The sequence below is a fragment of the Suncus etruscus genome, chromosome 3, assembly GCF_024139225.1.
Source record: "Suncus etruscus isolate mSunEtr1 chromosome 3, mSunEtr1.pri.cur, whole genome shotgun sequence".
In the NCBI taxonomy this organism is placed as follows: Eukaryota; Metazoa; Chordata; class Mammalia; order Eulipotyphla; family Soricidae; genus Suncus; species Suncus etruscus.
This window is the reverse complement of record NC_064850.1, coordinates 66,611,709-66,666,764: the sequence shown is the minus strand read 5'-3', so window position 1 is coordinate 66,666,764 and position 55,056 is coordinate 66,611,709. Positions and strand designations below refer to the sequence as shown.

General features: G+C 52.1%; 1 protein-coding gene across 3 annotated transcripts; it reads left to right on the top strand.

The window, feature by feature from the left end:
- The first annotated feature begins 1,498 nt into the window (after window positions 1-1,498).
- On the top strand, window positions 1,499-48,754 carry PPFIA4 (PTPRF interacting protein alpha 4). 3 transcript variants are annotated; one of them, XR_007493846.1, is made up of 31 exons: window positions 1,499-1,657; window positions 13,417-14,002; window positions 16,522-16,623; window positions 16,816-16,980; window positions 17,179-17,253; window positions 17,399-17,488; window positions 18,408-18,599; window positions 18,765-18,911; window positions 19,139-19,273; window positions 21,224-21,307; window positions 21,506-21,637; window positions 21,919-21,981; window positions 22,438-22,529; window positions 24,174-24,282; window positions 25,801-26,009; window positions 27,885-28,125; window positions 28,719-28,754; window positions 28,955-29,088; window positions 29,306-29,472; window positions 31,679-31,772; window positions 32,130-32,211; window positions 32,587-32,787; window positions 33,395-33,457; window positions 33,945-33,971; window positions 35,647-35,822; window positions 39,971-40,068; window positions 40,626-40,801; window positions 44,067-44,135; window positions 47,334-47,499; window positions 47,598-47,707; window positions 47,935-48,754. XR_007493846.1 is itself a non-coding variant. In XM_049770618.1 (30 exons), exons 2-30 carry the CDS (start codon window positions 13,769-13,771, stop codon window positions 47,982-47,984), a joined length of 3,609 nt encoding a protein of 1,202 aa, XP_049626575.1. In that variant the 5' UTR covers window positions 1,499-1,657; window positions 13,417-13,768; the 3' UTR covers window positions 47,985-48,754. The 3 variants fall into 3 exon arrangements, 1 of the variants encoding a protein (XP_049626575.1); XM_049770618.1 differs by lacking the exon at window positions 47,598-47,707; XR_007493847.1 differs by lacking the exons at window positions 22,438-22,529; window positions 24,174-24,282.
- Window positions 48,755-55,056: the final 6,302 nt, after the last annotated feature.

The following is a 55,056-nucleotide window of genomic DNA, read 5'->3' as shown; positions in this document are numbered from 1 at the left end:
ATATTAGCAACTATGAGGTGGGTATTTTGATGATATCCTTACACACAAAAATCTTGTGGGGGCAGTTATTATCATGAGCCAAACTGCAAAATTAGCATGTTTTTTTTTCTCTTGCCATCCTCCCTACCCCTGGCTATTTAAAGAATATCCTTAGGAAGCATCTGCTTGATTCTTTTGTTAACAGCTAACCTTACCCCACGCTGAGGGTGGTACTAAAGCTGTTCACAGAGAAAACAAGCCTGGGTCAGTGAAAAACAGAATTTGGGCATTTAAAAGGATACAAACAAACAAAAAAAGAAGATCAGTAAGCACCTTTCAAATCTCTACAATCTCTACAGTCAAAGGTTGCCACGTTGAGTTAGGAGAGAAGCTCAAAGTTCCTGTATTCTGGAACTAAGTACCAGGGAGTAGGAGAGATTTGTTCAGCAGAATTGTGTCTTCCACTTAGGAGTTAACTTTAAAAGGAGAATGAAGAAAAAATTTAGCTTCCGTTCTTAGCAAAATCAGTAATTAGGACTGGATCGATATCAGAGCAGGTAGTGTTTGCCTTGCACACAGTCAACCTAGGTTCGATCCCCGGCATCCCCATACAGTACCCTGAGCCTACCAGGAGTAATTTCTGAGTGCAGAGTCAGGAGTAACCCCTGAGCGCCACTGTTTGGTGTGGCCCCCAAACAAAAACAAAAAATCGAATCAATAATTAACTTGGGTTTTTCCTGTATCTCTCAGCCACATAGGGACCTTAAACCGAATAAATGGTGAATATATTGGGACAATTAAAAAGGAAATAAAGGTGGTATGTGCCATTCCTCTCAATGACAACATTGGCTGCTGATATAGAACATGTTATGGGTATTTCTGTAAATTTTTACACATGGCTCGTATATAAAAATCCTTAACACTTCCAGAAGTGCTTACTGGGTATTGTAAAGAAAAGAGTAGGTTGTGATGAAACTTCACAAACCAGATGGGAAAGATGCATTAATAGCCACGCGAGCCAGGCTAAGAAGCAATCCAGGAAAACGGAGAGCTTTAACTAAAATTTGTCAGAAAAACTTGGCACTGAAATTGCTTCCAGACTATGAGTCTGTATGCCATAGACAAACACGTCGTTGTATAGTAACAGTGCTGGCACAGCCAGGTGCCTCAAAGACATTTCATTTACCAGTTCTCCAGAAATGCATGGATTTCAAAGTTTCCCCACTTAAAAAAACATGTGCAAGATGTACAGAGTGACAAAACCACCCAGCAAGGATTCCAATGCTAGGCTCGAGGGGTGGGGGGGCATTAGGGCTAAACCTGGACGGTGTGGTGTAGTGAGGTGAGGAGGCTCTGAGCTGGGTGAAGCCCAGCCAGCCAGGCCTGGACCGAATCAAGATGGCGCGCAGCATCCTAGGCCGCGGTGGTCACGTGCCGGGGCGGGGCCTCCAAGCCAACCAGGCCCCGCCCCGGGGCGTGGCCAGGGCATCCGCGGGGGGCGGGGCGGAGCCTGGGAGTCGGGGCGCTCGGGCGCTGGCGGAGGCGGCTGCAGCTCCCCGGGCGCCGGCGGCGGCTCCCCCGGGTCATGTAGGTAGGGCTCCTCTGGTTGGGGAGGGCCCTCTGCCTCCCAGCCGAGCCGAGCTGAGCTGAGCTGAGCGGCGACGGCGGCTGCAGGCAGGTGAGCTTGGGATGGGGGGAAGGATGCCACGGCCCCCACCTCCTGGTCCCCGCACAGTTTGGGGAGGGGGCTCGGTCTGGAGCGCCTTGAAAAGCCAGCTCCTTCACCCCCGGGTGTCGGGGTACAGCTTCCTTAGCTGCCCCTCGTCGTCTTCCCAGCGCCCGGTGGTGCCCTTGGAGGGGAGGAAGGAAAGGGGGGAGATGCCCGATTTGTGGGGAGGGCGTGGAGTTTGCCCGCAGCTCCATCAGCCTCGGAGGAGGGGCGCTGAGTTGGCAAGTCTGACAGTGCGCCCCGATCGCCCCCTCCAGCACAGCCAGGCAGCGCCTCCAAGCTCCTGGGCCAGATCCTCTCTCTCCTTTGGGCACAGCAGGGCTGAGGTCCTGGCAGCAGCAGCAGTAGGGGCGACCTGACCTGCTGGGGTAGGGTTGCTTCCCCGCCCTCCCTGACTGCTCCCCAAACCCCCCTTTTACTCTCACGGCTCCTCCAGCTGTCACCAGTCTCAGGCTGTGCAAACGCCCCATCTCTGCAGTGCTCGGGCCTTGGGGGTGGAGGAGCAGCCGATGGAGGTCTGCGGGGGGGGGGGGGCGGTGGTGAAGTGGGGGCGGAGTGTTGGTCACCCTGCCAGGAGGGTCCAGAAGAGAGAGCCACTGTCTCCCCGCAGAGACCCCACTGGCAGGGTCCACGAGAGGAGACTGGCTTGGAGCACTGGGAAGTGGTGTGGGTGGGCAGCTCTGAGGAAGGCGAGGTGCCACTAGGTGTGATGTCACCTTTGCCCAGAGCTGGCTGGCCATGGCCATCTGTGGAGGAGGGGCAGGGCTGCTGCTGTCTTCCAGCCAGCAAGCAAGTGGTTGGGGGAAGCCCTGACCTGCTGGAGGGCCCCTCTGAGGAGGGCCGGGTTCAAGGCCCCTACAGAGATCAGGTGCATCCTAAGGCTTCACACAAGGCTCTGACCTGCACTGGGGGGTACTTTGGGGAACAGCGAGCAAATGCTTAGAGCATCTACCAAGTACCAATCCAGGTGCTGGTCTTCTGAAGCCGATTTGGGACCAGAGAATAGCCATGCCTCCATCCTTGCTCCCTGCACCTCTTACCCCCAATTTTGCACAATTTTGCTAAACGAGTGTTGTCTGCAAGCTTTCAGAGCTGTCTGAGCAGGCTTCGTGCCCCCCTACCCCTACAGGTTCCCCGGGGTGGAGTTGGGATGACTTTCCTAGGTTATTGTCTCAGATTTGTCTCAAATTCTATGGAGGTACCTGTGATCTCCAGAGCAAGAGCCTGCGATGGGCACAGTATCTTGGGGGATAGGAATGCGCCAGACGCCCACACAGCGGGAGCTGCCCTCTCAGGAAGATCTCGGAGAGTGGGGGAAGGGGGTGTGGAGGGGAGACTTGGGTGGCATCTGGGCCTGTGCTGCTGCTCGCGTGTCTGATGTCAGCACAGCAGAGTGTGAGATCTGGCAGCGGGGAGGGTAGATGGAGTAGACAGGCCCGTGGCTGCTGTCTGAGTGAAGAGAACCCGAGTTCGAGAGAGTTGTCGAAGGCTGGGGAGGGAGGAGGAGTCGAAGTCAGATTGTGGAAGAAGAGGCAGAGGTGAAAACCCTGCGGGGCTGGGAGCTGGGCGTCCATGGGTGGTAGGATATAGGGAGCAAGCCTTTAATATACTGTAGCAGTGGGCAAGTGGGTTGCTATAGAAACAAGGTGTGTTTTCTGAGTGTGTGTGTGTGTGTGTGTGTGTGTGTGTGTTTGCTCAGTGTGAGAGAGGAAGGATGGGAATGGACAGCAAGGACAAGGGAGGAAAGTTGCCTCAGAGTCTAGTCTGAGTCCCAGTAGGGAACTGGGTGAACTGAAGCGGGTTGGGGGTGCACGAGAGGGACAGGTGTGTGTGTGTGGCAGCCACATGAAGCCGCCATCTGGCCCCACTCTGGCCTGCTAGCTCACTGACCTATAATTAGGTCTGCAGGGCACGGAGCCCCAGCTCAGGAAGGTGGCAGTGTGGCCGATGGCCTCAGAAGTGCTCCGAGGGGCTGGCCGTGCTCATTTTGCCAAGGCAGGCTGCTCTCAGGGCACCTCAGCTTTTACTGGACGGAGTGGGAGCTGACAAGCTGGTGCAGAGCCATGTGGATGTATTTCTGAGAACATGAGGACCACTCTTCTTGGGCCCACTGGCTCGCACACCCCACTACAACTCTCAGCTTCCTGGTATTCTCAGCCCTGCTCTTTCACTGTTTTCTCATATTGCTGCCCAGCTTAGTGGTGAGGGCAGTGGTGTGGTGCTGGAGATCTGGCTTCCCCCATGTCTTGGGTTCCCTCTCCTCCCAAGAAAAACCCTGTGGTGCAGAACAGCTTCTGACCTTCCGGAGGCTCCATTCTGAGAAAGCTGGAGAAGGTGCTGCCATTGAGTCAATCGGTCAGACACACGTGCTAGTCGGCTGGGATCCAGCCACCAGCCAAAGCACGTTGCCTCACACTTGACTCTGTTCAATAACTATTTAGGTTTTTTTGTGGTTGTTTGTTTGTTTGTTTGTTGCCATACCCAGCAGTGCTCAGAGCTTATTCCTGGCTCTGTGCTCAGGAATCACTTCAGGTGACTCAGGAGAGTGTGTGGGATGCCAGGAATTGAACCCAGGTCAGCCATGTATAAGGCAGATGTCTTACACACTGTATTGTCACTCTAGCCCTCCAAAAACTATTTGGGTGTTGTTGTTCCCTCAGGTTTACTGAGAGCTCTAAGGCTTGGTTTTTTGGGGGGTCAGGGGTGGAAGGGCACACCTGGTAGAGCTTACTCCTGGGTCTGTACTCAGAGATCACTTTTGGTGAGCTCAGGATGGGAGTGAGGGGGAAAATGTATGATGCCAGGGATCTAACTCAGGTCAGATATATGCAAGGCAAGTGCCCTACCCATCGTGCTGTCTTTCCAGCTCCAGCACCCTAAGGTGAAAAACCAGATCATCCATGTCCTTTTTTTTGTTTTTGTTTTTGGGCCACACCCAGCGGTGCTCAGGGGTTACTCCTGGCTCTATGCTCAGAAATAGCTCCGGGCAGGCACGGGGGACCATATGGACACTGGGATTCGAACCAACCACCTTTGGTCCTGGATCGCCTGCTTGCAAGGCAAACACCGCTGTGCTAGCTCTCTGGGACCATCCATGTCCTTGATGTCCATTAGCAATTCCCAACTCCATGCTAGATTCAGAGGCACTTAGTGGAGAAGTTAGTTGTCAGGTTGGGGTTTGTCTTGTGAGCTCCTGGGCTCTGTGAAGTTGGACCTACTCGTAGCTACAAATCTTTAACCTGGGGCACAGACTCAGGACCCACTTATATCATGTGGGGATTAGATCCTAGGGTCAATAAAGGGAATATCATTAAATATTCTATAAAGCATGGCTAAATGGGCTGGAAAGTATAGCTGAATAATGATATTAATGTACAGATGCGGCATGCTTTGTATATTAAATACATAAATCTAGAAAGTATGCAGTGATTTAAAAGCACTTATGTGCATGCATCGTAATTGGGTAGTTAAGTGTCAGATGAAATAACTGGTTTGCATTTAGAGGCCTTTGTTGGCTGCTTTGCTCAGCCTGCAAAGTAGAATTGCCCTCAATTAAGTGCATGGCTGATGCTACTCCATGGCCATTTTCTTCAGATGGATTCGTGGCATTGCAAAGGGGATTGAGGCTTCCATTTATTTCGTAATATTTCCTAGGACAGTGAGGGTGTCCTTGTCTGGGGGTAAGCTCTAGTTCCTGAGATGTCAGGATCTAGAACAATAGTACAGTGAGTAAAGTGTTTGCTTTGCACATGGCTGACATAGGTTTGATTTCTGGCATCTCATATAGACCCCCTGAATACTGCCAGAAGTAATTTTTGGGGGTCACACCAGGCAGTGCTCAAGTGTTACTCCTGGCTCTGCACTCAGAAATCGCTCCTGGCAGGCTTGGGGGAACATATGGGATGCTGGGATTTGACCCGTCCTGGGTTGGCTGCGTGCAAGGCAAACACCCTACCACTGTGCTATCCTCTCCTGCCCCCAGAAATAATTCTTTAGTACAGAGCTAGGAGAAACTCCTGAGCATCTCTGGTGTGGACGAAAGCAAAATAAAACAAATAAAAATAAAACAACAACAACCCAAATACTGACCTATCTGGGGTCAGAGCAATAGTACAGTAGGGAGGACACTTGCCTTGCACTGGTTGACCTGGGATCAATCTCTGACACCCCATATGGTCTCCCAATCCCTATAAGGAGTCCTTGAGTGTAGAACTAGGAGTAAGCCTAGAGTACTGCCAAGTGTGGTCCACAAGAAAAGAGAAAAGGAAATCTAGGGTCTCTGGTATTTGCTTCATCTCATTGTCCCAAGCAACTCCCAAAGCCACTCTCTCCAGGTCCAGATCTCTGAGCTCTGCCCGAAGGTAGAAAAGGCTATGGTGGCTCTGATCTGGGGTGTTTCAGGAAAGGAGCTAGTGGGGTTGCTCCCAGACTCATAGTCGCATACCCTGCTCTTAGTTTTCATTCCTTCCAGGGTGATGGTGGGGGACAGGACTGTGTGTGCTCCCTCTTATAAACTTGCTTTGAACTCTCCCAAGTGATAGGCCCCACCCTGGGAAGAGATGGCCCAGGAAGGTCTGGGAGAGCAGCTGGCACTAGCAAATGCAGGCACAGGACAGAGCCGGGGCACCTGTCAGGACTCCCCTGTGCTTGCTTTGCACCCCAGACTTGTGGAATCACACCCTAGTGTCCTCTCCCTCTGCCAAGAGGGGATCCCTACATGGTTGATCCCTCACAGATGATTTTTCTTTTTTAGATGTGGGCACTGCAATCCTGAGAGAGCAAGTCTCCCTGCTATTGTTGGTGGGGCCCTGGGGCCCCCGTGCTTGTGAAGGTAAGTAGCTTCAGGTGTTTCTTCTGGGAGGGTGTTGAGAGCTTCTCCACTTCATGGTCTTTCCCACTGTCCTTTGAGTGGGGCAAGTGGGCAGAATCCACGGGGCTCTGCACTGCATGGTTCTCCAGCTCATATAGGGTGGTTTGCACCCATCCTCACACATGTCATGTCGGGGCTTGCCTCCTGGATTAGGATCAGGACCTGTCCCTGGGCCTTGCTGTTTTCCCTCTGGCCCATGTTCCTTCTCCGAAGTCCCCACTCTTGGGCTCCTGTGTGTTGGGACTCCAAGTCAGGGTTCCTGGAGAGATGGGGTTGGGAGTTCCTCTCTAAGCTCCTCAAATCACCAGAAAGCACCTGTTGAGGCTGATGTTCTGGGTGAGGGGAGACAAGGCTTCAGAGAGGAGGAGACTGAGATGGGTTTGGACAGGGGATGGGGCTTTGCTTGGTGAATACTGGAGGGAGCTGGGCAGGCAGCTGAGGGGCCCTGGCCAGATGACCCCCAGTCTTGGGGGGAGAGGGTGCCTGAGGGGGAGCCTTTTTGGTATGGTGAAATGGGGGAAATGGGGGAGAAGCTTCTTGGAAGGCAAAGTGGGCCCTGGGGGGAAGGGCTGGTTGGACTTGGTTCTACCGGGAACCTCAGCAGATGGGCATTGGGGGACCACAAGGGGCATTTCCGGGGCCTGTGGCATATAGACTGCAGGAAAAGCTCCCATCTCAGTGTGGGCCCGGGTGGGTTGAGCAGGTTATGGGGCCTAGAGACCTTTTGCTTTCAATGGACAGGAAGTGACCTGGGGAGAAGTGAGGACGCCTGGGCCCTGGTCACTTAGACAAGGCTGAGAAGCCCCTGCCAGCATCCCAATCCTCAACTTCTTCTACCGGTCCTTTCCTGCTATTGGCAGCGTAGACTTGCCTAGGAGCCCCTCGGCTCACAGGGAAGCTGTTACCTCCCTGGTAGGGGGATTAGGTATGTTTTCTCGTGCTCAAGGTCTCCTGCTTTCACATCTCCCACTCATAGGAATCAGTTTCCATTGTGGCAAAACCCACGTGAAAGCCCCACAGCCCCTCAAAGTTTGTATTACCTGAGGGCTCATTTTTGGAGTTGTCTGTTTTCTGGGTTGGCACAGTGGTATATGATGAGGTCAGTCATGATACCACAGTGGGCTGGAGAAATAGTACAAAGGGTGGGCAGGGCACTTGCTTTGCCTGGAGTCAACCGGGTTTGACTCCTGGAACTCTATAAGGCCCCCTTAGCCTGACCAGGGGTGATACCTGAGTGCAATTAGTGTGCACCATCAAGTGTGGCCCACAAACAAAACAATCTCCAGACATTATGATATAGGCTTTTTTGGGGGTTCGGGGACACACACTGGGTTGTGATCTGGAGCTGTTGTGGCTTTGTGCTAAGTTTGGCCCTGGCATGCTCAGGAAGCCAGGAAGGCCTGGGGATTAAACCCTAGTATTCTGCATGAAATATGTTTTACCTATTGAGCTGTCTCTCTGGCCCTTACAGATTATTTTCACTGCTCTAATCCTTCTCCTGCCCCTCCAATATTTAGCATTGGTGTTTTGCTGTCTCCCTAGTCATACCTTTTCCAGAATGTTTGTAGTTGAGAATCCCAAGCCCTTGTGTGGCTTCTCTCACTAAGTCTTATCATTTTAGAATCCTCCATCTTTCTCGCTCCGAGCTGAGCAAGGACCCATCATTGTGAGTGTAGATGAACAGATTTCCTCACTCACTTCCTGAAGGACAGCCTGCCAGCTCCCAGGTGTTGGCATTGTGAATAAATTGTCTAGTAACAGGACTCGGAGCAATAGTACATCTGGTAGGGCATTTGCCTTACATGTGGCCAACCCAGGTTCCACCCCTGGCATCTCATATAGTTAGTCCCCTGTGCACTACCAGCAGTAATTACTGAGTGCAGAGTAACCCCTAAGCACTGCCAGGTGTGGCCCCCAAACCAAAAATCAAAAACCAAACAAACAAAATCTTCTAGAAACATCAGGAAAATACTGGAAGTTCAGTATGTCGCCTGACCACAAAGTCCTGGCACAAGCCAATGCTGACTAGGTCCTTGTTGTGACTTTATGCTCATTCTGTTTTGTTTTGTTTTGTTTTGGTTTTGGTTTTGGGTCACACCCAGCAGCGTTCAGGGGTTACTCCTGGCTCCACACTCAGAAATTGCCCCCGGCAGGCTCGGGTGACCATATGGGATGCCGGGATTCGAACCACCGTCCTTCTCCATGTAAGGCAAACACCTTACCGCTGTGCTATCTCTTCGACCCCAATGTTCATTCTTTTCCCCCAGGATCAATGTGTGCTTCACCTACTCAGGCAGTCCCTCTTCCCTACTGGGGCAGGACCCTCCCTTCTGATCTCTATACTGGAAAGGCCCTGCCCTTCAGGCTTGAGGACAGCTGGTCCTGGCGCAGCCCTCTGAAGGTGGCAGCCTGCCCTCATGCACCTTCTGGGGGTGGGGGCACCATCTGGCCATGCAGTGGGGAGTCTGCATACAGGGTGTGGGAAGCCAGAGCCGACCCATGCTTATGCCCTGCTTGGCACTCACACAAGGGTACACTCATTTACATTCTCACACATCCACAGGCAAACTCACATACACTCAAACACACACACATATACATGTGATGCAGGGGTGAACCCGAGGGCTGCTTTCCATGTTCCCAAGCACAAGGGCCTGGCTTTGGCCTCCTCCCCCCCCACACCTCTCCAGCCTCTTCCGCTCCCTCACAGCCAGCCCACACTCCTCACTCCTCGTGGCAACCCCTTGAAAATGCTCACTTTGGGGGGTTGGTAGCTTTCGCCTCTGAATCAGGACTTGTGAGTGTTACTTAGAAATTGTGCGGAGAGTCAAGGAGGTTCTGCTAGGCTGAGGTGATCATTGTGCTATTTGAAGATACTGGGGCAAGGAGTACAGCCCGGCCTTGCTCCCCTGCTTGTGCAGGAGTATGTGTGTGGTTTTGAGTGAACGTGAATAAGTGAGCTTCTGGGTGTGTGAGGGGACCTGAGTTTGCTTGTGAGTACGCCTATCTGTGTGTGAGTTGCTATGTGAGTGAGGATGCCACTGTGTGTGTAATTATCTGCATGTATGCGAGTGTACAAGTGAGGGAATGTGTGTGTGTGTTTGAGTTTGTGTGAGAATGTGAGTGTACCCTTGTGTAAGTGACAATGTATAGGCGTGGGTATAGGAGTGTCTACGTGTGTGAGTGAATGTATGTATGAGAATGTGTGAATGTGTGAGTGGATATAATGTGTGCCCATGTAAGTGAAGGTGCTTAATGTGGACTTGCATAGATGTGAATATATGTGAGCATCATGTGAATGTGTGTATGCATTTGACTGCATGTGAGTATATGCATATGGGTATATGTGTGAATGAATGTGTGTATGTATGTATGTATGTGTGTGTGTGTGTGTGTGTGTGTGTGTGTGTGTGTGTGTGTGTGGACATGCACGCAGAAGAGGGAAAGAGGAGAGGTCTGTACCTTCTCTCTGCCTTGCCTCCACTTTTGAGCCCATCTCCAACCTCACGGTGGTGATGCTGTTCCACAGGGAGGAGGAGGGCTGCTACCTGCTGCTAGGAAGAGTGAAGTCCCTAAAGGCAGCTGTTTCGGGGATCCCTCAGGTACTCGTGAGACTCCACCATCTAGGTTGGTCTGTGCTAGGTTCGAAGATGCAAGTCTGCTCAGCCCTGAGCTGCCAGGTGCCCAGCCACCTCTATGAGGTTTGGGGTCACCGGTGCCACACCCAAGGGTGCTCAGGGGACCATGTGGTGTCAGGGACTGAAATCATTAGCACATGCTAAGCATGTGCCTCGACCCCTATTTATCTCTCTGCCCCCTAAAGTCAGTCTCAGCAGGCATTGCCTCAGTCTCCTTCTTCCTAGGCTCCCCTCTGACAGGAAGGTATCCCTACTTTCTTGCAACCCTGGGGTGTGCCAGTTGCCTCTCTGAATCAGCATGGGATACCCCTGCTGTGTCCTCAGAGGGGTGGCAGCTCAAGATTACCCCGTGGCCTTCCTGAGTGCCAGCTCTGTAGCTGCCTGGGTCTGCCTGACTCTACCCACCAGCCCTGGAACCTTCAATACTCAGCCTAGCCTGGAGCCTTCCCAGCCTTTCTCCTTGGGCAGGGGTATACAGGGGTGTTGAACTTCTTAGGTGGAGCTTTCAATCTCACAAAGTAGAGCAGTGTTTCTCAACCACGGGCCTCTGTGGGCTCCTGAAATATTTCAGGGTCTACAGGTGAAAATCAGGCCAATGTTAGTCATGACATGGGACTTACTGGCAGCTGGGAAAGCACAGGAAGGAACCAGATTGTCAGTGGGCTCAGGAGGGGCCTGGGCAGGGTGGGAGGAGGACCTTGCTGGTAGCAGCCTTAATGAGGAGTACTTCCACCCCTGGGCTGTTAGGTGGGCTGTGGGTGAACAGAGGTGCCTGGGACACACATGGGCTGGCAGTGGGCCAGGTGACCTGACTCAGCTGGGCCTTAACAGCCTCTCGGACCCCTGCCTGTGCTCCATGGCAGTTCTCTGCTGGGCTCAGCAAGGGCCAGCTCCAGCAATCCTGTCCTGTGTCTTGGTGTGTGCAGGTTAACATGCATATGCCGGGCCTTCCTGCCCCTGGCTGAGCCCTAGTCCTGGGAATGGTTGTGGGTGTGGCCTGACTTCACAGGCTTGTTCCCTATCAGTCTATCCCAAACTCCCTAACCTCCTCTGCTCCCCTTTTTCTGCACTGTGGGGAAGGGTGGCAGCTGAATAGATAAACGGCATGTGGGGTGATCTCACAAACCATGGGGATTTATTTTACAACTGGTACCTGAACAGGGACTGGAAGGTGGAGTAATTGCACAGTTTTTTTTTTTTTTTTAGGTATTTTTACCTGTTTTTAGGTATTTTTTCTTTCTATTCTCCCCAACTTTTGCTGTGCCTTTGCAAAAAACTGCCACCCTTTTTATCTGTTAAATAGAGGCATCTGCCTCTTTTTCTTAGAACCTTGGGCTATGAATTACTTTGTTTAACTTCATATTTCTGCATTTTCTATAAAGTTGAGAAGGGAGATATGTTGGAATAATAATTGGTCTTCATTCTATTCAGGATTATTCCCTTTTTTTCTTTTTTGGTTTTTGGGCCACACCCAATGACGCTCAGGGATTACTCCTGACTATGCGCTCAGAAATTGCTCCTGGCTTGGGGGACCATATAGGATGCCAGGGGATTGAACTGCAGTCCATCTAGGCTAGTGTGGGCAAGGCAGATGATTTACCCCTTGCGCCACCACTGCATCCCCAGGATAATTCTTTTTTGCTGGTGCTTATCACTTTTTTAATATAATTATCTTTATTTAAACACCGTGATTACAAACATGATTATAGTTGTATGATTACAGTCATGTAAAGAACACCCCCCTTCACCAGTGCAACATTCCCACCACCAATTTCCCAGATCACCCTCCTCCCCACCCCCCTACACCTGTACTCGAGACAGGCTTTCTACTTCCCTCATTCATTCACATTGTTATGATAGTTTTCAGTGTAGTCATCTCTCCAACTGCACTCATCACTCTATGTGATGAGCTTCATGTCATGAGCTGTGGTGCTTATCACTTATTGGATGGAAGCACCTTTGGATTGAAACATCTTTTGGATTGGTCCTTTACCTGTTCTCCACCTTAGGGTGTGGTTTTTCACTTCCCAATGCCTCAGGGAGAAGATGCTTGTGGTTTCAGTTTTCCACTACTGAGCTATCCGCTTGCTGGTATAAGTACTAAGAGTGGAAGGCTAGTGTGTAGAAGTTTCTGAACTTGTTTTTTATCTCCTTAATCATGTGTATCTTATTATTTCCTCCTTCCAGACCCACGTCCCCTCAATTTCCTGGGATTGGGCATAAGGCTTCCATTTCAAAGAAAGGAAGTAGTAGGGAAGAAGAAAGGAAGGGAGGGAGGGAGGGAGGGGGAAGGGGATAGATAAAAGGTGGGAGATGAAAGGAAGGAGGAAGAAGGCCTGCCGGGAGGAGGAAAAGAGAGGGGGAGGAGGATGGAAGGGAAGAGAGAAGGAAGAAGGAAGGAGGATTACAGATAGGAGAGAGGAGGACTGCAGGGAGGACAGGAGGAGGCAGTGGTGGAACTGGCTAAGTGGCCGGACAGGCAGGCAGGCACATGGACCCCTGCGTGTCCAGCGAGGTGCAGGTGCCTCTCATCCCAGCTGTGGGCTGAACTCCTTCGAGGTCTGATGGAGGGCAGGACCTCACAGGAAGAGCACTGGGTGTCCAGGCTCTAGGTTGGCGTGTACTGGGCGAACTGACCCAGTAGGAGAACAGGCCCAGTTGTGAGTAGGGCTTCCACAGCATGGTGTCTTGGGGAGAACCTTGGGCCATGTGCACCCTCAGCCTGGACTCCCCAGCAGAGGTGCTTACAGTTTTGAGGGCAAGATTTTGGGATCAGGGGTGAGCTTGAGCCTCCTCTCTGGATGAAAACAGGAGTGGAGAGGACTCTGTCCGCCCTGGTGCTTCCACTCGGACAGATGCTGACCCTGAGTCCAGCCTGTGAGTCCCTGGCCCACCACACGCTTTTAGTCCTCCTCAGCTGCCCTCCTAGCCCAGGTCTCAGGAGGCTCTCAGCAGCCTGCCTGCGGCTCCCGGCCGCTGACTGAATCATTTCTATATTTGGCCAGTGATCACGTGGGTGGGGACCACTCAGGCGGCTGCACCTCTGACAGCTGGGGCTGGGGTGAGGCCAGCGTGGGCATGTGTTTTCCAGGGGAGCCAGGAAGGTGCCAGGCCCTGAGGGACTGGGCCCACAGACTGCTGGACCCTGCTGTCCTACTGTCTTGCACCTTGGGTGCTTACGGCCATCTCTTCTCCCTCAGATCAGAGTTTCATCTTCCAGAAATCGGAGTCACTGGATCCAGCTGGGCCTCTGCTAGGCCCCGGTGTCTCTTCCATCCCTGTGCTCCTCGCTCAGCATGGCTTCACGGTGCTACTGCCCACCTGCCTGGGGACACAGGGCTCCCAGCCCTGGCTCTGTGCGGTTAGGCCAAACGCTCAGGCTCTGTGGCTCACATGTGTTCTGGGCGCCAGGCCCTTCTCAGAGCAAGAGCCACTGAGGCCATGGGAGAGTTTCCTGCTTACCTCTCCCGGCACTGCCTGCTCTGAGACCCGTGTTTGGGGTCACCCCTGGGAGGTGCCAGCCCTGTTTACCCACCCCACCTGTCCCCCACCATGTGTGAGGTGATGCCCACAATCAATGAGGGGGACCCCATGGGGCCCCCACATGGTGCCGAGGCTGATGCCAACTTTGAGCAGCTGATGGTGAATATGCTGGACGAGCGGGAGAAGCTGCTGGAATCCCTGCGTGAGAGCCAGGAGACCCTGGTGGCCACCCAGAGCCGGCTGCAGGAGGCCCTGCACGAGCGTGACCAGCTCCAACGCCACCTCAACTCAGCCCTGCCCCAGGTGAGAACCTCACCCCCCACCCCCACTCTCCATCTCTTCAAGCAAAACCCTTCTTTCTCTTGCACAAAGGCTAAATAATGAAGGACTTGGGGGGAAAAGGCCAAACTGTGGCCGACTGCAGTAAGCCATGCAGCCAGCAGGTGGCACCCTAGACTGGAAGAGCCCAAATGCTGCTTGCGCCTGTGCGCTGTAGTTGGAGGAGGTGTGTGAGTTAGTGCAAGAGGGAGAAACCCTCTGTCTGCCTGTGCTATAGCATTGAACCCAGAGGCCACACATCTCCACACTTGGCTTATGACCCTCAGTCTACAGCTCACAGCCAGCCAGCCGTGGCCTCCCTGTTTATGTTGTGTTTTCTAGGTACTTTCCAAGACTCAGCTCACTAAGTCACATCTAGGATGAGGGTACTATGCTCCCTAGTTACACGTTGTGAAACCAGAACCAGAGAAGGGCTGCAGAGAGGCGGGAATGTGGGGAGCGGATGGGAGCAGGTAGTCCGTAGGACCACTCAGTTTGGGATTAGCAGGACCCTTTCCCCATCATCGGGAAGAACCAGGGGCCTCAGCAGGGGTGCAGGCAGAATTGGGGGTATAAGCACAGGATCTTTGAGAAGAGCAGGGTTGAGTAGTGGGCTTGGGCCGCTCCACTGTGCAACAGGCCCTGGACAAATGTGAGGCTGACCCTAGGTCTGAGGAGCTCTTGAAAGGTCCAGAACCCAAATGAATGAGTGAGGAATAGTGGGGGGCAGTGATAAAGATCTGCCTGGTGTGCCCTTGTCCTCTCCCTCTGGGTGGTAGTGGACAAGAGTTACAGAATGTGGGACTGGAGTGATAAGACAGTGGGTGGGGCACTTGCTTTGCATGTGGCTGACCGAGGTTTGATCCCTGGCATCCCATATGGCCCCCTGAGTGCACTAGGAGGGACTCCTGAGTGCAGAGCCAGGAGTAACCCCTGAACACCACTGGGTATGGCCCAAACCCCTACCTCCCCAAAAATGTTACAGCGTGATGCCTGCATCCTGGGTCAAGGAGCCCACACAGCACTTTAGGGTATGCTGGGAGTGCAGGGAGCAGAGACCATTGATTCTCGGTGCCACGGTTTGGACTGGGTGTGGCAATATCAGTTCTGTCTTGGCACAAGTGTGTAGTTTGTGGGTTTGTGAGACTTGTCTGTGTTGGTAAGTGCGTGTGGGTATGATATGTGTATAGCATGGATATGTGTGGGTATATGGATGGATGGTGTTGCCCCATTTGTTGGGTCCCGTCTACTCCTTTGTTGATTGTCTGAGTATCTGCAAAGAGCTCCCAGAATGAGAAATTGATTCCCATCCCCTTGTCCCCTTTTGGGGGGAGAGCTTGGTAATATTTATCCACAGCAAATAATCCACACAGACGGGGATTAAGGGGTAAAAGGTTGGCGAAGAGAGTCCTTTGTCAGCCTGCTGCTAGCTCCAAAACACACCTTGAGCCAGCCTGCCAACTGGCAAAAGACCCCCAACACTTCACTCCCAAACTATTTATTCGGCTCTCAACAGCGCCCCCACCTGGAAGGTCAAGGTGGGACAACAGGCAAAGAATAATCTTATGGAAATATTTTCATATGCAACAGATGGAAGTATGTGGGCATATGTATGTGTCTCTAGGTGCATGTGTGTCTGGTGTCTATGTGCATGTATTATTGTGCATGAATATGCATATATTATGTAGGTATGTGGTCTGTGTGTATGTATATTGGTCTGTGTATACAGTTGTATATGTGTCTGGGTGTGTCTATGTGTGTATGTTTAGTTGTGGGTCTGTCTGCATGCATGTGTATACATGGATATGTACATGAAATGAGCTTACATGTATGTATAGGTGTGTACATGGGCAATACTATATACATGGGCATATATTACATGGGTGTGTATGAATGCATGTGTGTAGATGGGTATGTATGGATAGTTGTGGGCATGTGTGAGTATATGTGTAAGGATGTGTATGGGAAAGTATGGGTATAGTTACTGTAAATATGTATGTATAGTGTGGGCAAATGTGAGTGTGTGGACATGTGAATGGGTGTGTGTGTCTAGTTGTGGTTATGTGTAGTCATGTGTGGGTGTGTGCATAGTTGTGGACCTGGTAAAGACAGGCCATGTGTCTGGCAGCTGGTGCTGGAGTGTAGCCATACCTGGGTGCTTGGGGTTAGAGCTGAGCATGTGCCCGTAATAGTTCAGGGACACCTGCATCTGACAGAAGAGTGGGAGGGCCCCTTCCTTCCTATGCCAGAGCAGGGCCAGCCTTTCTGCGGAAAACTCTATGAATCTGTGGGGTGACCACTATGTGGAATGGAGGGTGGTATACACACCTTCTCCTTATCATATGGGGAGGCCCAGGCTTCATTATACTGTGTGTGGTTGAACCTCTCCTGGGGTGGTGTGGGGAGAGAAGATGGGGGACAGAAAATGGCTGTATATCTGGGGGTGTACAGGACACTGTTTAGGGGCCACACCCAAAGCACTCAGGGGTATTGGGGGTTTTCAGGAATTCACCACCTTAACCCGGGAGCTGAGCATGTGTCGGGAGCAGCTTCTAGAGCGGGAGGAAGAGATATCGGAGCTGAAGGCGGAGCGGAATAACACCAGGGTAAGTGGGAATGTTGTGTGCAGCAGCCAGTCCTGCTCAGGCCCAAGCCAGTGGCCCATCCTCACTGTCTCCTATTCCCATATTGGAGGGTTCCAATCCCTTCACCTGGTGCCTGGCCAGGTGCTGTGACTCCTCACAGCCCTGGGCATACACTCACAGCCTCTCCTTCCTCCCCCAACCTGCTCCCCTTAGTTACTTCTGGAACATTTGGAATGCCTGGTATCCCGCCACGAGCGGTCACTGCGGATGACTGTGGTGAAGCGTCAGGCCCAGTCCCCTTCTGGGGTCTCCAGTGAGGTGGAGGTGCTGAAGGCCCTCAAGTCATTGTTCGAGCACCACAAGGCCCTGGATGAGAAGGTGCACACCTGCCCCTCTCCTCCCAGTCCTACCTGGGTCTAAGTCTGGGGTTTAGGGGATCCTGGTTTCTAGCTTCCCATGGTCTGCCTTCACCCCTCCTGGGTCCCACATCTCCTGGGGGTTTTCTTGGGGCTCCACAGTGGGGACAGGCTCCTCCAGCCAGAGGACTCCTGTGTCTTCCCCATCTGCCCATGTCAGGTGCGAGAGAGGCTCAGGGCAGCCCTGGAGCGAGTTGGCACCTTGGAAGAAGAGCTGGCAGGGGCACACCGGCAGGTGAGCCATGTTTGGAGCCTCCATGTTGCATGTCCACTGGTGGGCAGGGCCAGGGCACCTCATGGGCAGTGGGGTCTCAGGAGAAGCTGGAGTACCATGGGCCATGTTTCTCCTCTTGGCTCACTGGCCACCCTGTGCCCTTCAGGTGTCTGCGCTGCAGCAGGGGACAGGCCTTCGGGATGGAGTGTCAGAAGAGGAGGGGACCATGGAGCTGGGCCCAAAACGCCTGTGGAAGGTGGGTCACCCAGAACTGCTGGGTGGGTCACGGCTCCCCTGGTGGTGGTGGTGGTGGGGCTGTCTGGAAAGCAACTGCTTGAATGAAGGGGCTTTCTCTACTAGTCTCCACTCTTTTCTTCTTCTTCTACCCCCTGTGCCAAAAAAACTCAAACCAAAGACAACTAATTCCCTTCCTTCCTTCCTTCCTTCCTTCCTTCCTTCCTTCCTTCCTTCCTTCCTTCCTTCCTTCCTTCCTTCCTTCTTTCCTTCCTTCCTTCCTTCCTTCCTTCCTTCCTTCCTTCCTTCCTTCCTTCCTTCCTTCCTTCCTTCCTTCCTTCCTTCCTTCCTTCCTTCCTTCCTTCCTTCCTTCCTTCCTTCCTTCTCTTCTCTTTTTATTTTTAAATTTTTGTCTTTTTTTTTTTTTTTTTTGGTGCCACACTTGATAATGCTCAGGGTTTACTCCTGGCATTTTTACTCCTTGTGATGGTGCTCAGGGGACCATATGGAATGCCGGGAATTGAACCCTGGTTGGCTGCATGGTGTACAAGGCATGCACCCTCCCTTTTGTACTTTCTTTATGGCTCCCAACTTTGCTCTTTTGCTTTTATGCCTTACCCAGCACTAGGCCTCTATGCTTGTCCCCTGGTTGGACTAGGTGCCATTTTTTGGTGTGGCAGTTTCAGATAAGAACCCTCCTCCCCTGAGGCTTTGCTGGCCTATACCCCTACTCTCATGTGGCAGTATTAGCAGAAACCCTAGTTGTCCAAGCAAAGGACAGAACAGCAGGCGCCCGGTCACTAAGTGCAGTGAGCTCATGCAGGGCCTTGGGAAGCATATGATCTGCTCTCGGGAGCTGTCCCTGTCCTCCCCAGGGGGATGACCTGACAGCAATGTGGGCTGTCCTGGGCTGAGGCTGACTGGTGCTTGCTGTCCTGGAGGAGGACGCAGGCCGCGTAGAGGAGCTGCAGGAGCTGCTGGAGAAGCAGAACTTTGAGTTGAGCCAGACACGGGATCGGCTGGTCACTCTGACAGCGGCTGTGGCGGAGCTTGAGGAGGACCTGGGCACAGCTCGCCGGGACCTCATCAAGTCGGAGGAACTGAGCAGCAAACATCAGCGGGACCTTCGTGAGGTGAGGGGTGTGTGTGTGTGTGTGTGTGTGTGTGTGTGTGTGTGTGTGTGTGTGTGTTTGTGTGTATGTTGGTGGGTTCAGAATATAGGGAGAAGATATGTCCAATGGGTATGGGAGGTGGGTGCAGACAGGAGAAGCTGATGTCTGATCCCCCTTTGCCACCAGGCTCTGGCCCAGAAGGAGGACATGGAGGAGAGAATCACCACACTGGAGAAGCGTTACCTGGCTGCTCAGCGGGAGGCCACGTCCATCCATGACCTCAACGACAAGCTGGAGAATGAGCTGGCCAATAAAGAGTCCCTGCACCGCCAGGTAGCTCTCTTAGGGGATATGGGGGGGTCCTTGGAATCATGCCAGTTGTTGCCCTTTGTTCCTTCTGCTAGCTTTGGAGGTCTCCTTGGGAGCAGAAAGCAATCAGGAGCTAATAGCTGCTCCTTGCACCACTGGGCTTCCTCTGTGATCTGCTGAGGCTGGGTATGGGTGGGGTGTGGGGCAGGGGGAAACTTTAGGGCTCCCTCCTGCCTCCCCTCCATCAACAGTGTGAGGAGAAGGCTCGGCACCTCCAGGAGCTGCTGGAGGTGGCAGAGCAGAAGCTGCAGCAGACGATGCGCAAGGCGGAGACGCTGCCTGAGGTGGAGGCCGAGTTGGCACAGAGAATTGCAGCCCTTACCAAGGTAAGGGGCTTATATCTTCCCCAGCACCCCTAGCTCATGGACATTTCTTGAACCAAGGGAGGCACTATGTGTGTGTCTATCATCTGTAAGGCAGTCCCCACTCATAGGAGGTGACATTTCTTTTTTTTTCTTTTTTTTGGTTTTTGGTTTTTGGGTCACACCCGGCAGCACTCAGGGGTTACTCCTGGCTCCATGCTCAGAAATCACTCCTGGCAGGCGCGGGGGATCATATGGGATGCTGGGATTCGAAACAATGACCTTCTGCATGAAAGGAAAACACCTTACCTCCATGCTATCTCTCCAGCCCCAGGAGGTGACATTTCTTTAAAGAAAGGACATAGATGGGCTTTGAGAAGCAGAGGTGTTGTTGGTACAAAGTACTTGGTGATCATTAGTGTGTCCTTTTGTCAGAGTCCGGAGCAGAAAATTGAGGTAATTCTTTCTGGAAAAGTGGGGCCGGAGAGGAGATGGAAGCTTTGTCTGTGAACTGAGAAGGGATTGTGGTGCCACTGAAGTGGCTTTTCCAAAAAGACACCACCATCCAAGAGGAACAGTCTGGGATACTTGAAGACTGAATTATTAGGCTAGTAAGAGGCAGCGGTATTGCACCCTGTGGAAGGGGAGCAGTCTGGAGTAGTTGTTTCTTTTCTTTTCTTTTTTTTTTGGCCACACCCGGTGACGCTCAGGGGTTACTCCTGGCTATGTGCTCAGAAATTGCTCTTGGCTTGGGGGACCATATGGGATGCTGAGGGATCGAACTGTGGTCTGTCCTAGGCTAGCACTGGCAAGGTAGTCGCCTTACAGCTTGTGCCACCGCTCCGGCCCTGGAGTAGTTGTTTCTAAGAGACTTGACAACAGTAGGTTCTGGAAAGATCTAGGAAACCCCTCCAACATAGAGGGTCTACCAAAAGGATGTAGCAGTGTTTGCAGAAGGCAGTGGCCTGTGAGGCCTGTGAGGAGCTTGTCTTAGCTCCCTGCACCCAGGGGAAGGAGTTGGGAGTGTTCTTCCAGAACTCTGGAAAATGGAGAGTAGCAGGGAGGCAGTTGGGCTCTGGAGTAAAATCTCTGTAGACCCAAGGCCAATCTGCTTCTTCCTCCAACTGCTATGTGACCTAGGCAAGCCCTTCTTCCCTGGAAGGCCTTTGATGTGATTATCTCTGTGAGCATTCTGGGCTTGGTGGCCAGGACTGTGTAGAGTGAATGGCTGGCCTTACGGAGTAGTGGACGCTGGAGTTGTCATCTTAGCTCTCTGTCTCTCGGTCAGACAGGGCTGAGTAGACTGATGGAATTATGAAGAGCGAGTCACATGGGAGCTGTGATGGATTCCTACCCTCAATGATGTAATCCTTCTAGAAAGTCCTGCTGAAAGAATGGGGTCTCGATCTCTGGTGATGGAAGGACCTGCAGCCCAGTCTCGCAGACTGTTTCACGGGACAGGGGAAGATCAAGTGGGCATTGATGAGTGCTCATGGGTTCTGCCTTTGTCATGAATGAGTTCTTGTGGTCTTCACTGAGGACGAGTAGAAGGTTCAGCTTTGTACATGTTTTACAGTGGTGGAAACCCAGGCACAGAGGGTTCAAGGATTTGTCTGGCTGGGAGCAGGGAAGCAAAGTTTGCTCTTGGTAGCTGGTTTCAGCTTTGCTTAAGAATGCAGGACTGTCTGGCTGTCAGAGGTAGTGAGGACTCCTATGGTAATCATGCTGCCTGATGGAGAATTTCCAGGTGCTTCTAACTCCAGGCAGGCTATAAGCATGAGGAAGGGAGAGAGGGGAGACCTAGCCAGTGTGGGGGCGCTTGGGATGGAGGGGATAAGGAAGCAACTGTGCTGCAGAATGAGAAGGCGAGGGGAGCATGGTTCCTGAGCATGGTGCCCAGAGCCTCCCTGGCAACAGTTGGGTGGCTTGTGAGATGTGTTGGATGCCCAGCCATGCTGACTCTTCCTGGCCCAGGCTGAGGAGCGGCACGGCAACATCGAGGAGCACCTGAGGCAGTTGGAGGGGCAGCTGGAAGAAAAGAACCAGGAGCTGGCCAGGGTGAGGCAATAAGGAGGGTGCTGGGGTGGGGTGGGGTATTGTATAGTCTGTGAGTGAGGATGTGGGGGAGCCAGGGAGGGCCCAGACAGAGTCCTAGACCAGAGGTGGGAGAACTGTATGCCAGGGTGGAGAAAGGGGCTTCCAGTAGGAGAGGAGGGGTGGTGAGTGGGGTCTGGTGCGAACTGGGCTTCCGTGTAGGTGCGCCAGCGGGAGAAGATGAACGAGGACCACAATAAGCGGCTGTCAGACACTGTGGACCGGCTGCTGAGCGAGTCCAATGAGCGCCTGCAGCTCCACCTTAAGGAACGCATGGCGGCCTTGGAGGAGAAGGTGGGTGGTGGGTTCGCTGAGGGCCTTCATGGGCGGGGCTAGGTGGGGGTCCAGGCTGTGGACGGGTCATTTCTGGATGGGACCTTAGTGGGCGGGGCTCTGTGGGTGGAACCTTCACTGCCTCGGGCCTTTGGGCCTAAGCTTGTGCAGATGGGGTTTGTGCCAGTGGGCCAGGATTGGTCAGGTTGGAGAGGTGGCCATGAGGGGGAGGAAAATCAGGAGGGACTGGGGCAGGGGAGGGTCTGCCTGAGGGTCCCTGGCTCACTGGCCTTCTCCCTCAGAACACCTTGATCCAGGAGCTGGAGAGCTCCCAGCGGCAGATCGAGGAGCAGCACCATCACAAGGTACCCTTCCCAGGCGTGGTGGCAACAGACATGAACCAACCCTGGTAGTCCTCCTGCACTGCTGGATGATGCCCACTGCAGCCCACCCCAGAGAAGCACGAGCAGCCACATTTATGGGGAAAGAGAGGCTCGGGGCTGGTTCTTGACAGAACTGGGGACCCCAGCCTGGAGACCAGAGTTCTGGCTCTGGGAGTGTCTGCCCCAGTCTGTGTGCATGCTCCAGGGTCTCTCTGCTGCCTGTCTTGTTGGCCACCACAAGGGTGGTGATGGAGGCTTAGCAGGCCAGTTCTAGGGTCCATCCCCACAGCCCCTCTCCCGGCTCTACCCCACTGTGCATGGACACCTTCTTCTGGGCTGAGCTTCACTCTTGGCAGGACTGTGTTCTGCTTCCCCCCCAATACTGCTATCCTGTGTCCCTCTCTCCCCTCACTGCCCTCCCGGGTCTGCCTGGCACAGGGCCGCCTGTCTGAAGAGATTGAAAAACTGCGCCAAGAGGTGGACCAGCTGAAGGGTCGAGGGGGGCCGTTTGTGGATGGCCCTCACTCCAGGTACTGGGGGCCTTGGTGTGCTGGGACAGGGTCCTGGATGGACCCTGAGGGAGGAGATACCACCCAAAAACCCCAGGCAGGCTTTTCTTTGCAGGGTGGGGCACCAGGAAAACTTGGTCCAGGCTGGCCCAGAGCTGCTCCAGGGGAAGCAGCTGTTCTGGAGCGAGGCTGACATGCATGTGGGTGGAGATGGTCCTGGCACAGTGCCAGTGGCCAGCCGCCATGCTGCCCTCCTCCTTGACCTTGCGACTCCCTCCCACACAGCAGGCTCAGCAATGCTGGCTTCCTTCTTCCGGGCTCGGGAGGTCTGCCATCTGAGAGGTGCAGGGGGTTGGCAGTGGCTGAGGTGGCAGTCACTGAGGCCAAATGAGGCCTCACACCCTGCCTGTCTATGAGGAATGGAGACGCCATGTCTTAGAAGCTTGTGGCATCCCTTTTTGTGAGGGCCTTTGAAGCCATGAGGGGTGGGTCTCCGAACCTACTGCTTGAATTCAGTCCACCTTTTATAGGGCACTTGTGAATTTTCTTTGCTTTTTTTTTTTTTTTTATGGAGGAGCAGTTAGAACTGCACTGAGACCTCAAGCCTACCCTTAGATTTCTGAGAAAAAGTATAGAAGGTAGAGCAGAGAAGCCACTGAAGGTTCATGGCACTGGGCAGTTTTCTCTAAACCGGAGTCTCCGCAGCAGAAATTGAGAAGCTGCCTTTACTCATACACTTCCTCTGACAGGGAAATAGGGGGCAGCTTCTGGGAAGGATGAAGAAGTAAGTGTATGGTTGTCTGGGTGGCAGAAACCTAAATCCCTTTTTCAAGTTAGTCAAGAATAGTCCTACAGAAAGGAGAGTGGAGAGAAGCAGAAGCAGAGGTAGACAGCAATGCAGGTGCCCTCTCTGTGCCTTTTCCTACAGGTTACTCAGAAGAGAACACACCTCAGTCACTGAGTTGGCCCACCCAGCACTTCTCTTTGACTCTAGTAGCACCAACACCCATGTGGGAGTGGGGAGGAAAATGTCCTCTAGTGGCAGCCTGTGTTGGGCTCCCTCTGTCCCTTTGTTCAGGACTTCTCAAGGGTTCCAGCATGGCAGGCACAGTAAGACGTGTCCTGGGGGCATCAGTTCCCATGTTCCTGGGGATCATTCCTGGGAATAAAGTCTCCATGTTAGAGTGTACTCTCGGGCCAGCCAGTGTAGTCTTTAAAGCCCTTTTTTCTGCTGGTGTCAAACTTTACAGCTTCCTAGAGCTGTATAGTAGTATATGGGGATTCTTTACAGTCACACACGTAGGCTGGTTAGGGAGAGATCCAGGGAAAGTCACCAGGAAGGAGACTGAGAAATGAAGACCATAAGAGTTAGGAGAATCCAGGGTTCCCTCGACATTCTCCAAGAGATGCCTCTTTTGCCTCCACTCTTGAACCTTCTGCTGGGCAGTGATGCCACCAGCGGTGTCTCAGTCTCTGCTGGCACCCTAGTGCCCAGCTTGTGCTACCCTAGAAGGGGTGTCCCTGCTCTGGGACATGGACCTGACCCAGGCTCACCTTCATGTAGTATTTCACACATTGGCCCTGCTTGCTTCCACCCTCACCTTTCAGGATCTGTGGGTGTGACCTGGGCTCTCAGTGCTCAGGGCTTGTCTCCCTCACCTCCAGGTCCCATCTGGGCAGTGCAGCAGAAGTGCGCTTCTCCCTGGGCACCACCTCCCATGGGCCCCCCAGTCTGCACCGGCGCTACTCGGCGCTTCGGGAAGGGTCTGCCAAGGTGAGAGGGTGGGGGGTGGGGCCTCCCCAGGGAGTTAGGGTCAGCATGGCCGCGTGCCTGGCTCCAGTTTCACAGACGGCTGGCATGTGGCTCAAATCCTCCCCCAGCCCTGCCCCGTGTCCGCGACAGCTGCAGATCTGGGGGGGCTTAGGGGATACCGTCAGCTGTGACAGCTGTGCCCCCCTCACCTCAGCCTCCTGCTGGGCAAGAGGGGGGGACCTTTGTGCGGCCACTCCCCCTCTCCTGGGGGTCCAAGGAGCGTATTCACCTGGGGGTGCAGTCATGTGTGTCAGGTGGGGCAGGTTAGAATGGATGTCCTGGGTCAAATGGTTGTAGGTTAACTAGCCCCCAAAAAGATCTCTGAAGTTTCCTGAGAAGCAGCAGTGAGTCCATGCTGAGGACATTTGTGAAGGAGCAGAGAGATAAGGGGAGTGGACCAATTTCCATCCTTGGGGAACAGTGATTCTCTTCCCCCTGCCCCTAACTATCCATCAGAAGGCAGCTCAGGCTTTCCATTCACTCTCGATGTCCAGAGAAGGGGACCCATTAGTCCAGTAGAGGAGGAGCCCTTTGTTCCTAGTCTGAAAGGAGTATGAGTTTGTGCCTCTCCTCCCTTTTCTCCCTTTGACCCTTCCCTCCTATTTCCAGAGGACAGTAGCTGCCCATAACAAAGCCTGGGGGACTTGTGGGATTGTGGGGGGATAGAGCACCCCTCTTCCCTGCCTCAGCCTCTTGTTCCCCTGCTCCTCCATTTGGCTCCCCCAGCCCACTTCTGTGCATTCTTTTCCTCTGGGCTTTTGTTCACCCAAGAGATATGTGAGGAGCCCCACCTCTCAGGATGGGCCCCGTCCCCAAACTTGGGGACTCAGGCAGCTCTGCTAGCTTGGCCTTCTTGCCAATCTGACCACCCTGTCTGCCCATGGATTTAGGGCCCTCCTGCAGTCCTGCTTAGTGTACAACACTTCTCCAAGGGCAGTCTGTCTTGTTTCTCATTTCTCCCCGTCCCCTTGGGCAGTTTGTGGTTTGTGATTCCATCCTGGTTTGTGGAAGAAGGAGTGGGACACAGAGAGGCTGAAAGTCTTTCCCAGTAAGACAGGAGTGGGAGAATGGGATCTCAAACCAGGCTGTTCTTCTCTGGAATCTTCTAGCCTTACTGCTACTTAGTGTCTGGACTTAGAGTAATATTCCTTAGATGTGCAGATTTGTTGTTGTTTTTTTCCCAGGCCACACTGTGTGTAGGGCTATTCTCCGCTCTTTATTTTGGGGGACCAGATGGGGCTGGAGCTTGAACCCGGGCAAAGCCTGTGCTCAACCTGTTGCACTACCTCTGGCCACTCCTTAGCTTCCTAAACATGCAACCAAATCGGCCTGAATTCTTGGTTAGAATGCAAATGGGGCCTGATGATTTGCATTCTAACAAGCTGCTTGAAATGGGGTATTAAGGTGGGTGGAAGACCCCTCCCTGATCCTGGTTCCCTGCTGAGTTTTCTTTCTGCTCCTGTGCCCTTCTTTGCTAAGGATTGGGAGTCCTCTTCACTGCCTGGGGTGCTGGCCTCGACTGCCACCCCTGCCTTTGACAGTGACCCAGAGATCTCCGATGTGGATGAGGATGAGCCAGGGGGTCTTGTGGGCTCTGTGGATGCAGTCTCTCCTGGCGGCCACTCGGATGCCCAGACCCTGGCCATGATGCTGCAGGAGCAGCTTGATGCCATCAATGAGGAGATAAGGTTGGTGTGGCGGGGAGAAGGAGCTCGATGGCTAGGGCACCCATGTGTGGCACCATGTGTGTTTTTGTGTGACAACAAAGATTCCACAGGTATTTCTTGTCTCTTAGAGCAGCAAAGTCTAGGGATCTGGTGTGGGGAATCAGGCCAGATTCTCACAAGACTCAGGGGAAGGGCCTTAGATTGGCTTCCAGGGCTTTAGTCTTCCCCAGGGCTGTTTATGGCACAACCTGAGCTTCTGCAGCTGAACTACACCCCGCATAGTCACTTAGGAGTGTGAGCTACAGCTCTGCTGGCATCAGTTTTGGCCATGGGCTCCCAGAAAAGCAGCAGATTTTTTTTTTCCAGACAAGAAATAAGAAAGGTTTTGAGTTGGCCAAGGCCATACAGTCAGGAGCAGAGCTAAGAATCCATGCATTAGGGGCCGGGAAGGTGGCGCTGGAGATAAGGTGTCTGCCTTGTAAGCGCTACCAAGGAACGGACCGCGGTTCGATCCCCTGGCGTCCCATATGGTCCCCCCAAGCCAGGGGCGATTTCTGAGCACATAGCCAGGAGTAACCCCTGAGTGTCAAACGGGTGTGGCCCAAAAACCAAAAAAAAAAAAAAAAAAAAAAAAGAATCCATGCATTGAACTCAGTGTCTGGGCCAAGCTTTCCCCATGCTCCTAACAATACAAGGGGATCCCCAGCACAAGGGGCTTCAGCTAGAGGGTACCCTGACTACACACTGCTAGAGAGGCACTGGGCTCAGTGGCTCCCCTCTTTTTGATTTTCATTAGTGATCATAAAACATTGAAGATGATTACTATAACCTACCACACAGCAGACCTCTGCTGTCTCAAAAGGTGCAGTACAAGAAGGCTTTTTAGTCACTATAATGGGAGAGAGCTCAGGCCAAAGACAAGGGCGTTTCTGGGGACTCAGTATTTCCTCATGGGCCTGTGTGAGTGTGATAGTATCTTTTTTTTTTTTTTAGTTAATAGTATCTTATGCACACTCACACACAACACTATCTTGCACACTTAGACACATAGTCCCTCACATACACTCACATACACTCACATAAAACCCTCATGCATGCTCATATACTTTCTCTCATGATAGTTACACACACTCTTTGGGGCAGGAGAGAGAGCACAGCGGCAGGGCATTTGCCTTGCAAGCAGCCAATCCAGGATGGACGGTGGTTCAAATCCTGGCATCCCAGATGGTCCTCCAAGCCTGCCAGGAGTGATTTCTGGGCACAGAGCCAGGAGTAGCCCCTGAGCGCTACCAGATGTAACCCCCCCAAATAAAATAGTTACACACTCTGACAATATTCATGCATGCATATATACATATTCATACACACCTGTACTTTCACATTTAGACACACGTACACTCACACATTTATACCCTATTTATAGTGGACACAATATTCACATACATGAGTGCTCCCTGAATGCGCACACACATACTGTTTCCTCATACTGTTTCCTCATGGAATGGACAGAACTCTGTCAGGACTCAACTTTAGTAAAATTTTGTGTTTGGGAACAACCGACTCAACACACCGGACCTGATGTATTTTGGGGAGCCAAGGGCAAGGAGTCAAATGCCTACTCCAGCTGGCATTGCTGTAACTGCTGGGGCCCCAAATTCCTCCTCTAGACAGTTACTTCTACTCTCAGAATTGCCTCATTCCCCAGCCACTGCTTTGCTAACTGGGGCACCCTGGGCAGGGAATATTTGTGAGTCTAAGGAGATGGAAGCCCTGGTGAGCTTGGTATGCACCCACAGCACTGGAGACTGGGGCTTCCTGGGCGCAGCTTCTTCCAGGCTTAAGGTGTATCTGCCCTTCTCATGGCTCACTGTGAGCCTGGTTTTGTCTGCCTTCCAGAATGATCCAGGAGGAGAAGGAGTCTACGGAGCTCCGTGCGGAGGAGATTGAGACGCGGGTGACAAGCGGCAGCATGGAGGCCCTCAACCTGACGCAGCTGCGCAAGCGTGCCTCCATCCCCACCTCCCTGACTGCCCTGTCCCTGGCCAGCACGTCCCCAGCCCTCAGCGGTCGCTCCACCCCGAAGCTCACCTCTCGAAGTGCTGCCCAGGACCTGGACCGCATGGGGGTCATGACTCTGGTGAGAGTCAGTCACTTCTAGTTTACACTGGGGACTTGGCTGAGTTATGAGGGACTCAGGCACTTCCCCTGAAGTCTGTGGGCTGCTGAGCACCATCACAAGCTTATGGGGCTGGCAGAGGCATGGGTGGTGTCCTTCTTGCCTTCCTCATCCTGGGCCAGTGCAGCTGCTTCATAAACTCACCCTGGTCCACAGTGCTTCCTCTCTTCTAGAAGATTCCCTGATTTGTCTTTCCAGGCCAACTTTTTTTTTTGTTTTTTGTTTTTTTTGGGTCACACCCGGCCATGCTCAGGGGTTACTCCTGGCTTTGCGCTCAGAAATCACCCCTGGCAGGCACGGGAGACCATATGGAATGCCGGGATTCAAACCATTGTTGGTCCTGGGTCGGCCACTTGCTAGGCAAATGCCTTACCGCTGAGCTATCTCACCGGGCCTCCAGGCCAGTTTTTTGGTTTTTTTTTTCTGTGCTATTATCTCTCCAGGCCTGTCTGAGATGCTGAACCCTGTCATCTCATCCTAGGACCTGGGCTCCCCTAGGGTGACTTGCGGGCGTCTGGAGTGGAGTCCAGCTCACCCCTCACTCTCTTTTCCAGCCCAGTGACTTACGGAAGCACAGGAGGAAGCTGCTGGTGAGTGCTCCCCAGTGACCCTGGATTCAACCTTCTAGGTCCTGACCATGGGCCCCCACCTCAATCCTCGAGCCCCTGAGCCCGAGTCTGATCTCAGAGAGGCCCTCAGGCCCCTCCCCAGACTCCTCTGCCTCATGTGGGCTGGGTGGGCAGACTCCCTGTCTCCCCTCTACCCCCTGACGGCTCCACTGTCTGTTCAGTCACCAGTGTCTCGGGAAGAGAACCGAGAGGATAAAGCCACCATAAAATGTGAGACTTCCCCTCCTTCCTCACCCAGGACGCTGCGGCTAGAGAAGCTTGGCCACCCAGCCCTGAGCCAGGAAGAAGGCAAGAGGTCAGTGAAGTGCCCCATCTCTCCTAGGGGCCTCACAAAGAGTGCTCTTACCAGTCTCACACATGGCAGGTCTCTCTTGACTTGGAAACCCCATTAGGATTGGAGGATCCATTGTCCCGTTGGGCTCTGCTCTGCTCACCCATCGTCTGCCTCACTACCTGTCTGCCTCTCCTTGACACTTACATCTCTCTCTTCTCTGGCCCTCGGTGGCTGTCAGCATGCTGGAGGATCAAGGGAGCAACCCCAGCAGCAGCAGCAGCAGCCAGGACTCCCTGCACAAGGGTGCCAGGCGCAAGGGCATCAAGTCATCCATCGGTCGCCTATTTGGGAAGAAGGACAAGGGCCGACTCATCCAGTTGAGCCGCGATGGATCCACGGGCCAAGGTCTGCCTCTTCCCTCAGGGGCTGTCATGCATGGCTGCTCAGAGGGATCCCAAGTAGGACAGGTCACTATCCATCTCTCAGGGAAGTTTTCTGGGTGCTCAATCCCCTGTAGCCTTCAAGCTACAGGGAGTGCTCTGGGATTGAAGGGCTGGCTATACCTCCATGATGCTTATCAAGTGGCACTTTTTAATTTTAATTTTTGTTTTGTGGATTACTCTTACCTCTGCAGTCAAGAGCTACTCCTTGTGGGCTTGGGAAACCATATAGAATGCCAGGGATTGAACCCTCATTGACCATATGCATGGCAAGTGCCCTCCCAACTATACTGTCTCTTCAGCCTTACGGGGTCAGTTATTAGAACTTCAGTCATGTACAGGACTCTGGCCCTCAAAGTGGTGTCAGCTTCTTAGGCCTTAGAACCAAGTAAGTGCTGATGTAGCTAGTCCTGGAACCTGCTCTGTTTTGAGGCCGAGTTCTGGGCTTGCTGGGTCAGGGAAGGTACATGGTAGATCTGGGTAGTAGAGGGATGGTCTCCTTCTCCTGTCTGTCTGTCACCACCTCTGCCCACCCCTGGCCTTTCTCTTCTGCTGGCTGGTCATTAATTCATATGGGCTCATAGAGGGTCAGGATTGAAGACAGCTTCTTTGTGGGGGCAAAAGAGCATTCATTCAAGGAACTGAGTATCTTTAGGAAAGGACAGTGGATGGGAACCATAGGAACGGGGAATCCAGGCAGGCTGCAGGGCAGGAAGGTCTTCCCTGTGTCAGCTCCAGCCTATGAGAGTTAGTATGTGAGGGGAGGCCGAGGAAGGTAGGCTTGTGCAATTGAGCGAGGGCCCCCTGCACCTACATCTGTTCTGCAGGGGGCAGAGAGGGGGTGGTGGGGGGCAAGGCTGAGCCAGCTCTTTGGGGCTGTGAACCCCCTCCCAAGAAGTGCAGAGGTTCCCCAGGCCCTGGGGCAGTCAGGAGCCTGGGAGCAGTTAACAAATGATGTCATGCAGCATGACATCATGCTGTATTATGTCAAATCATGTCATGCAGCATGGTTAACATGCCCTTGAATCCAAATACTTTATCATACTTGCCCTTGGGGGAGGTGTGACTGAGCTGAAGGAGACATGGAGGGTGCTGCTGCTCAGGGTGTCTCAGCTGGAGCTGGAGCACGGGGTGCAGTTCCTGTCCTCTTGGGGTACAGGGCATTGTGGAACTGGGAGGGGTCCTGCATGTAAAAGTGGTGCAGTGCATGAAACCTCCTGCTGTCTGCCGAGGCCATCACACCACATACATCTGGGCCCTGAGTCAACGTGTGAGACTGACTGACCTCTCAGCCCCGGGGTGTGACTCTTTTTTTTTTTTTTTTTTGGTTTTTGGGTCACACCCGGCAGTGCTCAGGGGTTATTCCTGGCTTCACGCTCAGAAATTGCTCCTGGCAGGCACAGGGGACCATATGGGACGCCGGGATTCGAACTGATGACCTCCTGCATGAAAGGCAAACGCCTTACCTCCATGCTATCTCTCCGGCCCCGTGACTCTTAAATGCACTTGGGGGGTTCTGGGTTCTGCCACCTGTGAGCCCCAGTGGGCTTGGCCCTACTCAGAGCTCCTTCATGGAAGGGGCTAAGTCTTGCATGTTCTGTTTTGGGGTCTATACCTGGTGGTGCTCAGGGCTTACTGTGCTCAGGGATCATGCCTGGCAAGCTCAGGGGACCATATAGAGTGCCAGGGATCATACCTGGTTCAGCCACATGCAAGACAAATGTCCTACCCACTGTTTTTATTGCTCTGGCTGTAGGCCCTTTGTGGTTTGTGCACATATGCACCCCAAGAAAGAGATGCAGAAACATTCTTCCTGCCCAACTGGGTCTGTTTCCTCTGGATTTCCTCTGCACTTAAGTTTTAAGAAGACCCTCATTCTGCTTTGGCTTTTCTGCCTTTATAGTTGGGAAGCATTGGGCTCTTGGCTGGAAAGTAATTGTCTAGGGTTGGGGTGCTCAGATGGAATTTGAATCTCTTTACAGGGGTCTCACTCCTGGACCACCGGAGCAGAAAGGTGGAACAGAGGCTCCAGAAATATTAAGGAGTCCCATCATACACCCTGGGGTAGTCCCACACTGGTACCCCCATGGGTGCACCCAGTTGTGCTACTGCCAAGTGAGCAGCAACTGAAGGCCTGGCTGATGTGTATGTCTGTCTTTCTGTCTGTCTAGTTCTGCTTACAGACTCCGAGCTCAGCCTGCAGGAGCCCCTCGTGCCTGCCAAGCTGGGGACCCAAGCAGAGAAGGACCGGAGGCTGAAGAAGAAGTAAGTCTCAGGCCGGTCTCTGTTAGCTTCTCCTGGCAGTGTGAGACTGAACCTGGGCACCCAGAGCTGGCAAGGCTCTTCTGCACTCAGGTGGCTCAGCTGGAACTTGAAGGGTACTATAGGATTAGTCTGAGGGGGTGAAGGTGGGGCACCCCAAGAGAGGAACCAAGGAGACCTGTGCTCTGGGCACAGAGGTATTTCTTCTGTCATGGTGTTGACTCATGGCAGACACAGAGCAAAGGTGTCATGTGGACCAGGTATGAGAGCTGGGGTCTGGGGTCACAGCCATGATCCCCGGATTGAGCATTGTTTGAGATTTGGAAGGACTAAGGAGTCTGTTGTGTTTCCCACTCTAAGGCACCAGCTGCTTGAAGATGCCCGCAGGAAAGGGACGCCCTTTGCCCAGTGGGATGGCCCCACGGTGGTCTCTTGGCTTGAGGTGAGCCTGGTTCAAGTACTCCATTCAGAGGTTGTGGGGAGGATGATGGAAAATGAGGGACTGAGGGGCAGGGCAGTGTCCCCAGACTTAGAACTCCCTACTCCACAAACACACTCCTCAGTGCCTTAGGGATGCCTCCCCGGCCACTACAAGTGGCCGCAGGAAGCGAATTCTCACTGAGCACTTTGGGTTTCCTGTGGGAGCTTCCTGCAGCAAGTCAAGAAAAATCCTCCATCTTCCTGAGCAACATGGAAAAGAGACCTTTGATAACGGTGGTCTCCCATTCTCCAAGTTCTCTAAGACCTTTTCTTTGTCAAGATCTGAGGCACAGCTCTTGGGGCAGGACCTGATTGCCCTCTTGTGCTGTGTCTATAGCTCTGGGTGGGCATGCCTGCCTGGTATGTGGCGGCCTGCCGGGCCAATGTCAAGAGCGGTGCCATCATGTCGGCACTGTCGGACACAGAGATCCAGCGTGAGATCGGCATCAGCAATGCCCTACACAGGCTCAAGCTGAGACTGGCCATCCAGGAGATGGTGTCTCTGACCAGCCCATCTGCACCACCCACCTCTAGGACCGTGAGTCTCCTCCCCACACTGGGATCTGCAAAGTCTCTTCTGGCCTGTGGGAAGAGGGAAGCATTGGGTCTCGGCTTGGGCTCCCCTTTTGCATGTCTCTAGGAGGGGGATGAATTTCCAGAATGGAGTCCTGCCTTTCACGTGCCCTAACTCCACTTCCTCATCCTGAGTTGCCCATAATCCCAGCACTTTGGGCAGAGTCAGGACTTCTGGGGTTCTCTGTTGCCAGGTCCAGGAGGAGTAGGGTGAGCAGTGAATTGGGAACAGACACACTTGAGTGTTCTCTTCTGGCCCCTAATAACTCCATCACTCCCTGGGGCTGATGATAGCGGATCTTTCATTATTGCCTCCTCTGTGACTGAGCAGCCATTCATTTCAGAGCTACCCCATTTATCTCAGAAATGTAGGAGGAGGGTAGGCATATTCCCTGTGGCACTCAGCTAAGCAGTGTGACTGCAGTGATCCAAGAGGGCCACTCAGAACTGGGCAGTGCCAGGCTTGTTGAAGGACTTGGGAATCGAGTTTTGTCCTTGTACTTGGGATCCTAGAATGATGGGAATCCTGGAGACCTACTTCTAGGTCCAGCTAGGTTTCCCTCTGTCCTTAGTCTTCTGGAAACGTCTGGGTCACCCATGAAGAGATGGAAACTCTGGCAACGTCTGCTAAAACAGTGAGTTGGACGTGAGTCCTTGACATGGGAATGTGTGGGAGGCTAGTGTGGGCTGTGGAGTCTCATCCAAGCTGAGCATATACCCTGATAGCTGCTTGAAGACGGTAAGTGTGAGCCTGCAAGCTCATTCCTGGTGTGACCAGCTCCCCTTGACCCTAGGGGCACTATAGCAGAGAATAGCCAAGCATAGGAGCAGTTGAGCTGAGGGCAGAAGCCCTGGGCTCCTTCCCTGGGGCTGGCTCCTTATTAAAGGTCCAGACATGCTTGGCAGCATCCAGCCTCTGGCCTGGAGCAGAAAGTGCAGTTTTGCCGCTAACACTTTGGCTCCTCAAATGTAGACACAGGCCCTGGTCTTTCCTTGTTTCCTCACCATCTCAACAAGCTTTCCCAGGACCAGACTTCCTCTGGCCAGGGGTCCTGTTTGGGGAGGGGCTGATGCATCCATGACTGTGTGTTTCCTCCAACACGCTGCACTTGTTCCTGCTAGGACAGTGAGGAGGGCAGCTGGGCTCAGGTAAGACCCTCCCTGCTTGGAAGTAGCTCTTAGAGTGCACAACTAGATTGTCTGGCAGATTCTCTCCCTGCATAATTCTCGAATCGATGTTTGTTTAGTCTCCCTTCACCTGGAGTGTGTAGATGCTACTCCTCTCCTTCTGCTGAAGCCCCCAACTGCCCACTTGTTCTGGTTTTGGGTTGGTAGGTGGGAACACTGGGGTATTCTGCACTCAGATGCCTTCTCAGCTTGGCTGTTTTCAGAGATAATGAGATTTTTCTCCCCTCTCCTGACTCCTGTCAGGGAGAGCCTAAAGTAAAGGTCTTTGGGTTATTTGTTTAGTGAGCAAATATTTATTCCTCCTTGATGAGGCCCTCTGGCTAGAGAAGTACACATGGTCGCAAGCAAGAGATGGGGAAAAGCCTGTGAAGCAAATGAGGCACAGGCACCACTGTTGATGGGACAGGGGAACCCCAGAAAAATACCAAACTCCCTTAGCCCTGACAGCAGAGGAAGTATAGGAATCCTAGAGATATAACGTGGAGTGAAAAATCACATCTCTTCAGTCAGAGAACTTTTTTCTTTTTCTTTTTGTTTCATTATTGTTGAGGCTGTATCCAGAGGTGCTTGATGTCTAGTGCTCGGGCAGCCACCAGGCCCCCCACACCCATAGTACTGGAGGGGCTAGAGCATTTCACATGGTGTCAGGCATGGCACCCAGGGCCATGTAAGACATTTGCTCTGCCACATAAGCCATGTCCTCAGGCTTATTTATAGGATTTAATTTTAATTTTTAATCCTAAAAAATACGAATAAAGTTGTATAGAGAAATATACACTGGTGAGAATGAACACAGTTAAAAACATTTTAGGAATGTTGGGGTCAGAGTGATAGTACAGCAGGCAGGATATTTGTCTTATACATGGATGACCCAGGTTGAATCTTTTGATTCCATATGGTTCTCTGAGCATGCCAGGAATAATTTCTGAGCACTGCTGGTTGTGGCCCAAAAAACAAAAAAAAAATTTTTTTTTACAAGGGATGGTACAGTGGGTAGGGAATCTATTTGCCTTGAATGCAAATTTGCCTTGCATGCATCTTACCCAGATTTAATCTGGGGATCTCATATGGTTCCCCATGTCCCACTGGGAGTGATTCCTGAGTGGAGAGCCAGGAGTAAATCCTGAGCACCACCAGATATGGTTCATAAATAAATGAACAAAAATTTTAAAGCAAGGAAATGAGGGGCAGGAAACAGCCTCCATGTATACTCTAGAGTAGGGCACAGAGGGCCTGATGTGGTTCCAGACCACCCCACTCTATTTCGACTTTCTTTGACCAATCCATGACTCTATATGCCTGCATGGGGCTAGCTGCCAAGAAAGACTGGTGTCCTTGCCCATCCGGCAGGTAGGCACGGGGCAGCTGTGCCCTGGCTCAGATCAGCAGGCTGTTGGCCACACAACCACACTTACATTCCAGGGCCCACAGGCAAGGTTTCTTGTTAGCAGCCACCTGGGTCATTGCTTCTGTTCATTAGTGTAGATAACTGATGTGTAAGTGGATTCAGGTCATTTCAGGATCTTGAAATTTTCCTTGAGGCTCCCACCTCCTTCTGATCGTGGGAAGAAGCCACAATGGTGCAGAGTTACCCTCCATCTGCCTCCCCTAATAGTCTCCTCCATGTTGTCCCCAGACCCTGGCCTACGGGGACATGAACCACGAGTGGATTGGCAACGAGTGGCTGCCCAGCCTGGGGCTCCCCCAGTACCGCAGCTACTTCATGGAGTGCCTGGTAGACGCACGCATGCTGGATCACCTCACCAAGAAGGACCTCCGAGTCCACCTGAAGATGGTGGACAGCTTCCACCGGTGAGCCCCTCTGCACAGGTCCCTACCCTGTCACTGGAGCATCTGTCTGCTCTGTGACCTTCGGGTGGTCACTGCTTCCTCCATGCAGGAATTGGGCCCTGAGTCCATGTCTTACCACGAATCCTTAAGACACTTAAAGTCACTTTACTTTTGCTTCACCCCCCTGGTTTTCTGCCCCAATCTGCATTTAAGAACTTTGTCCCGGCCTTCTTGGTTCTGTGTTTGAGAAGCTGAACTCAGGCTCCATACTTAGGTGAGTTGTTCCTTTCTTGAGGAGAGGAAAAGGAAAGATGTTCTGGTCCCTTTCCCTGCCAGTAACAGGCTCCGAAACTCTGCTCAGACCCCACGCCTGCAGGTTTGAGGGGTTCTATAGTCCTGCATCCCCTCTGTAGGAATCTTCTGAAGCCAGGGCAGCTGTTTGAATCTGGCTTCTCAGTGTTCTCTCAGAAAGCCCTGTGAGGTCTGTCAGACTCAGGCCCTTGAAAACTAAGTCTGCAGGACTCGAAGTTGTCTCTGCTTTCTGGGGTGAGAGAGGAGATATGCAGCGGGGTGGTTGGGCCCACCTCTGGTGCCACCATACACAGCACTCTTGTCCCAGTGGGAACTCTCCCTAGGCATGGGGTGAGGAGCTCTTTTGTGCCCTGTCAAAAGGCTGCTGGGCCCTGCACCTGTCCCCTCCTTGGTGATTGATAGGACTAGGGAGGGAACCTGTTCCTGACTCTTCCTTTCTCACTGAAGGATATTCCTGGACTCTCTATCCAGGCCCCACAAGGGTCTCCCACTGTACTGTGCTTCCTGATTCAGGTCTGAATCTGGAGTTTCTAGAAACATCAGCTTTGCCTCCTCTCAACTTATCTACAGCTGTTTATTTCACAGAATGTTCCCCAAACCATTATTTTATGTCCTTAAAAATAACTTTAATCAGAGGCCGGAGAGATAGCACAACAGTAGGGCGATTGCCTTTTCATGCAGAAGGACAATGGTTCGAATCCTGACATCCCATACGGTCCCCTGAGCCTGCTGGGGGCGATTTCTGAGCATAGAGCCAGGAGTAGCCTCTGAGCGCTGCCGGGTATGACCCAAAAACAAAACAAAAAAAACCCCAAGTCCCCAAAATAACCCTTTCATCATTTTTGTTTGTTTTTGTTTTTTGGGTTACACCCGTCAGCGCTCAGGGGTTACTCCTGGCTCTATGCTCAGAAATTGCTCCTGGCAGGCTCGGGGGACCATATGGGATGCTGGGATTTGAACCACCGTCCTTGTCCTTCTGCATGCAAGGCAAATGCTTTACCTCCATGCCATCCTTCCAGCCCCTTTTAAATCATATTTTTGTAGAAGCAAGGGCCTTAAAAAAACAAACAAACATGTTTATAAGGTCTTGAAAGGTAGTACAGTGGGTAGAGCACTTGCCTTGCATGTGGCTGGCCCAGGTGTTTTTTTTTTGTTTGTTTGTTTATTTTTGAACCTAAATTTAATCCCAACACCCCACAGGGTCTCTCAAGCCCATTGGGAATGATCCTTAAGTGCAAGCCAGAAGTAAGCCCTGATCACCATTGGGTTTGACCCAAGAAAACAATGAAAAAAAAAAAAACTACTTAAAAACATGTTTACAGTGGCCAGTGAGATAATGCAGGGGTTAAGGAAGGGGACCTGCATGCCTAGTTGAATTCCTAGCACCACACAGGAGTCATTCCTGAGCATAGAGTCAGAAGAGACCCTGAACACAGTTGGGTGTGTCCCAGACCTCCACAACCTGATGAATGAATGAAATGAAAACAGGGGGCCGGAGAGATAGCATGGAGGTAGGGCATTTGCCTTTCATGCAGGAGGTCATCGGTTCGAATCCCGGCGTCCCATATGGTCCCCCGTGCCTGCCAGGAGCAATTTCTGAGCCTGGAGCCAGGAATAACCCCTGAGCACTGCCGGGTGTGACCCAAAAACCAAAAACCAAAAAAAAAAAAAAAAAAAAAAAGAAATGAAAACAGGAAGAAAGTTCAGTAAAAGAGCAGTGGGTCCCAGAGCTGAGCCATCAGGAAGCCGCCCTTTCCTGGCTCCTATGTTCTGTCCTGCAGTCTCCCGCTCAATAAGCAGTGCCTCAGACATGGCAGGCCCATCCTGCAGAGTGGCACAAGTGCTGAGGGGGGCTGTCCTGTTCCTTATGGCCCAGTGGGCAAGGTGGGAGTCCAGCTTCATATGCAGTCTACCCAGCTGGAAAGAGTCAGCTTTCAAACTTAGAGGGACCAGACTTTTGCATACACTTTGTTATCAGACAACTTTTAATGTCTAGACAATGGACTGAAAGCCAAGCTGACCTTTGAGTTAGCATGTGGCTTGGGTTTGACCTGTTGGTGAGTGGACATTTGTACTCAAAAGAGGGTTCTCAAACTGAATTTCTGAGCTGCATGGGACTATTCTTGGTAGAGGGGCTGCTTGAGTGGAACTGAAGGGAGCAAGGAAGAACAGTCTGTAAAATGGGGGGGGGGTGGTGCTCATCAACAGTGCTATGGTGTCTAGGGCCATTCCCAACTGTTTCTCCTGGGCTGATGGTTTAGAACTTGATGCAGTAAGTGGGCTTTCTGGAGCTAGGGCCAACTGGGACCACACACAACAGACCTAGGGAATGAGTCATAGATCTGGGGATCAAACTTGGGTTCTTTTGCATGCAAGTCTTGAGCTCTTTAGGGCCAAAGAAATAGTATAGCAGGAGGGCATTTGCCTTGCATATGGCCAAACTGGGTTCAGTCCTCAGCATCCCATATCCCTGAGCACCACCAGGAAGGATTCCTGAGTGTAGATCCAGGAATAAGCTCTGAGCACTGACTGATATGCCTTTCCCCCAACAAAACAAAACAAAATAAAACAACTCAAAAAGCAAGTCATGAGCTCCAGCAACTTTGAGCTACTTCCCCAGCACCTGGCTGACTAAGTTAATCTCATGAAATAATATTGATCATGGAGTTATAAACAGGAGGAGGGAAATTTCTATTTTTGCACTTTAGAGACAAGCAAACCCAGAGAGGCTAAGTGAAAGAGACATAGAGTTCATGCTAAGCTAGAGCCCTGCCCCAGGCCTGTGATCAGTGCCCACTCAGGGTGAAGATGGGGAGATTGAGGGTCATATTCTGGTTGGTGATGACCCTGCCCTGGGGTTCTCCCTCCTGACATGTGGGGACCCTGCCCTGGGGGTCACATCTTGGTAGGTGGGGACTCTATCTTGGTTTCCACACTCGTGGTTGGTGTCTGCAGGTACTGCTTGTATTAAATTGTGCGTGCGCTGACAACCACTGGTGTCTCTTCAGATCCATCCCCGAAATGGTTCTTGGCCTGTCCTGGTTGTCAGTAACTAAGTGCATACAACACATGTTGAACACAGTCCTGCCCCTTCCTCACCAATTCATGTGCAGTGCTGTGCACTTGGTGTCTCTAGTTTGGAGTCATCAGAGAATAGAGCAGAGTCCACTGCCTGTGTGGAGTGTGAGGTCCAGACAGGAAACATCACTCTTAGTCCCTCTCAGTCTCTTTCTGACCTTGGCCACCTTCTGATTTGTTACCTTCCTTTGATCCCCTTTACTTGTTCCATTCATTTTATTTTCATCTGGAATATCTTCCTGTAATACCCTGAGAGCCACCAAGTCAGAAAAAGGACTGGTTGGGAAATGCTGGTATTCAAGCATGTTGAGCTGAAAAATTCTAGAAAACACTGGGCCAGGGTGTGAGCTGTAGGGTTGGGGCATGGACTGTCAGGGTGGCCAGACAGTGACATTCAGGCTTTGTGGGGGGGGGTCAGGTTGTGAACCATACAGCCACCTAGAGAGATGGATTTTGGGCAGAGGGAGTTGCTGTGCAAGGGCCAGGAGGCAGGTGGGATTCAGGGTCAGAGGGAGGCATGCAGGGGCTCAGACAGGAAAGAGTCACTCTCAGAGTGGACATTTGTCAGGTCTGAATGAATGGAGAGACTAGGAGGAGCTGAGTTTGCATTTTCCTTTACTGCTTCTACAATATTTCCTTTCTAAGATCTCCGCCACCTCACCTGTCAGCTCCTTGAGGAAGGACATGAGTAGACAGAAAGAAGCAGCCAGGAATGATAGGGTGCAGCCCTGTGGGATCTGGGACTGTGGGTGTGGCTCAGGCAACCCTTGTGCCCACAGAGCCAGTCTTCAGTACGGCATAATGTGTCTGAAGAGGCTGAATTACGACCGGAAAGAGCTGGAGAAGAGGCGGGAGGAAAGCCAGCATGAGATCAAGGGTAAGTTTTTGGGGTGCAGCAGAGCTTTCTGGGAAGGTATGGTAGTGGCCTGAGCCAGTTAGGACCCCCAGTTACATTCGGGGCAGCTCCAAAGCTGAGGGTGCAGAAACAGACCCATCTGGGGATCAGGCTGAGCCATTCTCAGAGGACACTGCCACATAGTGGAGAAGAAAGAAGGGGCCTCTCAGTGTTGACCCACCCCTCCACCAGTGCTGACCCCACTTTTGCCGCCAAACTGTGGCTGCCTAGGGGATAAGGCACGGGAATAGAGAATGCGGCCAATCTGAGCAAGGCTGAGCAAGACTTCTGAGTGGAAAGAATCAGAGAGCCATTGCAGCTGGGGGCAAGGAGGGGATTCCAGACCTGGATGGGACAGTGAGTGAGGAGCGTGTTTGGGGCATTCCAGGAGCTCAGGTGCCAGATCAGGAAGAAGAATGAAGACAAGGAGAGTAGGGAGTCAGGGCACACTGGATAGGCATGCTGGGCGTGTGGAGCTCGGTGTGTTCCCTAAGAGGCCTTCACCCCACTTCTGCCTTCTTGCTTGCTCTGCCCTGCAGATGTGCTGGTCTGGACCAATGATCAGGTGGTCCACTGGGTACAGTCCATCGGGCTCCGGGATTATGCGGGGAACCTGCACGAGAGTGGAGTGCATGGAGCCCTGCTGGCCCTGGACGAGAACTTTGACCACAACACGCTGGCTCTGGTCCTTCAGATCCCCACACAGAACACTCAGGTGGGCATCCTTGGCATCATCTCCACTACCTTCTCTCCTCTCTACAGGCATGAGGCATTCTGGAGGGCTTCCTGGAGCCTGCTCCAAAGGCAACTTCTCCAGTGCCCTCTGTGCCTGACCAAATGTGCTAAGGAATAATACAGATACTCCTCGCTTAACGACCAAGTTCAGTTTCAACCACTTGGTCATTAAGCGAATTGGTCGTTAAGTGAGGAACTGCATGTACTGTATACTAGTGCAGTATATGCATAGTACTTGACAATACAGTCTTCTGAATAAGTAAAGTAACGAGAAAGATCAAACCGAAAACTTCCATTTGTTTTAATTTGCATAGGTTGTGTAATTTACACACAGTACTGCAATGTATTACAGAACATAAAGTTAGTAAAGTAGGTACATTAAAGCACCAAAAACCACTACTCTACTGTACTGTAGAGTGTACAAGATGGAAAAAGGATATTTAAAATAAAATAATATAAAATAACGGTGAAGAGATGGTCATAAGTAGGTAGGTCGTTAAGCAAGGAGTATCTGTGGTCTCCCCCAAGTGGAACATTGTAGTAGAGGTTAGAATGTCTCAGTGCTCCCCACACCTCTCAGAGAAACCCATCTCCTCTGGACCTCCTCTTTGCAATAGGGCTCTGTGCCTCCCTTTTTTCTCCACTACATGTCTCACCTGAATCTCTATAGAAAAGAAGCCCCAGGCTCCTCAGAGACCAGTGTGCACAGGCTCGCGTTTTCTCCAGCTTCTTAGAAAGCTGCTCCCAGGCCTCCCAAGCTGAGGAAAGCAAAAGAAATGAAATAATCCAGCCCAGAGTCATCAAAGCCAGGTCCTTCGCCATCAACAGCTCAAAAGACGAAATGTCTCCTTGAACTTCAGTTCCTAATGATTATCGAGCTGTCATCCAAACGCATATCTAAATTCCCTTGGACCTATTTTTGGGTTTGGCCTTTCTTACTTCCTGTGGATAATAGACTCACAGTTCTACCTGCTGTGTAAATACTTCCTGATTTCATTTGCCTTCAAAGTGCCTATCAGGTCCCCCCTGTGCCTAGGAGCTGCCTGGTTGTCATTTTACAGCTCTGGGGAGGATGTCAATCTGCCGGGTTTGCACCTTCGTGATTTCATAAACTGTTGTGTTACCTCTGCGCCCAGGCCTTTGTCTCTAATTCTTTTAGCCTTTCCTCATATAGATGCCTCTGAGGCCTGATCACTTTAGTGTTGTCTGGATTGTTTGCAGCTGTCAGGTTTCTTGAAATTCAGCCACCAGAGCTATTCTGGGAGAACATGTGGTTTTGGCTTAGATGAGGGGAGGGCTGTGTTGTCTGTAGTTCTGGGTGGTAGGCCTTCTGTGGGTAGTGGCAGCACCTGGGGCCTCAGCTCTCTGCCCAGAGCCCCTCACCCCAGAGGGATGGCACAGATTTCCCCCTCCTTGAATGAGAGCTCTAAGTTCCTGCTACTAGATGAATTTATCTAGATGTGCCCACGTCCAACTTCCTCTGTCCACAGTTACAGCCCTATGAGCTGTTCTTGAAGCTTCGAAATGTCATCATCATGTTTCAGGGGCCAGAGGAGCAGAGCCAGACATGACAAAGATGCTTCTTCCTTGTGATCTAAAAAAATGAGGTTTGCAATCCTGACCCAGACCATCCTCACGGAACGTTTTCATTCAGAAATTGGCTTGTTTGGTTCAGTCACTTGTCTTCCGTCTCTAAATTCATTCAGTCTTTGTGGCTAGTGAGTCAATGGGTAAACAGGCATCTGTGAACTGCGTTCTAACCTGTTTGATTTTCAGCATGTGCAATTTAGCTGTGCTCTTAGGGTAAGTGTTATTTGTTCCTTTGATGGGATCCCTCATTAAAAAAAGTCTACAGGGACTGGAGTGCTAGCATAGCAGGTAGTTAGTTGCCTTGAAAGTGGTTGATCTGACCCAGGTTCAATCAGCATCCTGTATGTTTTTCTGAGTCTGCCAGAAATAATTTCTGGGCACAGAGCCAGAAATTACCGCTGAAAGCCACTGGATGTGGCCCCAAAACAAAACAAAAGATTACAAATTGGGGCCGGAGAGATAGCACAGCGGTAGGGTGTTTGCCTTGCAAGCAGCCGACCCAGGACCCATGGTGGTTCAAATCCTGGCATCCCATAAGGTCGCCCATGCCTGCCAGGAGCGATTTCTGAGCACAGAGCCAGGAGTAACCCCTGAACACTGCCAGGTGTGACCCAAAAACCAACCCCCACCCCAAAAAAAGGATTAAAAATCGTCTGTGGTAGGTTTTTGGTTTTGTTTTGTTTTTCTGTTGCTTTTCTGGGTCACACTCAGCAGTGCTCAGGGTACTCTTGGCTGTGCACTCAGAAATCGCTCCTAGTAGGCTCTGGGACCATATGGGATGCTGGGATTCGAACCACTGTTCATCCTGGATCAGTTGCTTGCAAGGTGAACACCCTACCGCTGTGCTATCTCTCCGGACCCATGGTGGCAGTTTTGAACAATTTTGAACAATTGTTTCTAGTCTTTCTCAAAAATTCTAAAGAGTTAAACTCCTACAGGGTTTGAGAAAACTTTCCTGTGCCCATGTCCCAAGGGCCACCATGTCTGTGACTCACCAGTCTTTCTAGATTAAATTTTATATACAGAACCTTAAAAATATGCTTCTTTTAAGTAAATTAATATTTTTTGTTTGTTTTGGGGCCTCACCCAGCCATACTCAGGGCTTACTCTTTGTACTCAGGAATCATTCCTGATGAACCCAGGGGACCATGTGAGATACCAGGGATTGAACCCAGCTCTACCCTGTGCAAGGAAGGCATATGCCCCATATGCTATGCTGTCACTCTGGCCTGAAGTAAATTTAATTCTTATTACGATGGTTAGCACGTATTTACCCTCCAAAAGGCAGGTGAGCAGACCTGATTTTTCCTTTGGACAGACTCTCACCCTGCCTTCTCTGAGTGTCTCATTTCCTAGGCCCCTTTCTAGTTTATTCCATGTGAAAGAATCCTGAGGTTTCCATTTCACTTTGAGGAACACAACTGAGGTTTGCTTAAAGTAGCAGCTTGGGGCTATAGGGTTGAGCCTGGAGAAGCCTGACTCTGCCCAGTTCTGTCCAACTCTGCCTAGCTCTGCCCAGGCCCTGTAGATGTGAGGTTCATTAACTACATAGCCCTCACCCCTCTCTCTCTCTCTCTCTCTCTCTCTCTCTCTCTCTCTCTCTCTCTCCTCTCTGTCACACACTCTTTCTCTCTACCCCCTCCCTCCCACTCCAGGCACGCCAGGTGATGGAGAGAGAATTCAACAACCTGCTGGCCTTGGGCACTGACCGGAAGTTGGATGATGTGAGTGTGGGGTTGTGATTTAGAAACTCGGAAGTTTGTGGTTGGTTGGACTAAAGTCTATTAGTTTTGCTTTTCCTGGACTTGTGGTGAATATGGTGCCCTTTAAGACAGGAGAGGCAGAAGGGCTGAACTGATGCTAGTGTTCAGGTGAGGATCCTGGGGTCTGGGCCTCTGGGATACCTTCCTTACACAGCCACAGGGTCTCCCTACAGCATCTTCCACCTGTTCCTCTCCCCACCTAAGAGGTTCCCCTTAAAGGCTGCTCTTTTATTTTTAACTTTATTTATTTATTTATTGGTTGATTGGTTTGGGGCCACACCCAGCAGTGCTCAGGGGTTACTCCTGGCTCTGTATTCAAAAATCGCCCCCTGGCAGGTTAGGGGACCATATGGGATGACAGGAATCAAACCGGGTTTGCAAGGCAAATGCTACCACTAAGCTATCTCTCCAGCCCCATGGATGCTCTTTGGATCTTCCTTCTGGGGGTGCTCTTAGCACAGAGTCCCCCTCTCCCCTCAGCCCTACCCCACTCACTCTCCATCCTCTGCACATCAGAGAAGGATGCTTGTTTGCTAAGGGTCCTGCTGCAGTCAGTCCCAGTAGCACTGAGGCTTAAGTTGCTAGCATCTGGCTGCCTCACCTGATCCCTCTGTCTGTCTTTGTACAAGGAAGTATCCTTGGCTCAACTCCTCCATCAGTGCACACCTCCTTTGAGCTGTCCGGGTTCTCTCTAGAGCCCTGGCTGGATGGAGTATGTGAGGCTCTTAGGCCTGCCTGCTTGCACTTCCCCAATCCAGAGGACGCAGCTTCCACCTGGGTGCCTCTTTTTCCTCCTGCTCCTTCCCTTCCTCTCTTCACCCTGGCCTGCCCTTGCCTCTTAGGTCTACCTTTATAGCCTTGGCTCCCACCAAGTTAAAAAAGAACCCAGACTGTTTATTTTTAGCTTCTCCTTCATCAGTCATCGAAACAATCAATGACTGTCTCTGATCCCCTTTTTGTGCAGCTGTCCATTCTCTGTACTCCGGCCTGTGCCTCAGAAGCATTAACATTCTGACCCCCTGGACTGGGGACAGGAAGTTCACTAGTATCCCCTGCTGATCATGAAACTCATACCTGGCTGGGATTTGGGGGATAAACCCCTCTTTTAGAATGAGAGTTGGCCTTAGTGGATAGGACCCACTCTGGAGAAGGCAATTTATTTCCCCAAAGTGCCAGCCCTCCTGCACTCTGGCTCCTCTTGTGGAGGATCTTCATTTTCTTCACGCCCCATCCAGCAGGGTCTTTGTTTTGCTTATGATCCCTTCAAAAGCAGCTCACACAGATCTGGGTGACACGTTCTCACCAGAAAACTCTTGAACCCTTGGGTCCCCACACACATATTCTCTGAGTGCCACTCTGGCCAGTCTACTGTTTGGGTGGGTGACAGGCACCATGGCAGAACTCGAGAACCCTCTTACAGACAGGGCCCTGGTCCCCAGGGAATAACCCAGCTGCTATTATGAGCATGGTGGGACCACATGTCACTAGTTCTGTTATCTTCCCTTAGGGTCTGGAGCCCTGAGGAACCACACTTGCCCCTTCAACTTCAGACATTTGGGCAGGGGAGATTTTGAGGTTTTTTTTTTTTTGGGGGGGGGCACACCCGTTTGATGCTCAGGGGTTACTCCTGGCTAAATGCTCAGAAATTGCCCCTGGCTTGGGGGGACCGTATGGGACACCGGGGGATCCTTCCTTGGCTAGTGCTTGTAAGGCAGACACCTCACCTCTAGCGCCACCTCACCGGCCCCGATTTTGAGATATTTTAGTTGGCAGCTCTGTGGGGTAGCTGAAGCAGCGAAGTGTCATTGGTCCTAGGAGGAAGCTCTAAAGTAGAAGTTGAGGCTGGAGCAATAGTACAGTGTGGGGCGCACTTACCTTGCTTGTGGCTAGCTCGGGTTTGATACTATATGTTTGCCAAGCCCCACCATAAGTGATCCCTGAGCACAGAGCCAGGAATAAAACCTGAGCACACAGATGTGGCCCCCAACTCCACCTCAATTAAATGAAATAGAAGCTAGTTCCAGGACTAGGCATGGCAGCAGAGGTAGTGGGAGCCTTCATCTGTCGTTGGTCTGTCCATCCAGATGTCAGCCACGACACTCTGCCATCTCTCTCAGTGCTTCCCTTGGCCAGTGCTGCTCTGTTTTCCCTCTCAAACTTCAACCCACTTCTACTCTGTGGAGACAAGGACCTCAGGGGGAAAGGAGGGGACTGGCAGGAAAAACACCTCTCAAGGGACAGGGGAGCACTGACATTCTAGGAGGGGGGACGCCCCTCAGGGCTGAGGGATAGGGGAACTAGATTCCTCCTGGGCTGGTGAGAAGAGCTGCAGAAAATAGTTCTGCTAATCCAGACTGGTTGTTTGTGCAGGGTACTGGTCTCTACTCCTCATCTTGCCCTAAATGCCAAAAATCTGCTGGGTTGCCCTACACCTTTTGGGGACTGGGGTACACGGATTGGTACAAGAGGAATCAGTGTATCTGTCCCATGGAGCCCAGCGCCTAGAAGGGAGCAGGAGGGAAGGCATGGCCCCTTTGGATGGTGACCTCATCAGGAGACTGCAAATGTCCCGGCTGGTACTTCAACTGGCACTGGGAGTGAACCCACTGGTCCCTACTACAAGCCCAGAAATGGCGCCCTGTTCCCAGAGTCCCCAAACTCAGAATGGCGGGAGTTTCCTTACAGATATCAAGCAAGGGGCTGTGGGCTCCAGGGATCTGGGAGGTCTGCAAGGACATCCTGTGGACATCTCTGGTATCCTTTGATGGAGGTCGCTGCCTGGACCCGTAGCTGGCAGATGGCGCTGTTAAGTCCTTGGAGGGGGCCTCCCTCTACCTGGCCCTCCTTCACTGGACAGTCAGGCGCAGCTGAGTCGGACGCGGGGGTTCAGGTCCCACTGGACTTGTGCAGGCTCGCTGAGTCAGTGGCTTCCAGGATGGTGCAGGGATAGAGGGACTGTCCACTGTCCACACATGAGACCGGCCAAGGGGATGCCCAGATGTCCACAGCATTCTTTGCACATCCACCCTGTGACTTTTGCCCCCTTCTCTCCCAAGGCTCGGGATGGTTCCCCTATAAATAGCCTTCCCCCTACCCGAGGCAGGAATTGGGGGTGGCCCTTCCAACATGGCCCTGGGCCTTTGCATGTCCCCGGTGCAGGGGGAGGACAAGGTGTTCCGCAGAGCGCCCTCCTGGAGGAAACGCTTCAGGCCGCGGGAGCAGCACGGCGGCCTGCTCAGCGCCTCGGCCGAGACCCTGCCCGCCGGCTTCCGCGTGGCCCCGCTCGGGTCTCTGCCGCCCGCGCCCAAGAAGCTGCTGCCGGAAGGTAAGTGCGGGCTTGGGGGCCGCCAGCGGGACGATGCTGCGCTGCACTAACGGGCCGGAGCGTGTGCGCGCACTAACCCGCCGTCTGTGACCCCCCAGCCGGGACGGCGGGGCCGCAGAGACTGGAGCCCTCCACGGTCCGGACCTACTCCTGCTGACCCCGCCTCCCACCCGCACCCCGGGGCTCACGGGGTGTGCCCGTGGCTGGGGTAAGTGGCCGGCCCGGGCCTGCCCGGGACTGCCCGGCCTCCCCATGCACCCGCGCACCCGCTGTCCCTCGCCCTCCTCTGCCCAGCTCGCCCTGCCCGCCCCGCTCGCTCTTGCTTGGCCGGGCCGCTTTGCATGGCCTCTGCCTCCCTCGGCCTGGGACTCAGCCTGGCCCCTCACGGCCCCACGCCTCTGTCTGTCCCTGTCTCTCTCTCTCTGTCTCTCTCAGCTCACTCCCACTATCTCTACGGACACATGCTCTCTGCCTTCCGCGACTAGCCACAGCCCCCCGGCCCAGCGGCCTCCTCCTGGCGCTGCTGGCCGCACCCTCCCGCTCGGTCCCTTTCTCCTGCCGCCCCCAGTCTCCGTGGTGACTGTCCAGTAGTCCCGGATCTCCGCATATACTCGCCCCCCTTGGCTTCCCACTACCCTGAGCCCCACCATGTGTGCTTTGTAAGTTTCCCGTGGACTTGGTGGGGGCTCCTGGCCCGAGGCCCCCAGTTATCCAATTTGGGATTCAGGGGCCAGGAGAGGAGGGAACCCCAGGGCAGGTGTGACCCTCCCTCCCTCCCTCTCTGGATCCTGCCTGGTCTGGACTGTGACTTTCACCAGAGACCAGGACATCATGCCAAGGGCTGGGACCGCCCTTCCCCAAAAGGGCAACTTCCAACTCTACCTTGCCAGGGTGTGTGGCCTGCTGGGCCCTCCCTGGCCACATCCCGGCTCTTCCAGAAGGCGTGGTGCCTGGTTTGGTCACCTCTGACTTAGCCTCTCTCCACTCATCTCTGCAGGACTGGGGAGGGGGGCCAGAGGAGGCCGGGTCTCCCTCCAGGTGGTGAGGCTGGGCAGGAGGGTGGCTGAGGTGCCAGGGCCAGATACTGGCTTAAACTGAATTCCACACATGCCCTGAGAGAAATGACCCCAGGGCTGTCGGCCTAAGGTAAGAAAGGACGGGAACCCTCAGGCCCAGAGACAGGTGTAGGATGTCAGTATACCGGAGGTGAGCAGATGGCCTGTGGGAGGCCCTGGACATGTCTCCTCAGTAGGGATACAGCCTTTGTCTGTCCCCAGCACTCTCTCAAGATCCTGCCCTAGAAGAATAGACCTTATTCAACTTAGTTGATTCCCGGGGAGGGGTGGGTGTCTTTGCCTTCAGGGCAAAGTGTCCAGGCACAGAAACCCCAGTGCCCATGACAGTGGTTCCAGTGGCCCCAGTTCAGCTTGTCCCATCTCTGGCCATGGTTGTTTGGGGCTTGTGGACCCAAGAATTCTGTTAGTAGCTGCTGGGGTGCAAGGACCGGGTTCTGCTTTGGCAGACATATCATTCCCAAGTGATCCCATTTCCTCCCTGTTTACACAAGCTGGCTAAGACCATTTCAGGGACCTTGTTCAGGCTGAACTGATGCCACTGATCCCAGCTAAGTTCAGGCAGTGTGTCTGGAGCATGGCATGGGAAAGCTTTCCTGTGAGAGAACGAGCTATTGGTAGCCAGGGTCAAACCATCCCAGTTCTGAGCTGGGCTGGTAAGTGGGACAGAGTTCAGAGCATCCTGCCCAGCAGGAGTGGTCAGTGCCTTCAGCCTTTGAGGGCTATTTGGTGGAGAGAGGCCCATCAGGTGGGAAGAGTGGGCTCTGCCCTGGGCACAGGCAAGGCAGTCATGACCCTCTTCTCATTCTGCCCTTCCCTGGCCTGGTCTGGTGGAGTTTCTGAGCAGACAGGAGGGAGAGAAAGTACCTCAGTCTCTAGGTCGTGGGGTCCTTAGTTCTTGAGTCACAGGGGCAAGGACATGGAGAAATCCCAAATTCCTAAGATGGATGGTGTCAGGACAAGAATCTCAGATTCTTTTGGGAAGCTGAAAGGGCCAACTCAGGGGAGATTTTGCCCCAGCTTTCCCTCCACAGTGGTCCTGTGTCATGTGGTCACATCAGTGGCAGCAGCAAGGGGCCCGGGGCCCCTTGAGCCTCTCAGGAAGTGTTGCAGGGGCTGGTGGAGACACCTGCACGCATGAGTGTGGAAGGCGGGTTAGGCATAGCCTTTGCCTCAGCCGGTCTTTGGTTGGATTTTGTTTTGTTTTTACTTGGATCATCCCCCATGACCCAAGCCCACACCAACCCTCTTGTATCCTGTCAGGCCCCTTCCTAGTACTGTGCAGGCTCAGTGCATTGGGAGTTTGTGTGTGTGTGCGCGTGTATGTGTATTTGTGTGTGTGTGTGTGTGCGTGTGTGTGTGTGTGTGGCTGTGTGGCTGTGTGGGTGTGTGGGTGAGTGTGAATGTGGGTGTGGAAGTACCAATAAACAGCCTGGTTTTAAAACCTACTAATGACTGATCTTTTTTCTTTGAACTTGGCGCTTACCTGATGTTTATCTTATTCCCTGTCCCTCAGGACTGTGGCACCATTTAAAATGATTGTCAATATTAAAAACGAGTAGCTTTGAAAAAAAAAAAACGAGTAGCAGGGCCAGAGCGATAGCACGGTGGGGAGGCTTTTTACCTTGCACAAAGCTGATCCAGGTTTGATCCCCGACATCCCATATGGTTGGTCAGTCCCTTGAGCACTACCAGTAGTGATTCTTGAGTACAGAGCTCAGTAATCCCTGAGCAGTGCTGGGTGTGGCTAAAAATAACAACAACAACAACAAAAATCAAATAACTGGAACCAGATAATAGTACAGCGGGTGGGCACTTGCCTTGCATGAGTCTCACTTGTTTCTATCTCTGGCACTACATATGGTTCTGAACCCCTGTTCCCCAAGCCTTCTAAGACTGATCCCTGAGCATAGAGCCAAGAGTAAGCCCTGAGTACTGCTCATTGTGCTCCCTTCCCCCCCAAAACTGAGTAAATGTAGTAGAACCTTTTGTGTTTGCACTGACCTGGAGTAGAAGACAAGCTTGCTAGGGGGTAAAGGGTCACATGTGACAGAGGAGCCGAGGAAGAAGTGGAGGAATGAGAATTCTCTGGGTGATTTCCTTCCTCTTCTTTCTCTGCTTCCACCCTACTTGGCTGATCCCGGGCTTCTGAGTGCCCTTTGCTCAGTACATGCCATTGTTCCACTTGGAGACTCTCACCCTTGGTCAGAGGACCTTCTCCTGGCATGACTTCAGCAGTCCCTATGTCCCAGTTCCTGTGCCTTTTCTTTGTCCCACTGGATCAAGTCCTCCCCAGGCAGAGATGGGCCCATGTGGTAGAGATTGCCCACCTCTACCACTCAGGGGGGCTTATGCTGCCAATCATTTCCATCTGCAGAACTAGATCACCCCAGTTCCCCGTCCTGGGGTGGGCTCAGTGCTCACTTCTGGGCTTCTCTGGTGCTGTGTGCAAGGAACTTCCCTGATGGTGTCTTTGTTCCACCTACTAGTTGCACATGTGTGAGTGAATAATGATCCAAGCTCATCTCAGAGGGTTTCCATACATGTTATTATTAAATAAAGTTAGTGTTCATTAAAGATCTATTGTTAAACTAATGCTCATTAGAGAGTGTGTCTAATGAGAACAGCTGTTCCAGACACAGCTCGAGGCATGCTAAATGTATGGGTTGTTTTAAACCTGTGATGTCTTACCACCATACTCAGCACAGAGACCAGTAAGGCCAACACCCCACTGCTGGAAAGAGACAGGCTCTAACCTAGGTCTTCCTGATCACATCTGCTAGATTAAAACTTCTAAGAAAAGGCTGGAGAGAGAGCACATCAGTAGGGCGTTTGTCTTGCATGCAACTGATCCATGATGGACGGTGACTCGAATCCCGGCACCCATATGGTACCCTGTGCATGACAGAAGCGATTTCTGAGCTCAACGCCAGGAGTAACCCCTGAGCACCACCGGGTATGACCCCCCAAAAGAACCTTCTAAGAAGTGCTAGGGGTGCTTAATGAATGCTGCTTCTTCTGGATTGGAGAGGTAGTACAGCAGACAGGGCGCTTGCCTTGCACACAAATGACCCCGGTTAAATTCCTCGCACCCTAGATGGTCCCCTGAGTATAGAATCAGGAGTGAACCCTGAACACTGCTGAATGTGGCCCTCCAAACACCAAAACATCCAAATGCTGTTTCCTGTTCAAATAACTTTCAACCTTACCCTTTGTCCCCTTAATCTACTAGTTCCCCAACTACCCCTGTCCCTCTCCGCAGCACTCTGTTCTGTGCTTTTCAGGGGGCTATGACCTGACACAAAATTCAACAAAAGGAGATGTAACCACCATGTACTCTCAGGTCCTGCCCAAATCCAACAGTATCCCAAACACTATAATGGGGATGGCAGAGCCCAGGAGGGGTCCAGGTAAAGGAGCATAACTTAGGCCAGTGAGGCACCTAGAGAAGGAGGAGGTGGAGGCCTAACATGGAACAGTCGTCGTGGACAGCAGGCTACTGGAATGTGAGCTGAAGGAGCCCAGGAAATCTTCATGGAGTATGTAGAGGAGTAGGCTCCTGTGAAAGGGTTCCCCATCTATTAACTTAGGTGGAAATGTGATGTGGATCAGGTGATGAGCTTGAGGTGAGACCCCAAACATCATCACTTACGGAAAAGAAGAATCTGGAACCTAGAATGTTCCCAACAGAGTGAGGCAGAGATTTGGGCTTTGGTTTGGACCTGGGTGGTGTCCCCTTGAGTCCTATTTCAGTCTGAACCTGAATTCCTCTTCCTGATTCGGGATCACCGCCAGTCCTCTATGCTCCCACCTGCAGCCCAGGAGCTGGAAATTTGAACAAATGCAAAGATGGGACAGAGCTGACAGTTTGTCCATGAAACATGCTGGAGCAGATGGACTCCTGGGTTCTCATCTTCCTGTGCTCCCTGCACCTCCCTCTCTAGCTTGTCCCACCACCTTTTGTACCTGCCACACTTAAAAGGGTCTTTAGGGATCTGGAGAAATAGCCAAGAGGCTGGTTCATGTATTTTGCATGCTAAAGTCCCAGATTTGATTCCCTAACACTGCCCATCACTTGAGCACTTCTGGAAAGGGTTCCCAGGCTGCCAAATAGATTACTTTGAGAAATAAGATACCTTAGAATGCTGATTGGAGGGAGATAAGTAGCTCTTTAAGCATCCTGCCATTCACACTAATTGTCTAAACACACTCGAAGAAGTTCCTGTTTACACCCTGACAATTGGCATGTTGATTATGAGTAATTCTTATCCTTTCATTCTAGCTGATTCCCTGAAGTCCATTATTAGGCAATAGTTGATTAACTCTCTTAGAGTTAGTGCAGGTGGTGCCACAGGAGACCAACTTTAAGCTAATTTCCCATCAAACTTGTAGCTCATTAATTGGAATCTTTTCTAATGCAGTTGTTCAGGCTAAGCTTTTGTTCTTTTAAGGACATCCTATGCTTGGAAGACAATTGTTTATTCTGTGAAGACAGTGAATAGGGTTCCTGCTGAGCAAAATGTGCCATTTACATTATGAATTTCCAGCAAGGAACTAGTTTCTCTAGTGTCAGGCTTTGGGATGGTAAAGAAAGGAGACAGTGGTCACAGCTGCTGCCCCTATGGTCATTGCAGAAGGTTCTTTTCTCAGCAGGTGGCAGAAATGAACCAATTTCCCATAGTTGTAATTGGAGGACTTAAGAATACACATCAGGGGCTGGAGAGATAGCATGGAGGTAGGGTGTTTGCCTTGCATGCAGAAGGACGGTGGTTCAAATCCCAGCATCCCATATGGTCCCCCGAGCCTGTCAGGTGCGATTTTTGAGTGTAGAGCCAGGAGTAACCCCTGAGCGCTGCTGGGTGTGACCCCCCCCAAAAAAAAAAGAATACACATCAGGAGGTTGGCAAGATAGTACAATGAGTAGGGCAATTGCTTTGCATACAACTGACCTGGATTCAATTCCTGGCACCCCTATTTGATCCCCTGAGCATCACTAGGAGTGATTCCTGAACACAGAACCATGAGTATGTTCTGAGCACTGTCAGAGTGTGGCCCCCAAAACAGACAACAAAAAGAGAAAACACATTAGCTTCACAAAGAGAGAAACTCCTGACTTGGCCAGCCCAAGTCTCCAGTAAGAAGCAGGACCCCAAGGGGTCAGGGCTGCACCCATTCCAGGAGCTGCACTTGAGCAACAGACTATCCCAGTGGTCGGCAACCTTTTTTTTCAACTGAGCCAAATCTCGCCAAAACCACATTGAAATTTATTTTGAGAGCCACACAGGACGCTCACTGACAGAGGCTAGGAGCGGCTCACGAGCCGCAGGTTGCTGACCACTGCACTGTCCCTTTAAAGTGTAGCTTGGAGTTCTCTATGGAGAATATTGGAGTAAAGGGGAAATTGAGACAGTCTTGTGTCCTCATAGCATTCCTCGTAGTGAGACAAGGAGAGGAAAGGCCATATTAAGTGTTCTCTCTCCAACCTTTTGAGACTAACAACAACACACCTGGCTGGGAAGATAGCGCAGTGGGTAGGAAACTGGCCTTACACAGTGCTGACCTGGGTTTGATCATATGGTCCCTTAAGCCTTTCAGGGAATTGATCCCCGAACACAGAGCCAGGAGTAAGGCATTTGCCTTGACCCAGGTCAGTCCCTGGCATCCTATATGGTTCCCGGAGTTCTGCCAGAAGTGATCCTTGAGCACAGAGCTATAAGCAAACACTTGAGCACTGTTGGTTTGACCCAGAAAACAACAACTGGGGAGTGGGGATGAGGTAATCTGGGAACACTGGTGGAGGGAGGTTGACACTGGTGTTGGAACTGATGTTGGAACACTATGTCTAAAACTCAACTATGAATAACTTTGTAAACTTACTAGAAGTCCATTTCTAGTAAAGATAAACAAAACACTCAGTTATAACATGCTTTATCTTCTGTGGTTATCTCTGAACTATTTGCTTTGGACAGGACTCTAATACTTTGCTTGAAGAAAATAAGATAAAAATATATTCTAGCAATTCAATCCAAAAAATAGTGACACAACCTCAAGAAGAAAATCCCACAAGGGAGACAGGTTGACTGGGCCTCGCCGGCCTGGAAACACCCTTTAATACATGGAACTGGTTCTGGAGACCTCAGATAATGGCTTACTGAAGCAGAGTTTCTGGAGAAACTCTAGGGACAGTGTATTGAACACTGTCTTCAGAAAAAATCGGGTATGTTGTTATGGGGAGTCCCAGGTGAGCCCAGAGTCAATGCAGTAAAGGCTTCAGACCTTGGAAGGGACTGGATTGTACTGCCCTCTGAATCCCTAGACTTTTAACATGCTGAGAGAAGGCATTGGTTTACACCCAGCAGTGCTCAGGGTTTTCTCCTGGCTTGGGGCACCATTTGCAGTGCTGGGGATTAACCCTGGGCAAGTCAATGAATTACACTTTCTTAGCTTAAAGCAATGGGATCAAGAGAGCTTTTATTTAATGTTC

Coding starts and splice junctions, on each gene's coding strand:
- PPFIA4 (XM_049770618.1), top strand. CDS start 13,769: ATGTGTGAGGTGATGCCCACAATCAATGAGGGGGACCCCATGGGGCCC. Junction 18,600..18,764: donor ATCAGCGGGACCTTCGTGAG/GTGAGGGGTGTG, acceptor CTTTGCCACCAG/GCTCTGGCCCAGAAGGAGGA. Junction 24,283..25,800: donor TTCGGGAAGGGTCTGCCAAG/GTGAGAGGGTGG, acceptor TTCTTTGCTAAG/GATTGGGAGTCCTCTTCACT.